We start from the raw sequence: 72,089 nt of genomic DNA on the forward strand, positions 1-72,089 counted from the left end.
TGTGCAAAGGGGCCTAATGAATAACACTTGCAGTTGATGACCCTCTGGCTTCTAGGAAAACCAGCAGTTTTGCAGAATTGTGTGGCCGTCTCACATTTCTGCTATTGACCAGTGATAAAAGTGATGAAGCTGTTGACTCTGTAATCTCTTTGATCCCTCCTTGGGCAGCAAACAGGCTTCCAATACAGAAGTCACCTGTGCTAGCCTGGGAAAGATCTATGCTTGAAAGGTTAGTGTCACACTGATTTTGATGTTCACTGGCACCCAGTATTGATGTTACAAGTAGTTACAAATCATCAGAAATCTTCACATGCAGCTCCGCTTAACCTAAATCTACTTAGACACATCCCGACTGTTATTACTAGCTAGCTATGCCTGGTACAGAAGATCTGCTGTGTTGCAGGACTTGACAGTGCATCAACAATGCCAACTGACATTACGGGCAGTCCCTTGCTAGATCTCCTCTTCCAAATCCAGAGCTTCTGGAGCATTTAATTCCATCACTGGAGTGGCAAAATGATTGGAAATTGAGAAAAATAAAAGTAAATCAACTTACCTTTAGAGGAAGACTCCAGCTTTTTCTTAACACTTGTTTCGCCCAGGCAAGATGATAGCAACACACGAGCAATGGGTTCCTACAGGAATTTGGGGCAAGAGCCCTTTAAATAGCCAATGTGGCCAGTTAGTTACTTGATTGCATGAATTGAGGACATCAACACCTCCACTTGGATTTTGTCCTCCAACAGGTTTGTTCAAATTTATGGAACACGAACCCTGTACTGCAGCCCTTTCTTGTCCAGGTGTTGCCAGTGCAATATTTTAAGGAACCATTCAGAGTTCTGTGCAAACCATGTGGTCTAGGATTCTGTAACCAAATCAGTATTCAATAGGTGGGCATCAAGTGCTAATTTTATACCCTGGAGGAAATGTTTTCCATTGTAAATGAGAAAGCATTCATTGTTCCTATTTTTTAGTGCAATAACTTCCATCCCTTCAGAGATCTTTGCTGTGTTACAAATCTCATTTGTTGGCACTAAAAATAGAAACTCCAGGCTGGATGAGACCTAACTACTCGTTCCTTTCGTTACTTTTCATAACTTTAAATCAGGTTTCTAGCTCTGTGGCTTAGTTACACTCTTAATATTACAATAATAACACTCTTAATATTTTATCAATGGTGGTGTAACCTCACACAAGCAACGTAAATCTGAATACTGGTGAAATATGTTAGAGAAATATTGATGTTTGATGATTCTAAGACCGGGGGAGGGGTGTTGATAATTTGTTTACATACTGATGCACTTTGACAGGCTCAACCAACACATCAAGAGAAGCGAAATCTCAGCTATCATTTGACATGGTGTTTTTGTTTTATCAATAGCTCTCTGTGAATTTTTCCACATACTTCATGACTTCACAAGCACCGCAGCTAAATGTTGAATATTGGCACATTTTCTATCTCTTGTGTAAATGCCTTATGTCACCCATCTGCAAGGAATTTGTCGTAAAACTTTAGTTTTGAAGTTACACTGTAAGGTGCTAGGGATAGAACATTGAGCGAGGGTTAAATTGGATAAGACCCGAAAATGGGCGTGGGGATTGTCTTCTTCTTCTTAGGTGGTCCCTTGAATCAAGGATGACTTGCTTCCCACGACAGAAAGGGATGAGTTCAATGAGTTCACAGGTGTTTCAATGAAGGACCTAATATTCCTGGTCCCGAACTGCATATTGAAGGGTGGAAGATGCCTGTGCGTGGATTTTTTTAAGTGTGGTGGCCGTTGCACACCAGCCACCACACGGGCTTGACAGAGCTGGTCTTGATCCAGTGGCAAGGATTAACCAAGATGATTGGAGACCAGCTCTGCTGCATGGACCTACTGCGCACACATATCGCAGTGTGGGCTGGCCCGTGCTGCCCCTGGGCCCATGTCTCTTCTGGGCCCGAACTCACACCTCTCCTGGGCATCACTATGCAATCTCTTGCCACTCCTTCACCCCAATCTTGCCGCTCCTGCTGTATCTGCCCACACACCAATCACCGAGCTCCAATCGGCGAGCGACGGCCTGGGAGCAGCGTGGTGGCCCCGACCTGTGTGGGAACATCAGCGGCACGTCGGGGCCATAAAAAGAGTGGCGAGCGACCCTGGGAGCAGCGTAGTGGCATACACTTCAGGGAGCAGCGTGGGCTGGTGCAGGAGGGCGATGGCTGAGAAGAGGGCGACTGGATTGGATGTCATCATTACCCAGGTCGGTGATTGGAGCATGGGGATTGTAGTGTGCGCCACTTCCAGCAACCATAATGCACCTCCCCTTTAAGAGGTTCACGCTGACTTTAAGTAGCATCAGCCTGTTCATTGCGCTGCAGGCAGGCCGTCAAAATTGTGTTGGCTGCTGATTTACATGATTGCAGCATGCAGCCAGTGCTAACTGCGCTGTTCATTGGCTGCATGCATCAGCAGTCGGCCCGATATCATGAAAGGCTGATGTTACTTAAAGTCAGCGTGAACCTTTTAAAGGGGAGGTGCATTATGGTTGCTGGAAGTGGTGTCAGTAAGTTAATTGTTTCTGAAGATTTTTTCAAGATGGCTCAACCTGTGAGTGAGCGTGAACCAACGTTTTCTGATAATACACTGGAGGTCTTGGTGCAATACATGGAAAGAAAGAGAGGCGTCCTACATTCACAGAGGGTGGAGGGGGGGAGGGGCGGTGGCCCTTGAGCCATGTGCTCAGGAGGCAGTGGGAAGAAATAACGGCAGAGATCAATGCCAGGCGTATAGCTCCAAGAACATCGATGCAGTGTAAGAAGAAGTTTAACGATCTGACATTAGTTGTCAAGGTGAGTGAGTTCAATCTTCAAATGGCATATCGTACCAACTGCACCAGTAGCCTCATCCACTGCTCAATTCGATACACCCCTGTCACCCACCTACCAGCAATTTCCATCAATCAGTAATCAACCCTTCAATTCCTATGGTTTACCTCACCCTCATACACTTAGCACTGTTGCAAGCCTCACACCCACAACTCACAGCTCACACATACTGACAGTTATTGAACCAGTACAGTCACATCATCCAAACATGTTGCAAGATACTCACTGGCACATTTCCCCCCTTCTTGCAGGAGAAGGTGGCACATAACAGGAGGCAACAGGAAAGAACTGGAGGAGGACAAGCGTGCCTGCACATTGTAACCCACACGGAGGAGACAGTGCTGGCCATCATGGGAAGGGACATTACTGAGTCTGTGGACACTGGCGACACAGGAGGGATCGATGATGAGGGTCTCTGCATAGCAAATCTTTCTTTTCTCTTTTCACATCTCCCTCATCCCACAATCTCTCCCAATTCACAAGCTGCAGATGGTGTAAGCTCGCACTTCTTACTTTCTCCTCGCCCCTCACCACAACCCAATCTTGTCCCTTTTTCATTTCAGATATCCAAGAACTGGAGTGCTCCCAGTCAGTGGAGGAAGAAGAAGAATACAATGAAGGTGAAGAGACACCATCACTCGATCTTACATTCACAGCCACCAGCTCAGAGACTGACACTGTGTGTGTTTTAGATGCTAGATTAGAGGAGGGCTATGCAGGTGGTGAGACACAAATGTGCCGGAGCCAGAGATGGGGGGTGGAAGATGGGGAGGATAGTCAGCTAGCTGGAGGGTGAGGTCGCACACTAGTTTTGCTGCTGAGGAGTTAGATGAGCATTTTGATGGCCAAGGCTGATGGGTGTGCACAACCAAACACTTGGTGCACTGGAAAGCCTGCTGGAAAACCTGTGCACAGTGTTAAGGAGCATGGAGGAGTCCAGCTAAAACCTGGCATAGGGAATTGCACAGAGCTTGGAGCCCTTGGGTGATTATCTCCATCAGCACACCTGTGGAAGAAATAATCCAGAAAAGAACCTGTAAGTACTGCATATTTCCTGAAGGGGGATCTATCATACCATTTAACATCGTGCTCAGCTGTGCGAGATTAAGACAGGGTGTCGGCTGGAACGTGGAGTTAGAAAATGGCAGCGGTGGCTTCAAATCTGCGTTGAACAATGATTCGAGTCATCAGCTCGCTGCTCTGCATGCTGCTGGCGGCCGTTAGGTACACGTGCGTGAAACCCCTTTATCAAGATGGCAACCTGCGCACTTCCCAGTGGAAGTGTGCGTGCCCAATGTAGACCCAATTTATGCGTCTTAGTTGGTCGCATTGTGCCCAAAAAATGGGTGCTACATGGCTCAATTTAGCCCCAAGCGTGTTTGAAATTACTCTCTTGATATTTTAGCAGAGGCCCCAACTGTTTTATTAAAAGCAGATAAAGTGTGAACCGTAGTCCCCGGCTACTCACTGCAACAGCAACCATTCTTGCTCTCCGGTTCAAGACTATAAATAAGACACCTATTGGCCTTAAAGAATCAGTAACTGAACTATTGCCCTGACACCAAGCTTCTGCATCTTGGCTGATCTGTGCATAAAACAACCTGCCTGCCTCTTGTAGATGACTTGGGGTAGATTTTGTCTTTGCCGCTTCGGCATTAAGCCACACCTAGGCAGAGTGCAGAAAGGAAAATTAACTTACACGAAAGGAAAATCAGGTGGGTTCTGTTACTGCTGTTTGAACATCCCTGTTATATATGTAAACTTGTATTTACTCTGTACAGCCACCAGAGGGCTCATCCCCTGGAGTCCCAATGGATCTCATAATCCCTTGGGAGCACAGGTATTTAAGTAGGCCTCACAGGTTGGAGAGGCACTCTGGAGACCTGCAATAAAAGACTAAAGTCACACTTTACTTTGAGCTCACAGTGTTCAGTCTGACTCTTTCTCCATACATAACAACTGGCGACGAGATACAGATCGCGAACCCAAAGATGCAGAGAACAATGGACATCCTGGAGAAATTCTCGGAGGGAGATGATTGGGAAACTTTTGTGGAGTGACTCGATCAATATTTCATGGCCAATGAGATAGATGGGGAAGAGAACGCTGCCAAACGAAGGGCGATCCTCCTCACCATCTGTGGGGCACCAACATATGGCCTCATGAAGAATCTGCTCACTCCAATGAAACCCACGGAGAAATCGTACGATGATTTGTGCATACTGGTCCGAGAGCATTTGAACCCGAACGAAAGCGTTTTGATGGCAAGGTACCTGTTCTACACCTACAAAAGGTCTGAAGGCCAGGAAGTGGCGAGTTATGTTGCTGAGCTAAGACGCCTTGCAGGACATTGCGAATTTGAAGGACATTTGGAGCACATGCTCAGTGACTTTTTCATACTTGGCATTGGCCACGAAACCATCTTCGCAAACTTTTGACTGTAGAGACCCCAACCTTGAGTAAGGCCATAGCGATAGCCCAGGCATTCATTGCCACCAGTGACAATACTAAGCAAATCTCTCAGCACACAAGTGCTGCTACAAGTACTGTGAACAAAGTGATGTTGTTTTCGAATCGTAACGTACAGGGCAGGTCACACATACCTGCAGCTGCAGGTCCACAGATGTCTCAGAGTCCACCATCAAGGATGATGAATGCAAGGCCATTAACACCTTGTTGGTGCTGCGGGGGTGATTATCATTTCCATTCATGCCGATTCAAAGGGTATGTTTGCAAGGTCTGTGCAACAATGGGACACCTCCAACATTTGTGCAGGCGAGCTCCTAATCCAGCTAAACCTGTAAACCACCATGTTGCCTGGAGGACAGATCCACGGAGGATCACAATGAACCAGATCCTCAGACCGAGGGAGCAGAGGTACATGGGGTGCACACTTTCACCACGAATTGTCCCCCAATAATGCTGAATGTTGAACTAAATGGACTCTTGCTGTCAATGGAGCTGGACATGGGCGCGAGCTAGTCCATCATGGGCAAAAAGACTTTTGAAAGATTGTGGTGCAACAAGGCCTCAAGGCCAGTTCGCACGAAACTAAAAACTTACACAAAAGAACTGATTCCCGTAATCGGCACTGCTACCATAAAGGTCTCCTATGATGGAGCGGTGCAAAACTACCACTCTGGATGGTACCGGGCCATGGCTCCACGCTGCTCGGCAGGAGCTGGCTGGGAAAGATACGCTGGAACTGGGACGATGTTGGAGCGCTATTGCCTGCTGACGCCCAGGTCTTAAACAAATTTCCTTCGCTGTTCGAACCAGACATCGGGAAATTATAAGGAGTAAAAGTGCAGATCCACCTAATTCCAGGGGCGTGACCCATCCATCACATGGCAAGAGCAGTATTGTACATGATGGGAGAAAGGGTAGAGATCGAGCTAGACCGGCTGCAAAGAGAGGGCATCATTTCACCGATCAAGTTCAACGAATGGGCCAGTCCTATTTCCCAGACATCAAAGGAGATGGCACCATCAGAATCTGTGGATATTACAAAGTAACTATAAATCGTTTCTCCCTGCAGGACCAATACCCAGTACCAAAGGCCGATGACCTCTTTGCATTGCTGGCGGGAGGAAAGACGTTCACGAAGCTGGATCTGACTTCAGCCTACATGACGCAGGAACTGGCGGAATCATCGAAGGCCCTCACCTGCATCAACACGTACAAAGGTCTTTTCATTTATAACAGATGCCCATTTGGAATTCGATCAACAGCGGCGATTTTCCAGAGAAACATGGAAAGGTAACTGAAGTCAGTCCCGCACACCATGGTCTTCCAGGATGACATCTTGGTCACAGGTCGGAACACCTACAGAACCTGGAGGAGGTTCTTAGTCGACTGAACCCTGTGGAGCTCAGGTTTAAACGCTCGAAATGCATTTTCCTGGTACCCGAAGTGGAGTTCGCTCGAAATGCATTTTCCTGGTGCCCGAAGTGGAGTTCTTGGAAAGGAGGATTGCGGCAGACGGCATCAGGCCCACAAATGCGAAGATGGAGGCAATCGAGAACGCACCGAGGACACTGTGGTCGTTTCTGGTGGAAATGGTGCAGCCCGCAGATTTAGCTATGGTTACGGAAGCATTTGAGAGTGAGCAATCAGCCGTCACTGCCTGGCAGATCAAAACCTGGACAAGCCAGAACCCCTTATTATCTCTAGTCAAAATCTGTGTGCTTCACTGGAGCTGGTCCAGTGTCCCAGTGGAAATGCAAGAAGAGATAAAGCCGTTCCAGCGGCGCAAAGATGAAATGTCTTACAGGCAGACTGCCTTCTGTGGGGCAATCGAGTAGTGGTCCCCAAGAATGGCAGAGATACCTTCAATGGCCTCCACAGTACCCAGCCAGACATCATAATGATGAAAACGATAGCCAGATCCCACGTGTGGTGGCCTGGTATCGATGCGGAGTTAGAGTCCTGTATACACAGATGTAATACATGCTCACAGTTAAGCAATGTACCCAGGGAGGTGCCGCTAAGTTTATGGTCTTGGCCCTCCAAACCGTGGTCTAGGGTACACGTCGACTATGCAGGCCCGATCTTGGGTAAAATATTCCTTGTGGTTGTAGACGCATACTCCAAGTGGATTGAATGTGGGATAATGTCAGCTAGCACGTCCGCTGCCACCACTGAAAGCCTGCGGGCCATGTTTGCCACTCACGACCTACCCAATGTCCTGGTAAGCGACAACAGGCCATGTTTTACCAGTGCTAAGTTCAAAGAATTCATGACTCGTAACGGGATCAAACATGTCACATCAGCCCCGTTTAAACCAGCGTCCAATGGTCAGGCAGAGAGAGCAGTGCAAACCATCAAGCAAGGTTTGAAGAGGGTAACTGAAGGCTCACTGCAGACTCGCCTATCCCGAGGCCTGCTTAGCTACCGCACGAGACCCCACTCGCTCACTGGGATCCCACCTGCTGAACTGCTCATGAAAAGAGCACTTAAGACAAGGCTCCCGTTAGTTCACTCTGATCTACATGAACAGGTAGAGAGCAGGCGGCTTCAACAAAGTGCATACCATGATAGTGCAAATGTGTCACGCGAGATTAAAATCAATGATCCTGTAGTTTATTGAATTATGGACAAGGTCCCACATGGCTTCTCAGCACTGTCGTGGCCAAAGAGGGGAGCAGGTTGTTTCGGGTCAAACTTTCAAATGGACTCATTCACCGGAAACACTTGGACCAAATCAAACTCAGATTCACGGACTATCCTGAGCAACCCATCTTGGACCCTACCTTTTTTGATCCCCCAACATGCACACCAGTGGCAACCGGTACCACGGTTGACCACGAAGCAGAACCCATCATCCACAGCAACCCAGCAGGACCTAACACACCAGGCAGCCCAGCAAGGCCAGCTGCACAGCAGCCCAGTGAGGGCCCAAGAAATTATTCAACAATACCAGCTTTCACACCGAGACGATCAACCAGGGCAAGAAGGGCCCCAGATCGACTCACATTGTAAATAGTTACACTATTGACTTTGGGGGGGGGGGGGGCGGTGTTGTTATCTATGTAAACTTGTATTTACTCTGTACATCCACCAGAGGGCTCATCCCCTGGAGTCCCAAGGGATCGCATAATTCCTTGGGAGCACAGGTATTTAAGGAGGCCTCAGAGATTGGAAAGGTACTCTGGAGATCTGCAATAAAAGACTAAAGTCACACTTTACTTTGAGCTCACAGTGTTCAGTCTGACTCTTTCTCCATACATAACAATCCCAACAAAACTTTTCCTTTTTAGCTCCCTGCCCAGGCAATGTTCAACACTGCGCTCTGCGCTCCTCCAATTCTGGTCTCTTGCACATTCCCAATTTTAATTGCTCCACCATTGGCGGACGTGCCTTCAGCTGCCTCAGCCCTAAGCTCTGGAATTCCCTCCTAAGCCTCTCTGCTGTAATCGCATACTGCCACGAGCAGACATGAAACTAACTGAAACCTGCAATTTCCCACTGGAAACCCGCTCGCAGTTAATATGTCTGTCCCTTTGCCGATCTACAGTTACATAAAAAGGTATAGTACAGAAATTTGCCAACTCCCATCATAACATTGTTAACTCCCCCAGTGATTTTTCCTCGCACTTTGTGGAAAATCTTGGTCTGTGTGGGAAAGCACAACTGTCTTCCCCATGCACACATGTGGGGGAGGGATGGCAGGGTTGAGACTAAACATGCACTGCATGAGTAATTGAACATGTGAACCTGCACTTCCACTACTCTTTGTGGTATAAAGGCTTAGAACTCATCACCAGCAAAAAAAGCCTGCTTTAAATAAAATTTGATGGAAGCATGCCCATTTTACAAGCCCAAAACAAGTGCCTAAGCATCCAATATAGCGAGTGGGGCACGCTCGCTCAGTACTTGCTCGTCATATTAATAAAGGCAGAAAAAGAGGCGTCCAGGACCCACGGCTAGAACATGCATTAGTCCCTTTACATATGCACATACACATTGCAAAATGGAGCTGAACTGAATGCAGCTGGTGCCGGGCTGGTTCATTCAGGAAAATGTGGTCTATATGCGGCCTAACCAGCGGTCCTTAAAGCGACCACTGGAGACTGCCACCGAAATGTAAATTTAAAAAAAATACTTACCTGAATATGGAACTGGGAGGAACTGGGAGTTCTCCTCCCAGGTCCACTGACTGTTGCCAACCCCTGCATGGCAACCTCTTGATCACCTTCTCTCTCTCATGATCGCACACCCTCCCTCCCAATCGCTTCCCCCTTCCCACCCAGTTCAAGCCGGCCAATTGCTAGGCCTATATATTGCTACTTGTTTAAATTCTAATTTTGGACATTTAACCAAAGAACACTTTTTTTACACTTTCAAAATGGCTGTAAACTACATCTAAATCTTATTTTAGGACCATTCATTTCTTGCGTACATTTATGTATTGTTCTATATTCTCAGTATTTTGGTTGTATCCTACGTTTGTAGAAAAGATTGACTATTCTGATTTTTTGAGCGGGGAGGGTCGAGCAAATAATCATTGAAATGTTTGACATTTATCTACACTTGATGTGATTTCATTAACTTTAACAATGATGGAAACAGCTAATATTCAAGTAGAACAAGCTCCATTGTGAGAGATAGCAGCAAATTACAGTGGCTATTTGTATTACTGTGTTGAGGTAATGAAAACATATTGCTTCCATCTGTGTGCAGTGCGAGATGTTGTCTTTTCTGTGCAGGCACTAACATTGATTGCTGCCATTCATTAAACTGTAGCTGATGATCTACAAGCTGAAACCGCACAGTAGTCACAAACACTAAACAAAAATCATCCAGTTAATTGTCTTTAAAAATGACAGTCAGCAGTAATAACTCCTAAAAGAAAAAAAATAACATTATTGGAGTTTACATATTGTACAACCTTCCTCCTCTTCTCAGGTTGTGTGCGTGTGTCTACGAGGCCACTGAGATGATTGCATCATTCTGATCATAATGTTCATAGAGTATGGAAGTAAATGGTGTGGAATTAATGAGGAGCTAAATTTAGTTCTGAAGCTTTTCTTTTCATTGCTTGAGCCATTTTCCATGTTACTGCTGGGAATGTATCTAAGCTGTGTCTTATGACATTAGACACATCACCCTGTTCACTGATCTACACCATCTGATTGACACAAAGGGGCAGAACTTCCACAGGAGTTCTCTCCATCTCCCACCAGTAACTTCAGCAGAAGACTGGCAGAAACCTCCTTGCAGAAATGGTGCAAAACAGTGGGAGATTGGGAAACTTGCACGGAAATTCTGTGGCAAAATCTTTTTTTGCAGCAAAATCTTTTTACTAACCTGCACCAAGAATTGTGTGGGTGAAATTCGATTTGGGTGGAAGTGAAAAACTGGCCTTAGCCAATCGGCCGTCGGTTATGCACCCAGCAAAATCAGGCAGAGTGTATAATGGGCAGGCTGATCCGCTACCTCTTATTTTGTGCCACCTAATGACATTTTTCCACTTACTTTACTCCACTTATATCCTTTCCCCTCAGTCAGTAAGTCACATTGGACTGTGTTGCCATGGATACCAGCAGCTCTTGAGGACATAAGTAGCCATTTCCCCTGGGAGTCTAAATAGTGAGTTTTGGCAGGCTGCTGACTGTGGGGAAAATGCCCATTACAGTTCAGCTTGATGATGTCCTTCCCTGATGCCCACACTTACTCACTACTAACAGGAGTCAGCAGATAGCAACTAGAAATGTGAACCCTGATGGGATTTCCCATCCTTAGCTAAGGAGCACTGATGATAATCGCAGTGTCTGTAATGGTGCCCTGTCTGATATTATCTGATTCTGCACAAACCAGGGATGGAATGTGGAATCTAATTACTTCGAGAGCAATTTGTTGAGTTAAATGTTGCCTAATTTTCCAGAGGTAATTTCTCATTGATCATATTGAAGCTGGCGCTTTCCTAAATGTACCTTGCCAACCTGTTAAATACTTTGATTTAACTTGAAGAATTGGAGTGTGAGGGAAGACATAAGGGACAATTTACCAACAAAACGATTCTCAGAAGTGTAAATGTAGAAAATATATCCCGGGTCTCTAATAGTGTCCTTGATAATAAATCCCCCACGACGGGCGGGGGAGGGTTAATACAGGGGATGTGACCGCAACACGCCACATGCACACCCACCTCCTTTATAACAGCGGCAGATATCAGGTCATATGAGTGTCCCACCGTATAGAGGCGGGTCACTTCAGTAACATATTCAATTGGGAGCCCGGTTTAAAAGTTACTGTTACTGCGTGGTTTTCTAAGATGTCGGGAAAACCAACAGTGAAAGGGAATGGGAGCATAATAACATAAGATATAGAAGCAGGAGTAGGCCATACGGCCCCTTGAGCCTGCTCCGCCATTAAATAAGCTGAACTTCGACATCAACGCCACTTATAAGAACATAAGAATTAGGAACAGGAGTAGGCCAACTAGCCCCTCGAGCCTGCTCCGCCATTCAAAAAGATCATGGCTGATCTGGCCATGGACTCAGCTCCACTTACCCGCTCGCTCCCCATAACCCTTAATTCCCTTATTGATTAAAAATCTATCTATCTGTGATTTGAATACATTCAATGAGCTAGCCTCAACTGCTTCCTTGGGCAGAGAATTCCACAGATTCACAACCCTCTGGGTGAAGAAATTCCCTCTCAACTCGGTCCTAAATTGGCTCCCCCGTATTCTGAGGCTGTGTCCCCTAGCTCTAGTCTCCCCGATCAGTGGAAACAACCTCTCTGCCTCTATCTTGTCTATCCCTTTCATTATTTCCCGCCCTATCCCCATATCCCTTGATTCCCTTAGTGCCCCAAAATCTATCGATCTCTGTCTTGGATATACTCAACGACTGAACATCCACAGCACTCCGGGTAGAGAATGCCAAAGATTCACAAGCCTCTGCTGGAGAAATTTCTCCTCATCTCAGTCCTAAATGCTCGACCCCTTATCCTGAGACTATGACCCCTAGTTCTAGACTCCAGTCAGAGGAAACAGACTCTCAGCATCTACCCTGTCAAGCCCTCTAAGAATTTTATACATTTCAAAGAGATAAGAACATAAGAACATAAGAAATAGGAACAGGAGTAGGCCATATGGCCCCTCGAGCCTGCTCTGCCATTTAATAAGATCACGGCTGATCTGATCATGGGCTCAGCTCCACTTCCTTGCTTTCTCCCCATAACCCTTCACTTCCTTATCGCTCAAAAATCTGTCCATCACCACCTTAAATATATTCAATGATCCAGCCTCCACAGTTCTCTGGGGAAGAGAATTCTACAGATTTATGGCCTTCTGAAAGAAGAAATTGCTTCTCATTTCAGTTCTAAATGGGCGACCCCTTAGTTTAAAACTATGCCCTCTAGTTCTAGATTCCCCACGAGGGGGAACACCCTCCCTGCATCTACCTTGGTCGAGCCCCCTCAGTATCTTATATGTTTCAATAAGATCACCTCTCATTCTTCTAAACTCCAATGTGTATAGGCTGAACCTGCTCAACCTTTCTTCATAAGACAACCCCTTCATCTCAGGAATCAACCTAGTGAACCTTCTCTGAACTACCTCCAACGCAAATATATCCCTCCTTAAATAAGGTGACCGAAACTGTACACAGTATTCTAGGTGTGGCCTCACCAATACCCTGTACAGTTATAGAAGGACTTCCCTGCTTTTATACTCCATCCCCTTTGCAATAAAGGCTAACATTCCATTTGCCTTCCTGATCACTTGCTGTACCTGCATACTTACTTTTTGTGTTTCATGCACAAGGACCCCCAGATCCATCTGTACTGCAGCATTTTGTAATTTCTCTCCACTTAAATAATAATTTGCTTTTTTTATTTTTCCTGCCAAAGTGGATAACCTCACACTTTCCCACACTATACTCAATCTGCCAAATGTTTGCCCACTTACTTAGCCTGTCTATATCCCTTTGCAGATTTCTTGTGTCCTCCTCACAACTTGCTTTCCCACCCATCTTTGTATCATCAGCAAACTTGGCTACATTACATTCAGTCCCTTCATCAAAGTCATTATTATAGATTGTAAATAGTTGAGGCCCCAGCACCAATCCTTGTGGCACACCAACCGGAAAATGACCCAGTTATCCCGACTCTCTGTTTTCTGTTAGTTAGCCAATCCTCTATCCATGCTAATATATTACCCCCAACCCCGTGAGCTTTTATCTTGTGCAGTAGCCTTTTATGTGGCACCTTATTGAATGCCTTCTGAAAATCCAAATACACCACATCCACTGGTTCCCCCTTATCCAGCCTATTTGTTACATCCTCAAAGAACTCCAATAAATTTGTCAAACATGATTTCCCTTTCATAAAACCATGCTGACTCTGCTTGACAGCATTATGTTTTTCCAAATGTCCTGCTACTGCTTCCTTAATGATGGACTCCAGCATTTTCCCAATGACAGATGTTAGGCTAACTGGTCTATAGTTTTCTCCTTTTTTAAATAAGGGCGTTACATTTGCGGTTTTCCAATCCGCTGGGATCTCTCCAGAATCCAGGGAATTTTGGTAGATTACAACCAATGCATACACTATCTCTGCAGCCACTTCTTTTAAGACCCTAGGATGCAAGCCATCAGGTCCAGGGGACATATCCGCCTTTAGTCCCATTATTTTACCGAGTACTTTTTCTTTAGTGATAGTGATTGTCTTAAGTTCCTCCCTCCCTATAACCCCTTGATTGTCCACTATTGGGATGTTTTTAGTGTCTTCTGCCATGAAGACTGATACAAAATATTTGTTCAAAGTCTCTGCCATTTCCCTGTTCCCCATGATTAATTTTCCAGTCTCATCCTCTAAGGCTCCAATGTTTACTTTAGCTATTCTCTTCCTTTTTATATACCTGTAGAAGCTCTTACTATCTGTTTTTATATTTCTTGCTAATTTACTCTCATAATCTATCTTCCCTCTCTTTCTAATTTTTTTAGTCGTCCATTGTTGGTTTTTAAAAATGTTCCAATCCTCTGGCCTCCCACTAATCTTGGTCACTTTGTATGCCATTGTTTTCAATTTGATACCATCCTTAGTTAGCCACGGATGGTTCTCCCTTCTCTTAAAGTCTTCCCTTCTCACTGGAATATATTTTTGTTGAGAGTTATGAAATATCTCCTTAAATGTCTGCCACTGCTTATCAACTGTCTATTTTCCCAGTCCACTTTAGCCAACTCTGCCTTCATACCTTTGTAATTACTTTTATTTAAGATGAGGACACTGGTTTGAGATCCGACTTTCTTACCCTCCAACTGAATTTTAAATTCAACCATGCAATAATCACTCTTTCCTAGAAGATCCTTTACTACGAGATCGTTTATTAATCCTGTCTCATTACACAGTATCAAATCTAAGATAGCATGATTATTGTCATTCTTTTCTTAGAAGCCTCCATTATTTCTTGATTTATACTCTGTCCAACAGTATAGCTACTGTTAGGGGCCCTATAGACGATGCTCACCAGTGACTTCTTCCCCTTATTATTTCTTATATTCACCCAAACTGATTCTACATATTGATCTTCTGAGCCAATATCATTTCTCATTACTGCACCGATCTCATCCTTTATTAACAGAGCTACCCCACTTCCTTTTCCTTTCTGTCTATTCTTCCGAATTGTCAAATACCTCTGAATATTCAGTTCCCAGCCTTGGTCACCTTGCAACCACGTCTCTGTAATGGCTATCAGATTATACCCATTTATATCTATTTGTGCCGTCAACTCATCTATTTAGTTTAAAGTCCTCTCTACAGCCTTAGTTATTCAATTTGCCAGGACACTAGCACCAGCCTGGTTCAAGTGGAGCCTGGCCCAATGGAACAGCTCCCTTTTACTCCAGTACTGGTGCCAGTGCCCCATGAATCGTGCCCCACTCTTTGAGCCACTTGTTGATCTCTCTGATCTTAGTTAACCTATGCAAATTTGCTCGTGGTTCAGGTCATAATCCAGAGATTATTACCTTTGTAGTTCAGCTTTTTAATTTAGCCCCTAGTTGGTCATAATCCCTCAACAGAACCTCTTTTTTTGTTCTGCATATGTCATTGGTGCCTGCGTGGACCATGACAACTGGATCTTCCCCCTCCTACTCCAAGTTCCTCTCCAGCCCAGAGGAGATGTTCTTAACTCTGGCACCAGACAGGCAACACAGCCTTCGGGACTCACGCTCTCGACTGCAGAGACCAGTATCTATCCCCCTAATGATACTGTCCCCTACCACTACAACATTTCTTTTTACTCCCCCCACTTGAATGGCTCCCTGTACCACAGTGCTGTGATCAGTTTGCTCATCCTCCCTGCAATTCATGCCCTCGTCCAAATAGGGAGCAAGAATCTCGTACCTGTTAGACAAGAGCAAGGGCTGAGGCTCCTCCATTACTATCTCCTGAGTTCCTATACCTGTCTCGCTCATAGTCACACCCACCTGTCCCTGACCATGGAACAAATTTGAATGAATTAATCTAAGGTGTGTGACTGCCTCCTGGAACACAGTGTCCAGGTAGCTCTCCCCCTCCCTGATGTGTCGCAGTGTCCGCAGCTCGGACTCCAGCTCATCAAGCTGCAGACACTTACTGCAGATGTGGTAACCGTGGACCTCAATGGGGTCAACCAACTCCTACATGCAACAGCAGTAGCACATAGCCTGTCCTGCCCTCTCTAATTTATTTAATTACTTAAGTTTTCAAGTTTTGAAAGTTTAGATTTTTAACCCCACCTCTTAATTTAAACCAGTGCCCAAGAAAAGAGAGAAAAACTGATCAACCATTCACTTCCCTTCTTTCCTGTGATGTCACACTTTGATTCTTTTTACTTTTTATCCTCCCAGCTCAGTTGGTGCTGGTTGGTCTGGCTGTTTGGTGTGCCGTTCCTGCCGATTTTGTGCTCTGTTATCCCCGGTCTGATCTCCTGTTGTCTAGTGTGATCACCTCTCATTCTTCTAAACTCAAGAGGCCCGTTCTACTCAACCATTCTACTAATAGGACAGCCCTCTCATCCCGGGAATCAATCTAGTGAACCTTCATTGCACCACCTACAAGGCAAGTATATCAATCCTTGGGTAAGGAGTCCAAAACTGTGCACAATGCTCCAGGTGAACTGCTGGATCCCCAAGGTAAGTGCCTTTTCCAGCACTCTTTGTGGGCCAGGAGGAGCAGGAGTGCTGCCCCCGGCCCTTCACGGAAGCATTCGGTCTCCCTACTGCTGATCGCGGCCTCACTCTCCCCTGCCACGATCACCAACAACTCTCCTCACCTCCCCGCCCCCTCCAGCCCTGATGCCCGGTTCCTTCCTCCCCAGGCCGTGGTGACCTCTCTCTCCCTGCGGCCCCAATGGTATCTCCCTCCGATCGTGCTGCAATGGCCGACCTTCCTCCACCTCCTGAATTCCTGGAACTGTCCCTAACGTTCCCAGCTGTGGCTTCCTGCCATTGGTATTCCCTCCCGGCCTCTGGTCAGGCTGTCAATTTAGCCATCTGCCATGCAGGTAAGGAATCAGAACATGATAACGAGGTCCTGCTGCTAAGTTTGGCCACGCCCCGGGCCTTTCCCGGGTCTTCGGACGTTACGGCCTGCCCCGCACCCTCCCCGCTTCCCCGTAAATATTGGGGCTATTATATTGAAATACAAATGGAAGTACACTTTTTTTAATAAAGCGTGGTTTTAAACAGTCACCAGAAACAAGAAAGAAATTTGTTATTCTCTCTCTCTCACTTTACTATGTACTGTAATCTCTTTATTATCCTTCCAGTGCCTTTGTACTTGTGCTGATACACCAATTTTGTTCTGTCCATTGCTCTCACTAACAATCCTTATTATTATTCAGATAGAACAGATCCCTTGACATCTGGCGTATTCTACAATATTGATATGAACAGACTAGTGAGCATAACACAGGACAGAGGAAGCTGCACTCTGTTATGTTTGATCGGTATCACACTGGCAGCCAGGGGAGTCCATAATTTATACAGTAAAAGCTCTGTGAAATAACTAAGCATTTTTGCCTCATCATATATTTATTTTTAAAATATAAAAGCTTGTTACCATGAAAATGTGTCTGTACCTGGCAACGCTCCAGTTATAGTCAGAGAAGAGAACAGCTCGTTCAAATCTGCGCCTTTATGAACAAGAATGCTAAGAAATATTAGCTCTGTTGTTATCTACTTTCTTTTTTGAAGACTCTTTCATCATATTTTACATTTTTTCATTTCAATTTGAGTGATGGTATTCAATTATAAGGAAGCAGAGTGTTTCCTTTCAACAGTCCTGATATGTGCAGTTGCTATGGTGCTGCTGACATTCTTTGTGCCCTTGGAAGGTATCATACCATCCACAAGACTGCATTTATTATATAAAAATTACCCAACTAGGTGTTTCTTTCAGGATCAGGAAATGCAACATTGTTGCTCCCATTATTATAAGCCGAGTACTAAACACATGTAAAGATGGTGATAGCACTGTCAATCGGACAATACACTCTGAGCTTGTGCCCATGGATGGCATCCATGGCAAGAAGGATTAGGCATCGGCCTTCAGCCCTTGTCCCTCTGCCTAGCTACCATTGTGCTGTATAAGGCCTTTCCAAACAGTGCGAATCAGCAGTAAAAAGAGAAAATGCTGGAAATACTCAGCAGGTCAGGCAGCATCTGTGGATGACGGAAGGTCATTGACCTGAAACGTTAATTCTGATTTTCTCACCACAGATGCTGCCTGATCTGCTGAGTATTTCGGCATTTTGTCTTTTTATTTCAGATTTCCAGCATCCGCAGTATTTTGCTTTTGTTTTAGTGCGTATCAGCAAGCAAACATCAGTGTTACAGTTCCCTTTATTGTGTGCTACCTGCCTTGAATACAGTGCTAATATCATTTTGTTACGACTAATTGAACTTTTTAAGTTATTTGACATGATTGTGTTGCGAAGGAAATCTCGTGTGGTGAGCCCTGGCTTTTTGCTTGAGGTCAGCAGGCACTTTTAGGTCATATGACAGGAAGAGTTTTTGCAGCTCCAAGAAGACATTCAATCAGTAAGGTCAACTGAAAGGAAGAGAAATAATACACTTGCTATAATGTTACTACAGTTATGTCAGTGTATACTTTTATTTCGATTTTATATTCGTGTTATGAGTCCTCCAGATCTTATCAAATTTCATGATTTCCTACCCATCATCTCTATCAATGTCACTATACTGCTTGTGTACACTGTACATGCTCATCAAAGCTATGTTAGGCTCTCAGCTATAGTTCTTGCATGTGTTTATGTTGCTATTCAGTCCAATATGCTTCCTTAATTCATTGGTGTTTGATGATCCCCTTATACTTTGTGAGGTTGTCCTGCTGCCAGCACAATATCATGAGGATAATTTACATTCATTGATTCTCTTTACTCACAGTTGTTATCTAGCTACTGACTGGTTTGATATCCAGTCAATCACAACTCCAAACCAGATTGGTGAACAAATAAAATCTGCTTTCTCCCAACTGCCATCCCAAACCAAATCCATTTCCCCCAGAATCATAAACATATTTCTCATGAAGGTTTTAACATGATTCTGATTTTTTTTTGTATTTTCAGTTGATTTATTATATATACCTTCCTGGATACACGCATGACAGAGAATACAGCACAAATATATGGAATCAATTGCTTTACAAATCAATGCAGGAAAAATTGCAAACTACAAAGTAGTTTGAACACTTATAATACATCTTTTCCCCTCTTTACTTTGCTTTTCTCATATGCTATAATCAAGTCTATTTGTTCCATAAATTGGTTTTGGCTTTGTTTGGCAATAAATGGTGCAATGTGAGTGTTTCCCATTACTGCACTCACATGATCATTCATTCCTAATATTCTGAATTAACATATTTTGTCTGTTCAGTGTGTGTTTCCACCTGCATAAAAGACTGCCTAATAGAGTGCTTGCATAACCTTAATTGCTCAGATCATTTAAAGGGTACTAACAACTGTTGGATGAGCATCTAGTGCACCAGTCTTCCTGGCTGCCTTAATATCGGCTCTGGCCTTGGTTATGAATTGGCCTTCCACCTGCCCAATTTTTAGCTCCTTCTCCATCTTCACAGTTAGGGCTTTGAGTATAAAGAAAGCAAATAATGAAGAACTTACATTTATATAATATCTTTTACATTCTCAGGACATCTCAAAGACCAAGTAATTACTTTTTAAGTGACAGTCACGGTTGTTGTAAGGTAAACACAGCAATCAATTTACATACAGCAAGATTCCACAAACAATAATAAGATAAATGATCAGTTAATTTGGTTTGATGGTATCAATGTTGACCAGGACACTGGGAGAACTCCCGATGTTTCTTACAAAGCTCTATGGGATTTTTCAAATTCCCAGTTGAACAGATGGGGCCTCAATTTAACATCTTATCTGAAAGATAACACGTCCAACAATGCAACCATCTAATTTAGAGGCAAAAGTGCTACCGCTATATAGCAAGGTTGTGGGGCTTGTAGCAGATGTTGTTGCCAATGACACTGAGACCGTGAGATGTGTACTACCATAATATCTCCCCTGATTCTCCGAGGCATCTGAAGAGCTGCTTCAAGATGACAATGGTATTCTCTATAATGAACGTGGTAGCTGTTTTTTTAATATTCATTGTTGGGATGTGGGCATTGCTGGCAAGGCTCATCCCTAGATGGCCTTTATTGGCCATTGCTATACGGATGAACCTTGTTGTACTTGCACTCTGCTTCTGCCCATGTCTAGCGCAAGGATGTCATGAGCCAAAGATGAAGCAGTAGCCTTGTTCTTCAAGGAGCCATCTTAGCAATCTCTTCAAATGAATCTAGCACAGATGATTACCTTAAAAAGAAAACACTGTGGCTGTTGCTTGTGGAGTGGTATTGACCATCATGACACAGTATAGGTAGCTACTGATAAAGCTGCACATCATTGGAGTAGAAGCTCTTTATGTTCACCAATGCTATTTTATTGGGTGCGTTAAAGATCTCCGATACTCTGGGAAATCCAGCAGTTCAGATGTCCCCTGTGGAAGCCTGGAAGGAGCTGGAGACAAACAAGTTGAGGGCATTGGTGTCCATGACCCAGCACAAGGTTGTACTGGACCCCCTTCATTCTGATGGGCACACGGTGGCACCCAACTGTCAACCACAAAACCTCTTCCTGTCCCCGGGCAGTATTAAGATGGGGCACTAGAAAACATGGACTTTCACAAGGGGGAGAACTGTTGTCAAACAGACAAGCACGTTACAGTTGAAAGAATAAAATGAATGGATTTATTTTAGCTTTGTCATGAGAGTTAATTTGGGATGTAGCAGAATAAAATAACTACAGAGGAATGCAATGGCATCCATAGTGGTTGAATACAAGGTAGAGTGCAATGGTAGAGTGCAATACACTGTATTGGTTCACCTGTAAGGTAAGCTCTATACTATCAGCAGGTCGGGAGGGAGCAGCGTGCGGCGGCCCGGCCCGGAAATCGGCGCGGTCCTGGCCTGTATGACCATCAGCGGGCCGGGGCCATTGGAGTGAGCAGCATGCGGCGGCATACCACTGCAGGGAGCAGTGCGTGCTGCTGCAGGAGGGCGATGGCTGCAAAGTCAGGTTGCTGATTGCAGTGCGGGCAGGCACAGCAGGAGGGGCGAAAGAACGGCAAGAGTTTGTAGATGGAAGTGACCGGGGCCCAGGAGAGGAGTGAGTTTGGGACCCAGAAGAGGCGAGGACCCAGGGGCAGCAAGGGCCAGCCCACATTACGATATGTGTGCCCGCTCGGTCCGTGCAGCAGAGCTGGTCTCCAGTTCGTCTTGGGTAATCCTTGCCACTGGACCAAGACCTAGCTCTGTCAAGCCCGTGTGGTGGCTGGTGTGCAACGGCCACCACACGTTAAAAAAATTTCAAGCACAGGCATTCATTCACCCCCCAAGATGTAGTTCTGGATCTGGAATATTAGATCCTTCATTGAAGCATCTGTGAACTCATCCCTTTTTGGCGTGGAATCAAGTCATCCTCACTTCGAGGGATTGCCTATCATGATGATTGGTTCAACCTATTATGCACTATTAGGTTCTGCACTGGCAGAACAGATATGCAAGTAAAGTCCTCATTACTTAGTTCCTGTCTCAAGATTTTGTGGCCAAGAGCTTTTTGCCTGTCCCCACTCAACTTTCTGGAGGAAATGCAGAGCATATAGCAACTCATGGACATGATCCATTTCATCTCCACCTCACCACTGCATTCTGCTTGCCACAGGCCATTGGAGGGAAACTTCATCCACCCAAATGAGGGCATGGTAAATATATGCAAATGAGGGAAACATGACCTCCACTATAGAATCATAGAATCATAGGCCCCGACATTGGTGGCCTTACCGCCCACTGCCGCCTGCTGCTGAGTTTTGCTGCTGTTTTCCTCTATTTGCAATTTTCCACTTGGGCTGGAGCAGGCGGGACAGGAGGACCGCCGAGAACTGCCCGCTGACGTCCTCTGGCGGCCAAGTAGCGTAAGTGGCCTCACGCCCACCAAGCTGTCAGATTGGTGTGAGCGGGAGTCGACGGGAGTTGGTGCCAGCAGGGGGAAGAACCACTGCATGGAGGCTGTTCTAACCCCGATGGTAGGTATGAAGAGCGGAAAAAAAGGTTAGTGACCATATTTTAAAAACATTTTTTACAGTGACTTACCTGGATGGGGTACCCTGAAGGTGTTTTGGTGTGTTTTTTTTGTTTGCCATGATTTTTATTTGCAAATTTTCCATCCTCCCAAGGCCCGACTCCATCCTCAGTGGCACTTGGGCAGCAAGAGCCTTTGCCACTAAGATTGAGAGCTCCCGCTCGTTGCCACCCAGATTGGTCGCCGGACGGTACTGCCATCTCTTTTAGAGGAATCTTCCAGGCAAAGTACGGCCCGGTCTCTCGGTAACCATTGGCGGCCCTTGGGCAGGCCTTGACTTTCACCAATTTCGGCCCATAGAGTGATGCAGCACAAAAAGAGGCCATTTGGCCCATTGTGCTTGTGCCACTCTTTGAAAGAGCTATCCAATTAGTCCCACCATCCAGCTTTTTCCCCATCGCCCTACAAATGTTTCCTCTTTAAGTATTTATCCAATTCCTTTTTGAAAGTTATTTTTGAATGTTCTTCCACCCCCTTTCAGACAGTGCATTCCAGATTGTAACACCTTGCTGTGTACATTTTTTTTCCTCATGTTGGCTCGAGTTCTTTTGCTAATTACCTTAAATTTGTGCCCTTTAGTTACTGACCTTTCTGCCAATGGAAACAGTTTATCCTTATTTACTCTATCAAAACTTTACAAGATTTTAACCATCTCTACCAAATCTCCCGTTAATCTTCTCTGCTCTAAGGAGAACAACCCCAGTTTCTCTAGTCTCTCCACATAACTGAAGTCTTTCATTCTTGGTATCAACTAGTCAATCTCCTTTGCACTCTATCTAAGGCCTAGTCATCCTTCCTAAAGTATGTTGCCCACAATACTCCAGCTGGGGCCGAACCAGTGTTTTATAAAGGTTGAGCATAATGTCCTTACTTTTGTATTCTATGGGGCCGAATTTGGTCGCCGTCCATTTCTCGGCAGCCCCTGGGCGGCACCTACCTTTTTGCCACCCACTGCGGCTGGGTCCCATCGGGACCCGCTTTCGGCTCCGTTGTGTGGGTGGCAGCGTCAGCGTCAGGCAGCGGCAGTCAGCAGCGGGTGGGAGTGGGAGTGAGCGGCCGGCATATCAGGGTGCAGCAGTTGGAGGCCTCTCCACTCAGGGATCTTCGGAGGGCCTCCAGACTTCGCAATTTTTTTTGTAGTTTTCATCTTCCGAGGTGTCGTCATTTCGGCGCCGTTTGAGGCTAATTGCTGTATTGCGCAAGCGCATAAAGGCACACCATTTTATTCCACCTGTGAATGTGAGAGGGGAGAGGAGAGAGTTGGCATTTGGGAGGAGAGAAGTGGAGGTTGTAGAGGAGAGACAGTTGGAGAAATTAAGACACATACACTGTTGAGCCCCCATTTGTTTCATCACTGACGATGAGTGGCCAGAAATCAGCAATGAAGACTGGCAAAACCAGGCCCAGAGCTCCATGGTTTAATGAGGAGGAATTGGAGGAGCTAATAATGGAAGTGGAGCACAGGTATAAATACCTCACCTGGGCTGGTCGTGGCAAGCCTCCACCATCCCAATGCCAAAGCATTTGTAGAGAAATCGCTGAGATCGTGTCCGCAATGGGCAACGTTGAGCTGGATGAGGACCAATGATGGAAACGTTGGAATAATTTGGTGCCGGCAGCAAGAGTGAGTAAAAATGTATTCGTCCTCTCTTCTCTAATGCCAAAAGGGTTGTGCGCCAGATATGTATGTGTGTGGGAATGTGTGTGGGGGGCATCAGCAAAGGGGCTAAAGGCTGCAATGTTTTTTTGTGCAGAAGAAAAACACATCCAAGGCAGCAAGCCTGTGTGCGATGGGAGGGGGCCCAGCAGAGGTGGTCGAATTGAGCAGGCTGGAGGAGTGTGCGTTGGCTTTGGTGGGTGACCACTGCCATGCAACCACAATGGTGCTACAGCATGGTAAGGTTATGCAATGTTAATGCACTTGCTGTTTACTGCACACTTTGTTGCCGAGTATTGGTGTGCCCCTGTAGAGATGCAACTCTTTGCTGGCAGAATGTGAGGTGGCACGGCTCACATCTCAGCTTGACCAGCACGACCAGCACCCACCCCCACACTCCCCCACCATCGACTGAGATGTCGTCCTCTACTTGCAGATGATGACACAGACAGCACGGAACAAGGCACACCATCGACCTCTGGCCTTCAGAGAAGCCGTCAGACCCCAGCGTCTCCCATGCCGAGGTCGCCCCCAGCCCAAGACAGCGGATCCCTCCTCCACCCCCTCCCCCACCCCCAGATCACCCATTTCCACGGCTCCTTCCTCCAACACACAGAGCTACGAAGAAGAGGAGGGAGAAGGGCCTGACTTTGTGGCCCCTGAGCCCAGGTGCAGGAACAGGATGACAGCAGCCTCCTGCCATGTGAGCCCGGTGTCAGCAGAACCTCGGCATTGGCCTCCGAGTTCCTGGGGTTTGGAACAGACTCCACATTTGCAAGCTCAACCAAGCACAGAGGCCGTGACGCGAAGGCAAGCAAGGCGCCAGAACCCACCAGGAGCGAGCATGCACCTGAGGATCCACCACAGCTCTCTGCAATTCAGGAGATGGTCCAGCTATCACGGACAAGCATGAAGATAGGCCGCGATATACTCCAGACCATGACTGGGATAGCTGCCAGCATGGCCACCTTCACCCAGCAGCATGATGACCAGATGGACCAGCTCATCGCTGTGTTGGACCGCACAACCGAGAGCGTTGAGGCGATGAGGCAAGAGATGCCTTCTGGGCATGCAGTTCAAGCCCCCGAGCCCACACCCTCAAGGCAGGATCTGGAGGAGCAGGAGATCCCGGCGCCTTTGGTCATGCCCCCTACCTTCTCACCAGGATGCACACGTCTGCAGACATTCCACTGCCCTCTTGCACAAGCTCGTCAACCAGAGGCAGTGAGGGGCAGGGGAGCGGGGCGTCGTGGTGTAGGCGGGGCGAGGAAGAGGAGCACAGGCCTCACTTCAAGGCGGGGAAAGAGAAGTGGTGGTGCCGGGGACAGGGGTGGGTGTTGGTAGTGTAAATGTTTGTAAATGTAATAATGTTATTGACCTTTGTTATTGTGCACTTGTAAATACACTCACATTGTTGACCCTCTCTTGGTGAGTGTCTGATTTTAACGTCATGTGTGGTGCCTTGTGAGAAACACACATCTGTCCCTCATGTCATCTGCTTTATCAGGAATATCTTCCCATCCACATATGACTGCACTGTATAATGGGTATGGTCATCAGGCCATTGGAACATGCTTTATGTGCTGTGAGGGTTATTCGATGTGTCAGATTAATTACATCTCTCAGAATAGACATATGTCCATCACCACAATAAGGCACGCTGGGTACAGGTCTTTTGTGATGAATCAGAACAGATTTTATGAAGTAGTTTCCTTGCAGTACAAAGAAAGACACATTAACAAGGCAATAGTGACAGTCTAGTTGTTGAAACCTCAACGGTAGACCAGACCACTGAGTCATCACGGCGCTTGTCTCTTGCTGTGTTCTATTGACCGTAGTCCTTCCTCAGTTTGGTCTGTAATCGCGCTGTCCCGAAAGTCGAATAGCTTAACTTTATACCCTTTTCCTCCCATACAAATGTTGCTAGAGTCTGCAGCTATCTCAGGCTTACAATAGATCATTCTAACCGTAACCCTCTCACCCTCTGTGATATGTAGTGCTTCCCTGAGAACTTCTTGAAGGACTGTGTCACAGAATTAATTAATCAGCTTGGATGGACAAAATGTGACTTTTCACTTATTCATAATTATTTTGCCTTCGCCATTAGACTTCTCAATGAAGGTCGTTCAGCAAGGTCAAAGAAGAAAGTTTCTGTCAGCCTAGACACATTTCAGTCGCTTTTATCACATCCAAATTAAACCTGACCATCAGCAATAAAGTAAAGCAACATCCACCTCACTTTTTTCCAGCATTCCCACTCAGGATGGTCCAGTATCTGCACCATAGCCGCGATGTGCAGCGCTGCAGCACTCGGAACCCTTCTCCCTGCCGCCCGCGCATGGCCAGCTCAGACCTGCTTTTTGCGAGCGGTCCTTCTGGCGGGCGGCAGGTCGATTTGGTCAGCTTCCCTGACCAAAATGGCCAATTTGGACATCCGGCATAAGCGGCTGGCATGATTCATGCCGGCGGATCTGTTCACGACCAATCTCGCGCTGGGTAGAGCCTGGACGGCAGATGGGCGGTTCCGGAAGAATCGGCCGATAAACATACATTACCAGTGGATCCTCGGTGGCTGCGATCACAACCTGCACCAAATTCAGCCCCTATGCCTCTATTTATAAAGCTAACGATCTCGTATGCCTTTTTAATCACCTTCTCAACTTGCCCTTCAGAGACGCGTGTAAACATAGAAACAAGTGGACAAGTTTCGGCCTGAGTTGCTCCTATTTTTTTGGAGCAACTGGTTTAGGATGGAGTATCTTAGAAATTGCAATTTTTGGCATTTTAGTTTGCTCCAGTTCTAGTCAGTTAGAACAATTTCATTTTGGAAGAAATTTTTTTTTCAAAAGGGGACGTGTCCGGCCACTTACGTCTGTTTTGAAAGTTTAGGCAGTGAAAACTTACTCCAAACTAGCTTAGAATGGAGTAAGTGTAGATTTTTGTACGTGCAGAAAAACCTTGCCTACACTTAGAAAATCAGGCGTAGGTTACAAATCAGGCCGAGGGAATGAGGGGGGGGCGGAGGGGGTGGGGGGGAAGGGAAGTAATTAAATTCTACAAGCATTCAACAGTCTTACTTATAAAAATAAAGAGCCATCCTGAATAAAAAATTATAAACAAAGCAAATACAAAATGTTGAATATTCCTAACTGTATGAAGCAGCAGCAGCCTTCGAACTGCGGTGCTTCGGGCAGGCCTTCCATGTATTTAACAGGGGCGTCGTCAGTGGCTCGATGGCAGCCCAACAACAAAGGCAGCAAGCAGCCTTCAAGCTGCGATGCTTCAGGCAGGCCTTCCTTCCATGTAGGAGACAGGGGCGGCATCAGTGGCTCGATGGCAGCCGAAGACACAGCAAGCAGCCTTCGAGCTGCGAGGGAAGCTGAGGCCATTCGGCTACGGGATAGGGGCTGCAGCAGTGGCTGACGGCGGCCGAAGACACAGCAAGCAGCCTTCGTGCTGTGAGGGAGGCTGAGGCCATTCTGCTACGGGATAGGGGCTGCAGCAGTGGCTGACGGCAGCCGAAGAAACAGGAAGCAGCCCTCGAGCTGCGAGGGAGGCTGAGGCCATTCGGCCAGGGGACAGGGAGAGGCAGCCAGACAGCCAGTTTGAAACTTAAATTTGTAATTACAGAATGGGTGCTGCATTGTCAACACCACGGATTATGCAATGATTCGCCAGCAATTCACTGCATAGGAGAGAATTGATTAGAGCTCACCGCATCAGGAATGTCATAGCCCATAGGCTGATGGGCAGGAGACCTAACCCTGTAAAGTCCTGTCCCTGCAGTACAGATTCACACGAGGCACATACTCAAGTCAAGGTCACTCAGGACCTGCACCTTTATTACACAGCTCTCGAATGTCACACTTGCCTGAGACCTGTCTTTATATACCTGTGTGGAACAGGTATCCAGTGTCTCCTGCAAGTGCACCCCTGGTGGTAAGGTAAGCTTGTGGTTACAGGTCATCTTCAGTTACAGTCATGTACAGCATGGTAAGTTACAGTTATGTACAGTAGTGTGAGATACATGACATCACCCTCCCTAAGGTCTTATTGTCTTTATAGGTTCAGTCTCTCAGGTGGTCTACGCTCTCGGATAGTAGAGACGTGGGGGGCTTGTGGTCGGTTTCTAACGCGAACTTGGCCCCGAAAAGTTATTGGTGCATCTTTTTGACACCGTACACGCACGCGAGCGCCTCCTTCTCCACCATTCTATACCCGCGCTACGCCCGCGAAAGTGACCTGGAGGCATAAACTATGGGTTGTAATTTACCCGCACCATTGACATGTTGTAAAACGCACCCGACCCCGTACGCTGACACATCACATGTAAGAACTAGCTTTTTACCTGGATCAAAGAAAGCCAAAACACTGTTGGAACACAGAGGGTTTCGTGCCTTATTGAAGGCGCGTTCCTGGGCATCCCCCCAAAACCAATCGCACCCTTTTCTGAGTAGCACATGGAGAGGCTCCAGCAGCGTGCTTAAATTCTGCATAAGGTTCCCAAAGTAATTGAGTAGCATGAGAAAGGCGCGCAGTTCTGAGACATTCCGGGGCCTGGGTGCCAGGCAAATTGCTTTGGTTTTGGACTCTGTTGGGCAGATTCCATCAGTGGCAATCCTTCTGCCCAAAACTTCAACCTCGGGCGTGAGAAACAGGCACTTGGATTTCTTAACTCTTAGGCCTACCCGATCCAACCGCTTTAGTACTTCCTCCAAATTGCGGAGATGGGAGTCGGTGTCCTTGCCTGTGATAAGTATGTCGCCTTGAAATACAACCGTCCCCGGGATGGACTTGAGCAGATTCTCCATGTTGCTCTGGAATATAGCAGCTGCTGACCTGATGCCGAATGGGCATCGATTGCACATGAAAAGCCCTCGATGTGTGTTGATGGTGGTGAGTAGCTTAGACTCTTCGGTTAGTTCTTGCGTCATGTACGCAGATGTGAGATCTAGTTTTGAGAAAAGTTTTCCTCCAGCCAATGTGGCAAATAGGTCCTCCGCTCTGGGCAGTGGGTATTGGTCCTGTAGGGAAACTCTGTTTATGGTAGATTTGTAATCCCCACAGATTCGTACGGAACCATCAGACTTCATGACTGGGACGATAGGACTTGCCTAGTCGCTAAATTCCACGGGTGCGATAATGCCTTCCTGCAGAAGCCTGTCCAGTTCATGTTCAATCTTTTCCCTCATCACATAGGGCACAGCTCTAGTCTTGTGATGTGTGCTGTGTGATGTAGATTTTGACTTTAGTCCCTTTGAAGGTGCCCACACTTGGCTGAAAGAGATGTTCAAATCGACTTAGAACTGTTGAGCAGGAGGTCCGTTCCTCTGACGACATGGCGTGAACATCATCCCATTTCCAATTTAGTTTTGCCAGCCAGCTTCTCCCCAGCAGTGCTGGGAGATCTCCGGGGACAATCCACAGGGGAAGTCGGTTCACTGTCCCTTTGTGTGTGACTGAGGGCATGGCGCTGCCAAGGACTGGGACGATTTCTTTGGTATCGGTCCTTAGTTTGGTATCGACCCTTGTGAGTTTTGGTCTGTCTCTTTTGTGCGGCCACAGCTGTTCAAATTTTTGAGGGCTCATGAGAGATTGACACGCTCCCGTATCCAGCTCCATATTGACGGGTATCCCGTTGAGTAGAACCCTCATCATTATTGGAGGCATCTTGTTCTCAGAGCAGTGGCCATTGATCGCGTTGACCCACTGTACATTGCTGTACATTGGTGACTGTCCCCACCGTCTTCTGGTCTGCTTTCCGACCCTTCCGATTCGTATACCAGCCGAGCTGCCGTTTTTCTGCACATGCGGGCCAGATGTCCTGTATAGTTTCAGTTTCTGCAAACGGCATGCTGAAATCCACACCCCCTTGAAGAATGCCTTCCCCCACATCTCCAGCACAGACCGCTTCCATTGTTTCCAAGGAATGAGCTACGTCTGGCTGATCTCTCTTGAGCTTCTCTCAGATTGTAGTTGATTGCTCGCATTGTGGGTTGATGAGGTGTGAACGGCCATTCCTGTGGCCCTTGATGGCTTCTGGCGCCACTGCCTGCTGTTGAAGGCCTGCTCTCCTGCCTTTGTCTGTGTGTGGGGATAGCGGCTTGTTTCCTGCTGTGAACCCCTTGTTCCAATGTTTCTTTAGTTGTTGTACCCGCAGTGTAGATCAACCTCGTTTCTTCTTCTCCTGCTAAGAATGTCTGTGCAACCAGTGCTGCTGCCTCTAGGGTCAAGTTCTTGGTCTCTCTGAGCTTTCGGAATATGCCTGCGTGGCCTATTCCTTCAATAAAAAAGTCTCTCAGTACTTCTCTCCTTAGTTCATTGGAGAACTCACATAAGCTAGCCAACCTCCGAAGTTCCACCACGGTCGGGTATGCTCTGGTCCACAAAGCATCTGTAGTTGTAGAACCTGTGTCTGGCCATGTGTAGGCTGCTCGCTGGCTTCAGATGGTCTCTTACCAGTGTGCTCAACTCTTCAAACGACTTGCTTGCTGGTTTCTCGGGTGCCAGCAGGTCCTTCATTAAGGCGTATGTTTTCGAGCCACAGCTGGTCAAGAGATGGGCTCTTCTCTTGTCTGCCTTATCGTCGCCTAACTAGTCTTTGGTTACAAAGCTTTGCTGGAGCCTTTCTATAAAGTCCTCCCAATTATCTCCAGCATTGTATTTTTCATCTTAGCCGTTGGTCATCATTCTGTGGATTCTGTAATCCCGTAACTGGTCGCCACTGTAAAGTCCTGTCCCCTCAGTACAGATTCACACGAGGCACATACTCAAGTCAAGGTCACTCAGGACCTGCACCTTTATTACACAGCTCTCGAATGCTACACTTGCCTGAGACCTGTCTTTATATACCTGTGTGGAACAGGTATCCAGTGTTTCCTGCACGTGCACCCCTGGTGGTAAGGTAAGCTTGTGGTTACAGGTCATCTCTAGTTACAGTCATGTATAGCATGGTAAGATACAGTTATGTACAGTAGTGTGAGATACATGACATTACCCATGTTGGCAATATCGAGCCAGGCGCTCGTACCTGGACATGAGTGAGGCTGATTGTGTTAAAAGGCTGCGTTTCCGCAGGGAAGTTGTCGTTGAGATCTGTGAAATGCTGAGAGCAGATTTGCGGCTCAGAAGCAGAACGCCAACTGCCTTGTCTGTTGAAGTGAAGGTAACAGCTGCACTTGCCTTCTATGCCTCGGGATTGTTTCAGGCTCCAACTGGAGATGTGTGCGCCATCTCTCAACGTGCAATACATGCCTGCATTTACCAGGTCACGGCTGCACTGCATGCGCAGAAGAATTACTGCATCAAGTTCCCAATGACCACACAAGCGATCCATGAGAGGGCTATGGGCTTCTTCAGGATTGCTGGCTTCTCAAAGGTACAGGGCTGCACTGATTGTACCCACATAGCCTTGCGAGCACCTGTGGAGGATCCCGAGCAGTACAAGAATAGAAAAGGTTTCCACTCCATCAATGTGCAACTCGTGTGTGACATGTCAGTTGATGCGAGATACCCTGGCAGCACCCAAAATGCATTCATCGTACGCGACAGCGTTATATCTGACATGTTTGAGCAGCTGCCAGAAAGGCAGAGCTGGCTACTGGGAGACAAAGGGTACGGCCTGGCCACCTGGCTCATGATGCGTGACACGGACAGAAAGACATTGCGATGTGCAGCTTCATTGAGAGGACGATTGGCATATTGAAACAGCGTTTCCGATGCCTGGACCATTCCGGAGGCCACTTGCAATACTCTCCTCAGATTGTCGGTCACTTTATTGTTATGTGCTGCATGCTCCATAACTTAGCTATCATGAGGCAGCAGGAGCTGGTAGTGGAACCAGAAGACCCACATGAGGGGCCAGTGCCTGATGATAGTATTTTGGAAGAGCAGGATGAGGATGATGACGACGATCAGGAAAGCATGCAAGTGCCTGATGCCGGAGTACGAGGTCAGAGGAAGGCCGTCCATTGTGCTCCTTTAACGATTGCTCGAGCCCTGCACCAGCAGCTCATCCGTGAATGCTTCAATTACTGATGCCTGAGGGTTCTGCGACCACTGTTGGGCATGGACATGTTTATTCTTTGGAGTTGTTCCGACGTTGTGTTGTGTTAATGGAACATGATTCAGTTTTAATGAAAAAATATTTTATTGAAAAGTTAACATCACTGTAATAAAATATTTGTTGTATCAAACTTTACTTTTTAATGTGACTCTTGAAGATCACTTAAAAACTTTAAGATCACTTATAAACTTGTAAAGTTACAAAACAATTTCAATGTGAAAAATCTTACACTCTTAAGATCACTTAAATTTCAGGATCACTTTTTAGGTGCAAAATTAAATAAGTTACAAAAAGTAAGAGCATTTACACTATAAAATTACTTAAAAACCCTAAGATTACTTATAAGTTGTAAAGTTACAACACTTACAAAACAATTTCAATGTGAAAAATGCTACTACAGCTGCATCAAGAACAAGAACAAAAGCAGCAAAGAAAGGCTGCAACCATGTCTCATCCACATCTCAGTGAATGTTTACTTCTTCATGGGGGTGTCATTTGATTGGCCGGGCTGTGTGCCCTTATTGCAGCAGCTATCTCCATGATGGCCTGTGCCATCACTTGCATGCCCTCCCTGACAGCCTGTGCTGTCGATTGCACTCCCTCGGACATTCCCCCCCTAAGTTCCCGTGTCATTACTGCTATTTCTCCCGTCAGGACCGTCACCTCTTCACCCACTGCACTGACGCTACCGATGACTGATCGGGTAAGCTCATTGGTCTCCATACCCAATGCCACAACCTGAGCCGCACCTGTTGCACGCTGCATCTCAGGAGAGCGTGTCGCCAATCTCCTTCGCCTCTGCCTGGGTCTGCTTTGCGGCACCACTACACAGGGAGACGCGGGCTAGGGCGGTGGGACGCTCGGCGTTACAGACGGCAGTACTAGAGAGAGAGGCACGGGCTGTAACGGTGGGATGCTCTGTGTTCCAGATGGCAGTACTAGAGAGAGAGGCACGGGCTGGGATGGTGGGACGCTCTGTGTTCCAGATGGCAGCACTTGAGTGCGAGTTATGGGCTGGGATGGTGGGTGAATGGGTGTAAACTGCTCCATTATATCACCAGCACCACTGGGACCCGCAACATCGGAATCAAAACCATGGAAGGTGGAACCAGAACCTATGCAAGGGTTTGAATCTGGTGCCCCTTAATGGGGGCTCATAAACATTAATTTGGAAGCTCTCCCCTGTAGACGTTTCAGTCATCGCCGCCATCATCCACTCTGGATCATCCACATCTGGTTGTACTGGTTCTTGTTCTGTATCTTCAGGATCCTCAGGGTTGGCAGCATCATCATGTTCTGCAAAATACATCAGAACAGTCAAATGTTTAACAGCAAGGGAGGGGGCAGAATGGGCGGCATGAGTACTCTCACACATAGCAGGCCAGGCAGCAGGTTGATTTGAAGGGCCACGATGCATTTTCAGGACTTACCCTCTTCCTCGCGTGCGGGCCCAGCTTGTGCTGTATTGATTGCTTTTCTCCATGTAAGACTCATCATGGCAGCTACCTTCTGTTCCACGGGTGTTAGTGGATGCAGATTGGGCATGTCTCCTCCTGTTCGAGTTGCTTCCCTTTTGTTGTGGGCCAATTTTTTTTGCAAAGAGTAAAATATAACTTTTTACTGAGTGCGTCTTTCTGCAGGGTGGGACATACAGATAGTCACATTACAATTACGATTACATTAAAAAATGAAAATATTACTTACACTAACTACTTGACCAAGGTCGTGCCATTTCTTTTTACGCTGGCTTCCAGAGCTCATGGCATGCACCACTGCGCAGTAATCTTCTGCAACTTGGTTCCAGCGCTTCTTCATTTCTTTAGGTGGCACTTTTATGCGATCTCTGTTGCTGGTATCGAGCTCCTGCCATCTCTGCTCAATGACGTTGACTAATATCTCCACTTCCTCATGCAAGAAATTCTTTGTTCTTCGTGGACATTGTTCCATTGCTGTATTGAATTGACACTCTGATTTTTCAAAACACACAGTCCTTATTTTGCATGCACCTATGTAGCACCGGTTCTGGAAGTTTAGCAGCGAAAAGCAGCACTCACTGATTTCAAAAGGAGATTTCTTCAACAGTGCTGGGAAAAGCACTCCTTCAGACACCAAAGAATCACCAAAATTCAATCCCAAGCCTTTCCAGAGGTCCACGAGACAAAACAGCACTTTATGTCAAGTTCCTTTAAAAATGGCCAAGTGCCAATGTTTATGCGCTACTGCACGTGCGCGTGCTCCAACGCGCACGTGCAGGGTTGCCGGCATGACGTTCTCTCATTTGACTTAGCCCTGCCCCCTGCACTTGCAGAATCGGTGCGACTCTGTGGCTCCGCCCCCCCGTTGATGTCTGCACGCCGTGCCGAGCTCCGAGGGACCTCCAGGGAGCCCGAGAATAGCAAGGTACATTTTTTGTCACACTATTAGGCGCGAAACACGGGTGTCCATGTCGGGGCTGCGCCGTTCTAGGTGCGGTCCGAAACTTGACCCCATTGAAACATAGAAAATAGGTGCAGGAGTAGGCCATTTGGCCCTTCGAACCTGCACCACCATTCAACAAGATCATGGTTGATCATTCACCTCAGTACCCCTTTCCTGCTTTCTCTCCATACCCCTTGATCCCTTTAGCTGTAAGGGCCATATCTAACTCCCCCTTGAATATATCCAATGAAATAGCATCAACAACTCTCTGCGGCAGGGAATTCCAAAGGTTAACAACTCTCTGAGTGAAGAAGTTTCGCCTCATCTCAGTCCTAAATGGCTTACCCCTTATCCTTCGACTATGTCCCCTGGTCCTGGACTTCCCCAACATCTGGAACATTCTTCCTGCATCTAACCTGTCCAGTCCCGTCAGAATTTTATATGTTTCTATGAGATCCCCCCTCATCCTTCTAAACTCCAGTGAATACAGACCCAGTCGATCCAGTCTCTCCTCATATGTCAGTCCTGCCATCCCGGGACTCAGTCTGGTGAACCTTCGCTGCACTCCTTCAATAGCAAGAACGTCCTTCCTCAGATTAGGAGACCAAAACTGAACACAATATTCCAGGTGAGGCCTCACCAAGGCCCTGTACAACTGCAGTAAGACCTCCCTGCTCCTATACTCAAATCCCCTAGCTATGAAGGCCAACATACCATTTGCCTTCTTCGCGGCCTGCTGTATCTGCATGCCAACTTTCAATGGCTGATGTACCATGACACCCAGGTCTTGTTGCACCTCCCCTTTTCCTAATCTGCCGCCATTCAGATAATATTCTGTCTTTGTGTTTTTGCCACCAAAGTGGATAACCTCACATTTATCCACATTATACTGCATCTGCCACGCATTTGCCCACTCACCTAACCTGTCCAAGTCACCCTGCAGCCTTTTAGCGTCCTCCTCACAGCTCACACTGCCACCCAGCTTAGTATCATCTGCAAACTTAGAGATATTACATTCAATTCCCTCATCCAAATCATGAATGTATATTGTAAATAGCTGGGGTCCCAGCACTGAGCCCTGCGGTACCCCACTAGTCACTGTCTGCCATTCTGAAAAGGACTCGTTTATCCCGACTCTCTGCTTCCTGTCTGCCAACCAGTTCCCAGTTCTCTACCCACATCAGTACATTACCCCCAATACCATGTGCTTTAATTTTGCACACCAATCTCTTGTGTGGGACCTTGTCAAAAGCCTTTTGAAAGTCCAACTATACCACATCCACTGGTTCTCCCTTCTCCACTCTACCAGTTACATCCTCAAAAGATTCTAGAAGATTTGTCAAGCAGGATTTCCCTTTCATAAATCCATGCTGACTTGGGCCGATCCCATCACCGCTTTCCAAATATGCTGCTATTTCATCCTTAATAATTGATTCCAACATTTTCCCCACTACTGATGTCAGGCTAACCGGTCTATAATTACCCGTTTTCTCTCTCCCTCCTTTCTTATAAAGTGGTGTTACATTAGCTACCCTCCAGTCCATAGGAACCGATCAAGAGTCGATAGACTGTTGGAAAATGATCACCAATGCATCCACTATTTCCAGGGCTACTTCCTTAAGTACTCTGGGATGCAGATTATCAGGCCCCGGGGATTTATCGGCCTTCAATCCCATCAATTTCCCTAACGCCATTTCCCGCCTAATAAGGATTTCCGTCAGTTCCTCCTTCTCACTAGACCGTCGGTCCCTTAGTATTTCTGGAAGGTTATTTGTGTCTTCCTTCGTGAAGACAGAACCAAAGTACTTGTTTAACTGGTCTGCCATTTATTTGTTCCCCATTATAAATTCACCTGATTCTGACTGCAAGGGACCTATGTTTGTCTTTACTAATCTTTTTCTCTTCACATATCTATAGAAGCTTTTGCAGTCAGTTTTTATGTTCCCAGCACGCTTCCTCTCATACTCTATTTTCCCCCTCCTAATTAAACCCTTTGTCCTCCTCTGGTGTGTTACAAAATTCTTCCAGTCCTCAGGTTTGCTGCTTTTTTTGGCCAATTTATATGCCTCTTCCTTGGATTTAACACTATCCTTAATTTCCCTCGTTAGCCATGGTTGAGCCACCTTCCCTGCTTTATTTTTACTCCAGAAAGGGATGTACAATTGTTGAGTTCATTCTTGTGATCTTTAAATGTTCGCCATTGCCTATCCACCATCAACCCTTTAACTATCACTCGCCAGTCTATTCGAGCCAATTCATGTCTCATACCATCGAAGTTACCTTTCCTTAAGTTCAGGACCCTAGTCTCTGAATTAACTGTGTCACTCTCCATCTTAATAAAGAATTCTCCCATATTGTGGTCACTCTTCCTCAAGGGGCCTCGCACAACAAGATTGTTAATTAGTCCTTTCTCATTACACATCACCCAGTCTAGGATGGCCAGCCCTCTAGTTGGTTCCTCGACATATTGGTCTAGAAAACCATCCCTAATACACTCCAGAAAATCCTCCTCCACTGCATTGTTACCAGTTTGGTGAGCCCAATCAATATGTAGATTAAAGTCCCCCATGATAACTGCTGTACCTTTATTGCACGCATCCCTAATTTCTTGTTTGATGCTATCCCCAACCTCATTACTACCGTTTGGTGGTCTGTACACAAATTCCACTGGCGTTTTCTGCCCTTTGGTATTCCGTAGCTCCACCCAGACTGATTCCACATCATCCAAGCTAATGTTCTTCCTTTCTATTGCATTAATTTCCTCTTTAACCAGCAATGCTACCCACCTCCTTTTCCGTTCTGTCTATCCTTCCTAAATGTTGAATATCCCTGGATGTTGAGTTCCCAGCCTTGGTCACCCTGGAGCCATGTCTCCGTGATGCCAGTTACATCGTATCCGTTAACTGCTATCTGTGCAGTTAATTCGTCCACCTTATTCTGAATACTCCTCGCATTGAGGCACAGAGCCTTCAGGCTTGTCTTTTTAACATACTTTGCCCCTTTAGAATTTTGCTGTAATTTGGCCCTTTTTGCTTTTTGCCTTAGGTTTCTCTGCCCTCTACATTTACCTTTCTTCTTTCCATCTCTTGCTTCTGTCCCCATTCTGCTTCTCTCTGTCTCCCTGCATAGGTTCCCATCCTCCTGCCATATTAATTTAACTCCTCCCCAACAGCACTAGCAAACACTCCCCCTAGGACATTGGTTCCGGTCCTGCCCAGGTGCAGACCGTCCGGTTTGTACTCATCCCATCTCCCTCAGAACTAGTTCCAATGTCCCAGGAATTTGAATCCCTCCCTTCTGCACCACTCCTCAAGCCACGTATTCATCTGAGCTCTCCTGCGATTCCGACTCTGACTAGCATGTGGCACCGGTAGCAATCCTGAGATTACTACTTTTGAGGTTCTACTTTTTAATTTAGCTCCTAGCTCCCTAAATTCGTCTTGGAGGACCTCATCCCGTTTTTTACCTACATCGTTGATACCTATATGCACCACGACAACTGGCTGTTCACCCTCCCTCTTCAAAATGTCCTGCACCAGCTCTGAGACATCCTTGACCCTTGCACCAGGAAGGCAACATACCATCCTGGAGTCTCGGTTGAGGCCGCACAAACGTCTATCTATTCCCCTTACAATAGAATCCCCTATCACTATAGCTCTCCCACTCTTTTTCCTGCCCTCCTGTGCAGCAGAGCCAGCCACGGTGCCATGAACTTGGCTGCTGCTGCCCTCCCCTGATGAGTCATCCCCCTCAACAGTACTCAAAGCGGTGTATCTGTTTTGCAGGAGGGTGTCTGGCTATCTGGCTGTGTACTCTTTACCTGCGGTGTGGCCAACTCACTAAACGTGCTATTCACATCATTCTCAGCATCGTGGATGCCCCAGAGTAAATCCACCCGCAGCTCCAGTGCCGCAATGCAGTTTGTCAGGAGCTGCAGGCGGATGCACTTACCGCACATGTAGTCGTCAGGGACACTGGAAGCGTTCCTGACTTCCCACATAGTACAGGAGGAGCATAACAGGTGTCCGAGCTCTCCTGCCATGACTTAACCCTTAGATTAACTTAATTTGGCAACAATAATGCTAAAGGTTACTTACTGATAAAGAAAGGAAAAAGAAAAAGTACTCACCAATCACCTGCCAATCACTTACCCCCTTGGCTGTGACGTCAGCTTTCGATTTCTTTCTACTTCTTTTACGCCTCCCTGCTGCAGCTGCACCGGCTGGCCTCCTCGACGTCCCGCTGGCTCCCGACGCTGCTTCCCGACTGTATGGCCTCTTGTAGGCCTCACCACGCTGACGTTCCACCTCCTCGACGTCCCGCTGGCTCTCGACGCTGCTTCCCGACTGTATGGCCTCTTGTAGGCCTCACCACGCTGACGTTCCACCTCCTCGACGTCCCGCTGGCTCCCGATGCTGCTCCACGATGTACGCACCCAGGTTTTTCTGTTCCTACATCCCCTTTAAAATTGTACCATTTAATTTAAATTGCCTCTTCTCATCCTTCCTACCAAAATGAATCACTTCATACTTCTCTGTGTTAAATTAAATTTGACATGTGTCTGCCCACTTTACCAGTCTATCTTTGTCCTCTTGAAGTCTGCTACTAGTCTCCTCACTTTTTACTACGTTTCTGAGTTTTATGTCATCTCAAAATTTTGAAATTATGTCCTGTATATTCAAGTCCAGGTCATTAATATATATCAAAAAGAGCATTGATCCCAAGACCAAACCCTGGGGGCCACCACTGCACATTTCCCTTCAGTCTGAAGAACAACTGTTCACCACGACAATATTGTATCCATGCAGCCATTGACCCTTTATTCCCATATGCTTCAATTTTACTAACAAGTCTATTATGTTGTACTTTATCAAACGCTTTTTGAAAGTCCACATACACAACATCAATCGCATTACCTGCATCCACTCTCGCCATTAATTCATAAGATATCTTCATCAAGTTCATCAAATACAATTTGTCCTTAATAAATCTGTGTCGGCTTTCATTTATTAACCCATATTTTTCCAAGTAATAATGAATTCTGTCTGGGATTAATGTCTCTGAAAGTTTCCCCACCACCGATGACTGGCCTGTAATTGTTGGGCTTATGGGCCACTGCTGCTGACTGCCGCCCACTGCCTTTGACATCCCTCTGCAACATCCGCCCAGTGCCACTTTCTATGTGGCCTGGAGTGGGTGGGAGGGGAGAACCACCGGGAAACACCTGCCGACGTCAGCGGATGGCCGAATAGCGTAAGTGGACTCCCACCTGCCGAGATGCCATATTCATGCGGGTGGGAGTCGGCGGGAGTCGGTGGCAGAGCGGGGCTGGACCGCTGGCTGGAGGCTGGTCTGTCCCCAATGGTAAGTAGGAAGATCAGGGAAAAAGGTTAGTGAACATTTTTTATTTGTTTTTTCCACAGCGACTTACCTGGATGGGGTCCCCTGAAGGTCTTTCAATAGCTTTTTTATTTTTTGTTCATGACTTTTATTTTTAGGTCTTCGACCCTCCGTGGGCCCAACTCCATCCTCGGCCGCACTTGGGCAGCAAGAGCCTCTGCCAATGAGAATGAGAGCTCCCTCTGGCTGCCGCCCAGATTGGCAGCATAGGTCCCTCATTTGCCACCCTCCGACCTTCGAGGGACCTTGGTCATGAAAATCCCGCCCAAAGGACCGTCACGTACCTCGGCGGCCATCGACGAGCCTTTGGGTGGCACTTGGGCGGGCGGAGGTCTTCATCAACTTCAGGCCCTATATCTTTCCCCACTTTTGAACAGGGGTATAATATTTGCAATCTTCCAGTCCTCTGGCATCACTCCCATTGTGGCCAGCAACTTAGGGGCGAAATTGCGTACCGCACCGATTGGGGGCGGTAACATCTGCGAGGCGGTGCTCCCTGCGCAGAAGTCCCGCCCCCGCAGCTAAATCAGGGGCTTACCGGCCCCGAGGGGAAGTGGTGTGCAAATTCTCATGCTCCACTTCCTCTCGGGGGCGGAATTGGGATGCTAACCGCAGGAATTTTCCAGCATTACGCCGAGGGGCATGTGGCACTGGTGGGAACACAGGGCCCTCCACTTCTATTAAAGAGTAGGGAACGCTGCAGCCTCTGCATTAGGGAGAAGGGGCCACCACTACACCACTAGGGAGCGGGGTGCTGTGGCAGTAGCCCGGCACAGAAGTGGAGTGCCGGCCGGCAACATCGCGGCATGGACCGCGCGATATTAAGTCGGCCATTTTTAACATATTGCGCGACGCACCCCCCACCCTTTCCGCCTTTATTTTTCACCCCGTGACCACCCTACAGTCATGCCGTGATGTTGCAGCCTGCCGCTCCGCTATTGTGCCGGTCTGCATCACTCGTGGCAGCCTCATGGGGCGTTATTGAATTTTCGCTCCGGGGCGAAAATGGGTCGCTGCGCATGGTGATGACATCGTCATCGTCGGCACAGCAGCCCAAGGCACTGCCGGTTAGCGCTGCCGCTAAACCCCCGCAGAATTTCGCAGGAGCTGGTAGTGGTGCCGCGCCTGGGCAAAAAGTCATTTGCATCCTGTTAGCGCCCCCGACAAATTGCCTGAATTTTCCCCCCAAGGATGCATCCCAACCAGAACGGCTATGTTTCCTGAAATAGTCACACAGCTTTACTTTGGTTTATCCTTGGTGTTTTTCATGCATTTAAAATATATAAAAATGTAGATTTCCTGAAAATTTATAGTTGCATTAAGTCTGTTAAAGTGTTTGATGTGTTTAAGACAACATTGTGATATCACGAAGGTAATGCAAATTTTTCATGCTAAGACTTTCTTAATATAGTAGCATGGACAGTGATGGCATGTTTCAAAGGATTACTCTTTGAGCTTCGGAAACCAGCTGAGCCCAATTTTAACTCCCCCTTGTCCCCCGCAACCCCCCTGGCCTGGCAGAAACTGGGTCGGTGGGGGAGGGGGGTGCAGTTAAAATTTGGTCAATCACATACCCTCTCTGCTCCCGCTGCCTTCCCAGCATGTCCAGATCTTAACCTGCTCTTTTGAGCAGGTCCTTCTTTAAATATGCAGATTGGGTCCGATGATGATTCGATCATAGAATCATAGAATCATAGAATGGTTACAGCACGGAAGAAGGCCATCTGGCCCGTTGAGCTCGTGCCGGCTCTCTGCAAGAGCACCTCAGCTAGTCCCACTCCCTCGCCCTTCCTCTGTAGTACTGAAATTTTTTTTCTTTTATCTAACTTATCTAACTCCCTTTTGAAAGCAATGATGGAGTCTGCCTCCACCGCCCTTTCAGGCAGTGCATTCCAGATCCTAACCACTCGGCGTGTAAAAAGGTTTTTTCATATGTCGCCTTTGGTTCTTTTGCCAATCACCTTAAATCTGTGTCCTCTGGTTTTCGACCCTTCTGCCAATGAGAACAGTTTGTCTCTATCTACCCTGTCCAGACCCCTCATGATTTTGAACACCTCCATCAAATCTCCTCTCGATCTTCTCTGCCGTAAGAAGGACAACCCCAGATTCTCCAGCCTATCCACGTAACTGAAGTCCCTCATCCCTGGAATCAATCTTGTAAATCTTTTCTGCACCTTCTCTAAGGCCTTCACATCCTTCCTAAAGCATGGTGCCCAGAATTGGACACAATACTCCAGTTGAGGTCGAACCAGTTTGTCATAATTTCCATGTTTTTGTACTCTATACCGCTATTCATGAAGCTCAGGATCCCGTAAGCTTTTTTAACCACTTTCTCAACCTGTCCTGCCACTTTCAACAATCTGCAATTTTAGTTGAAGGCCTGAGTGGAGGAGGAGTGATGACTTCCCCGACATTTTAAACCCGACAGAAGCCGGATCTTGGGGCATAAGAGCCAGCAGGTAAGCCTTAAAACTTTTATTTCAGGTCTCTTTGTGGGCCAGTAGGGGCTCCTCCAGGCCTCACAAGGAAGCATTGGGCCTCCTTTGGTCCAGGCTTCACTCCCCCTTCCCCCGATTGCAGCTGGAGCTCCCCCGCCCCCCCCCTCAACTCTTCCCCAGATCACGACCATAGCCTTAGGAACTTACAAGGCCTTCGGAACGTTGGGAGACCCATGTGGTTTACTCTATACACATTACAAAATTTTAAATCATCAAAAAGAAACTAACAGTCTGAAATGAGAGGCAAATGTTTAAATTTAGTTCTGGCTTTCTGCTTGAGCTGCTAATCTGTGTAATACGACTCCTGACACTGTTGTGAGCATTGACGTAGTTCTTTGAGATTTATTTAGGCCAGCTTTGCCTTATTACCGTTCTTTTTGACATATTTTGGAGCTGAAATTAGCAATATTATCTATTAGTGTTTATTAGCAAGGCAGATCCTGCTGAATGCCAAACTAAATATAGCCAAGTGCCTGCTCCTTCTAATCCTGTGTGTATTTGAAACAGTGGTGCTCCATTTGTTGCATTGTTAGTGTTGCCCCACAGATACATATTGTCAGCTTTAGCTCGATGCTCCATGTTTTTTTTTCTCAACACTTTCTGCACTGGTTCACTCCTTTTACCTTCGGTAGTGTTTTCTCACTGCTTTGCTTTCTTACTGCACATTTTATTACCATATAACATTCAGATTTTTTTCCCCTGACAATTTCTTATGTAGTAAAGCTTTAGAAAAGTGTAAGAAATGATAAAGTATTTACAGCACAGAAGTAGGTCATTCAGTCCAACTGGTCCATGCCGGTGTTTATGCTCCATACGAACCTCCTCCCACTCATCTTCATCTAACCCCATCCACATATCCTTCAATTCTATCTCCCTTATGTGCTTATCTATAAAATTCTTAAGGGCTTGACATGGTTATTGCTGAGACAATATTTCCCCTGGCTGGGGAATCGAGAACACGGGGTCACGGTCTCAGAATAAGGGGTCGGCCATTTAGGACTGAGATGAGGAGAAATGTCTTCACTCAAAGGGTTGTGAATCTTTGGAATTCTCTCCCCCAGAGAGCTGTGGATGCTCAGTCATTGAGTATATTCAAGATAAATTTTTAGGAACTAAGGAAATTAAGGGATATGGGGATAGTGCAGGAAGGTGGAGTCGAGGTAGATCAGCCATAATCTTGTTGAATGGTGGAGCAGGCTCGAAGGCCCAAATGGCCTAATCCTGCTCCTGTTACTTATGTTCTTATGTTCTTCCCCTTGAATGCATCTATGCTCTTCGCCATGCTATACTATCATTGCAACAGCTTCCCAGAATTCCCCCACACCTCTCATGGAGCTAGACAGACCCATAGTATGAAGGATGTCAACCACAAGGAATCCTCGGTAATCACCGCTCTGAAGGCTTCAGCCTGTAACATGCTTCTCACATCATGATAAAATAGGCCCCTAAACTCTTCTCAGGCAATAACAACAGCTGTGTGTGCGCAGCCTGGGTGTTTCTACTAATGCAAAATTGTGTAATGTCATCGATGTACATCCAATGCTTTCTTTTCATTCTCGAGCTGTGGGCTTCAATGGCAAGGCCAGAATTTATTGACCATCCCTAGTTGCCCTTGAGAAGGTCATGGTGGGCCTCCTGCTTGAACCAATGCAGTCCGTGTGGTGAAGGTGCTCCCACAGTGCTGTTAGGAAGTGAATTCCAGGATTTTGATCCAGCACCAATGAGGGAAGCAGGGATGGGAATCTGGTGGGCAGGAGGTGAGATGGGTGCCATGCCCCCCCCACTGATTGTGACAGTGTGTGAGGCTTGGGCAATTTTAACTCCCGGGCCTCAACTGCATTCAGCTGCCTGCTCGAAACAGGTGAGACTTGGCAGCTGGCTGGCAGCCGGGAGTGGAATTTCAGGCGGCAGGAGGCTGTAGACTGGCACAAAAAGGAACAGTCGCCGGCAACAAGGTATGTAATGAGGAGAGGGTTTGAGAGGGTGTAACTGGAGCAAAGGGTCAAGAGCTTATACTTTCCTTGTGGGGTCTCCTCCAAGCTCCATAAGAAAAGTAAGCAATGCCTTGAATTCAAAATTCTCATCCTTATTTTCAAATCCCTCCATGGCCTTGCCCCTCCCTATCTCTGTAATCTTCTCCAGCCCCACAACCCCCCGAGATGTCTGCGCTCCTCTAATTCTGCCCTCCTGAGCATCACTAATTATAATCACTCAACCATTGGTGGCTGTGCCTTCTGTTGCCTAGGCCCCAAGCTCTGGAACTCCATGCCTAAACCTCTCCTCCTCTCTACCTCTCTTTCGTCCTTCAAGACGCTCCTTAAAACATACCTCTATTACCAAGTTTGTTTTACCTGCGTTAATTTCTACTTTTGCGACTCGGTGTCAACATTATATTACATAATACTCCTGTGAAGCGCCTTGGGATGTTTCACTATGTTAAAGGTGCTATATAAATGCAAGTTGTTGTTGTTATCTGTTTGGGACTTTTCTGGTCCCTGATCCTCTTCACGTTATCTTCATCTGTTGGAAAAGCCACAGCACTCAGTGCACAGTTAAAATTTTAGTTGGGGCCTGATGGCATCATCGGACTTTCCTCTGTACATTTAAAGAAAGACTTTGCAGGCTGCAGGGAGGTGTCCCTGCTATCTGCTTAAAACTGTAGGTTAACATTGAAGGCAGCAGGATCAGTGCGGGACATTGGTGGGTAAATGTCCCGCACTGATTTTTTTATCACCCACCTGCCAATGTTCCGTTATTTTTTTTTCGGGCCGCGCGGGTCACTTTAAGGGACTGCACAACCCATTCAAAATACTGCGCATGCAGTTTCTTCTATTGAAAAGCAGGCAAGTCGGCTGCACAGGATATCTGGAGTACTGTGTTGCATGATCGCGCAGCTTACAGGAAACATTGCCGCTTACCCATTTGGTTCAGAATCGCCTCTTCTGTCTCCCCCTCTCTAACCCTATCTTTTTCCTTGTCTATCCCCTATGGCACAATTAGAAGAAGAGCAGGGGAGGTGTCCCAGCCAACAACACATCCCTCAAACAACACACTAAAATAGTTTAATTGGTCATTTTTTCTCATTACTGTTTTTAGAACCCTGCTGTGTGCAAATTGGCTGCTGCATTTGCCAACATAACAACAGTGATTATATTTCAAAAGTAATTCACTGGCTGAGGATGTAAAGAGTGCTCTATCCAGTGGAGCCCTTCCCCTTTCCCCCTTCAGGAAAGGTATTTTTTCTCATTAATTCTCTTTTAATATGTTTTTTTACTCTAGTTGGAGCCATGTTTGTTCGTCTGAGCTTGTTGGTTTTAGTAATATATTTACCCTGCATATTCAACATTATTCCTTTTAAGGCGTTCCACTTGGCCTCTATTAAAGTGTTGTTGAGCCACCTACCCAATTCATTTGCTTTAGTTGTTGCCTCATTTCTTTGAATTGAGCTCTTTTAAAGTTATACTTGACTCCTGACCATAGGTATTTCAGATCATGTTGAACTTGATTGTTCTGTGGTTGTTATCCCTCAGGGATGCTACAACTTTAATTTCCTGTACATTGCCAGCGTCATTAATGAATACCAGGTCAAGATGAGCACTGTCTCTTGTGGCTTCCTGATGCAATGGGTTGTGAAACAATCATGCATTATATTTAGCAAATCTGCCTCACAATCGCTTGAAGTTTCCCAGTTTATATTTGTTTGATTGAAATCTCCCTTAATACAACTTTCACTTTCTCACACATTCATCTTATTTGTTTGTGTAGCAAATTGCTCTCCTTATGCTGACCTAGAGGTCTGTAGCAAGTGGAAGTGGATTTTTTTAAACTCTTATAATTCTCCAGTTATGTCTTCAGTGGGGATAACTTTGATTCTTTCTTTTAGTTTTATGGTTCATTAGAAAAATGATCCGAAGTGTCATCAAGATCAAGATAGCCACCAGATAAAGGTGAGAGCAGGATCAATACAAGACCTGATGCCAGTGAAAAGAAGTCAATATAAGGAGCCCCAGACAATGCAAAAGGTTAATTAACTAGATCTTCCATAAATAAGACTTTGAAAAGCTCCATCCTTGCTTTTAAATAGCAAGATTGATCTCTGCTGTAACATTTCAGAAATTCACAAATACAATTCACTTAGATGTATAGTATCACAAGAGAACTGAAGGTTATGGAGAGCTGCACTACCCGAATGTTGCTTCAAGGGACAGAAGAGTGACTGAATGTATAATTCTGAAGACTGAGAAATTTCAGCTGAGGGCAACTACTTTATCATTACTGTTGGATAGCTTATTTAGAGATCATTTATACATGGCTCATACCCTAGGTTACTGTGCTTTGAATAATATGAAGGAACTCTGCCATATTTAGTATCTATCAAATCATGCTGCACTCTGTTTTGTCACTTGCCTCATGTTAGGAGAAATATTACAGTTGAGTCTGTCTAATGGGATCCCTCTTGACATTCCTTGAAAGGACAAGATGTATAGTTTTTGTTCATAAGTGTAATAATAGGCTTAAGAGTGGCTGCTGGCAAGAAAGGGTTTTAGACAGGAATATGTTTGTCGCTTGTAAAGTTCCAGGCAAATCAAGTGCCAAGGCTAGAGGACCATAAAGGACCGCACAGCATTCTGTGATTCACAGGACCCTCTATATAGAACCATCTGTATCAGTATAGGAAAGCCTGACCTGAATCTGCCTGTATTTGTGGGTTCAGATTATTTAGATTGACCTGACCCTGTCCTTGTGCCTGGAAGTGGGACAGGAACCTGATTGTTGCAGCAGACCTCTCGGGGTCGGCGGTAGTCGGGAGCAGCGTCGAGGGGGTCCGTTGGTGAGGCCTATAAAAGGCACAGCAGGGAGTCCGGGGCCCAGTGTCGGCAGCAGTTGGGAGCAGCGTCGAGGAGGTCCGTTGGTGAGGCCTATAAAAGGCACAGCAGGGAATCCGGGGCCCAGCATCGGCGGCAGTCGGGAGCAGCGTCGAGGAGGTCTGTTGGTGAGGCCTATAAAAGGCACAGCAGGGAGTCCGGGGCCCAGTGTCGGCGGTAGTTGGGAGCAGCGTCGAGGAGGTCCGTTGGTGAGGCCTGTAAAAGGCACAGCAGGGAGTCCGGGGCCCAGCGTCGGCGGCAGTCGGGAGCAGCGTCGAGGAAGCCCGTTGGTGAGGCCTATAAAAGGCACAGCAGGGAGTCCGGGGCCCAGTGTCGGCGGCAGTCGGGAGCAGCGTCGAGAAGGTCCGTTGGTGAGGCCTATAAAAGGCATAGCAGGGAGTCCGGGGCACAATGTCGGCGGTAGTTGGGAGCAGCGTCGAGGAAGCCCGTTGGTGAGGCCTATAAAAGGCACAGCAGGGAGTCCGGGGCCCAGTGTCGGCGGCAGTCGGGAGCAGCGTCGAGGAGGTGCGTGGAGAGGCCTATAAAAGGCGTACTTGTGCAGCTACAGGGAGAAGACAAAAAAGAAGTAGAAAGAAACAGAAAGGTGACGTCACAGCCAAGGGGGTAAGTGATTGGCTAGTGATTGGTGAGTAGTTTTTCTTTTTTCTCTTCTATAACAGTGAGTAAACTTTAGCATTGTTGTTGCTTATCTAAGGGTTAAGTCATGGCAGGACAGCTCGGTCACGTGTTATGCTCCTCCTGTACCAAGTGGGAAGTCAGGGACGACTCCAGTGTCCCTGACGACTACGTGTGCGGGAAGTGTATCCGCCTCCAGCTCCTGACGGACCGCGTTGCGGAGTTGGAGCTGAGGGTGGATTCACTCTGGAGCATCCACGATGCTGAGAATGACATGAGTAGCACGTGTAGTGAGTTGGTCGTACGGCAGGGAAAGGGTCCACAGCCAGATAGGGAATGGAAGACCAGCAGGAAGAGTAGAGCAAGGAAGGTAGTGCAGGGGTCCCCTGTGGTCATCCCCCTGCAAAACAGATACACTGCTTTGGGTACTGTTGGGGGGGATGACTCATCAGGGGAGGGCAGCAGCAGCCAAGTTGATGGCACCGTGGCTGGCTCTGTTGCACAGGAGGGCAGGAAAAAGAGTGGGAAGCGATAGTGATAGGGGATACAATTGTAAGGGGAATAGATAGGCGTTTCTGCGGCCGCAACAGAGACTCCAGGATGGTATGTTGCCTCCCTGGTGCAAGGGTCAAGGATGTCTCTTAGCGGGTGCAGGACATTCTAAAAAGGGAGGGAGAACAGCCAGTTGTCGTGGTGCACATTGGTACCAACGACATAGGTAAAAAAAGGGATGAGGTCCTACGAAACGAATTAAAGGAGCTAGGAGCTAAATTAAAAAGTAGGACCTCAAAAGTAGTAATCTCGGGATTGCTACCAGTGCCACGTGCTAGTCAGAGTAGGAATCGCAGGATAGCACAGATGAATACGTGGCTTGAGCAGTGGTGCAGCAGGGAGGGATTCAAATTCCTGGGGCATTGGAACCGGTTCTGGGGGAGGTGGGACCAGTACAAACCAGACGGTCTGCACCTGGGCAGGACCGGAACCAATGTCCTAGGGGGAGTGTTTGCTAGTGCTGTTGGGGAGGAGTTAAACTAATATGGCAGGGGGATGGGAACCAATGCAGGGAGACAGAGGGAAACAAAAAGGAGACAAAAGCAAAAGACAGAAAGGAGATGAGGAAAAGTGGAGGGCAGAGAAACCTAAGGCAAAGAACAAAAAGGGCCACTGTACAGCAAAATTCTAAAAGGACAAAGGGTGTTAAAAAAACAAGCCTGAAGGCTTTGTGTCTTAATGCAAGGAGTATCCGTAATAAGCTGGATGAATTAACTGTGCAAATAGATGTTAACAAATATGATGTGATTGGGATTACAGAGACATGGCTCCAGGATGATCAGGGCTGGGAACTCAACATTCAGAGGTATTCAACATTCAGGAAGGATAGAATAAAAGGAAAAGGAGGTGGGGTAGCATTGCTGGTTAAGGAGGAGATTAATGCAATAGATAGGAAGGACATTAGCTTGGATGATGTGGAATCTATATGGGTAGAGCTGCAGAACACCAAAGGGCAAAAAACGGTAGTGGGAGTTGTGTACAGACCTCCAAACAGTAGTAGTGATGTTGGGGCGGGCATCAAACAGGAAATTAGGGGTGCATGCAATAAAGGTGCAGCAGTTATAATGGGTGACTTTAATATGCACATAGATTGGGCTAACCAAACTGGAAGCAATACGGTGGAGGAGGATTTCTTGGAGTGCATAAGGGATGGTTTTCTAGACCAATATGTCGAGGAACCAACTCGAGGGGAGGCCATCTTAGATTGGGTGTTGTGTAATGAGAGAGGATTAATTAGCAATCTCGTTGTGCGAGGTCCCTTGGGGAAGAGTGACCATAATATGGTGGAATTCTGCATTAGGATGGAGAATGAAACAGTTAATTCAGAGACCATGGTCCAGAACTTAAAGAAGGCTAACTTTGAAGGTATGAGGCGTGAATTGGCTAGGATAGATTGGCGAATGATACTTAAGGGGTTGACTGTGGATGGGCAATGGCAGACATTTAGAGACCGCATGGATGAACTACAACAATTGTACATTCCTGTCTGGCGTAAAAATAAAAAAGGGAAGGTGGCTCAACCGTGGCTATCAAGGGAAATCAGGGATAGTATTAAAGCCAAGGAAGTGACATACAAATTGGCCAGAAATAGCAGCGAACCCGGGGACTGGGAGAAATTTAGAACTCAGCAGAGGAGGACAAAGGGTTTGATTAGGGCAGGGAAAATGGAGTACGAGAAGAAGCTTGCAAGGAACATTAAGACGGATTGCAAAAGTTTGTATAGATATGTAAAGAGAAAAAGGTTAGTAAAGACAAACGTAGGTCCCCTACAGTCAGAATCAGGGGAAGTCATAACGGGAAACAAAGAAATGGCGGACCAATTGAACAAGTACTTTGGTTCGGTATTCACTAAGGAGGACACAAACAACCTTCCGGATATAAAAGGGGTCAGAGGGTCTAGTAATGAGGAGGAACTGAGGGAGATCCTTATTAGTCGGGAAATTGTGTTGGGGAAATTGATGGGACTGAAGGCCGATAAATCCCCAGGGCCTAATGGACTGCATCCCAGAGTACTTAAAGAAACATAGAAACATAGAAACATAGAAAATAGGTGCAGGAGTAGGCCATTCGGCCCTTCTAGCCTGCACCGCCATTCAATGAGTTCATGGCTGAACATTCAACTTCAGTACCCCATTCCTGCTTTCTCGCCATACCCCTTGATCCCCCTAGCAGTAAGGACCTCATCTAACTCCTTTTTGAATATATTTAGTGAATTGGCCTCAACCACTTTCTGTGGTAGAGAATTCCACAGGTTCACCACTCTCTGGGTGAAGAAGTTCCTCCGCATCTCGGTCCTAAATGGCTTACCCCTTATCCTTAGACTGTGACCCCTGGTTCTGGACTTCCCCAACATTGGGAACATTCTTCCTGCATCTAACCTGTCTAACCCCGTCAGAATTTTATATGTTTCTATGAGGTCCCCTCTCATTCTTCTGAACTCCAGTGAATACAAGCCCAGTTGATCCAGTCTTTCTTGATAGGTCAGTCCCGCCATCCCGGGAATCAGTCTGGTGAACCTTCGCTGCACTCCCTCAATAGCAAGAATGTCCTTCCTCAGGTTAGGAGACCAAAACTGTACACAATACTCCAGGTGTGGCCTCACCAATGCCCTGTACAACTGTAGCAACACCTCCCTGCCCCTGTACTCAAATCCCCTCGCTATGAAGGCCAACATGCCATTTGCTTTCTTAACCGCCTGCTGCACCTGCATGCCAACCTTCAATGACTGATGTACCATGACACCCAGGTCTCTTTGCACCTCCCCTTTTCCTAATCTGTCACCATTCAGATAATAGTCTGTCTCTCTGTTTTTACCACCAAAATGGATAACCTCACATTTATCCACATTATACTTCATCTGCCATGCATTTGCCCACTCACCTAACCTATCCAAGTCGCTCTGCAGCCTCACAGCATCCTCCTCGCAGCTCACACTGCCACCCAACTTAGTGTCATCCGCAAATTTGGAGATACTACATTTAATCCCCTCATCTAAATCATTAATGTACAGTGTAAACAGCTGGGGCCCCAGCACAGAACCTTGCGGTACCCCACTAGTCACTGCCTGCCATTCTGAAAAGTATCCATTTACTCCTACTCTTTGCTTCCTGTCTGACAACCAGTTCTCAATCCATGTCAGTACACTACCCCCAATCCCATGTGCTCTAACTTTGCACATCAATCTCTTGTGTGGGACCTTGTCGAACGCCTTCTGAAAGTCCAAATATACCACATCAACTGGTTCTCCCTTATCCACTCTACTGGAAACATCCTCAAAAAATTCCAGAAGATTTGTCAAGCATGATTTCCCTTTCACAAATCCATGCTGACTTGGACCTATCATGTCACCTCTTTCCAAATGCACTGCTATGACATCCTTAATAATTGATTCCATCATTTTACCCACTACCGATGTCAGGCTGACCGGTCTATAATTCCCTGTTTTCTCTCTCCCTCCTTTTTTAAAAAGTGGGGTTACATTGGCTACCCTCCACTCCATAGGAACTGATCCAGAGTCAATGGAATGTTGGAAAATGACTGTCAACGCATCCACTATTTCCAAGGCCACCTCCTTAAGTACTCTGGGATGCAGTCCATCAGGCCCTGGGGATTTATCGGCCTTCAATCCCATCAATTTCCCCAACACAATTTCCCGGCTAATAAGGATTTCCCTCAGTTCCTCCTCCTTACTAGACCCCCCGACCCCTTTTATAACCGGAAGGTTGTTCGTGTCCTCCTTCGTGAATACCGAACCAAAGTACTTGTTCAATTGGTCCGCCATTTCTTTGTTCCCCGTTATGCCTTCCCCTGATTCTGACTGCAGGGGACCTACATTTGTCTTTACTAACCTTTTTCTCTTTACATATCTATAGAAACTTTTGCAATCCGTCTTAATGTTCCCTGCAAGCTTCTTCTCATACTCCATTTTCCCTGCCCTAATCAAACCCTTTGTCCTCCTCTGCTGAGTTCTAAATTTCTCCCAGTCCCCAGGTTCGCTGCTATTTCTGGCCAATTTGTATGCCACTTCCTTGGCTTTAATACTATCCCTGATTTCCCTTGATAGCCACGGTTGAGCCACCTTCCCTTTTTTATTTCTATGCCAGACAGGAATGTACAATTGTTGTAGTTCATCCATGCGGTCTCTAAATGTCTGCCATTGCCCATCCACAGTCAACCCCTTAAGTATCATTCGCCAATCCATCTCAGCCAATTCACGCCTCATACCTTCAAAGTTAGCCTTCTTTAAGTTCTGGCCTTGGAAATAGCGGATGCATTGACAGTCATTTTCCAACATTCCATTGACTCTGGATCAGTTCCTATGGAGTGGAGGGTAGCCAATGTAACCCCACTTTTTAAAAAAGGAGGGAGAGAGAAAGCAGGGGATTATAGACTGGTCAGCCTGACATCGGTAGTGGGTAAAATGATGGAATCAATTATTAAGGATGTCATAGCAGTGCATTTGGAAAAAGGTGACATGATAGGTCCAAGTCAGCATGGATTTGTGAAAGGGAAATCATGCTTAACAAATCTTCTGGAATTTTTTGAGGATGTTTCCAGTAGAGTGGACAAGGGAGAACCAGTTGATGTGGTATATTTGGACTTTCAGAAGGCTTTCGACAATGTCCCACACAAGAGATTAATGTGCAAAGTTAAAGCACATGGGATTGGGGGTAGTGTGCTGACATGGATTGAGAACTGGTTGTCAGACAGGAAGCAAAGAGTAGGAGTAAATGGGTACTTTTCAGAATGGCAGGCGGTGACTAGTGGGGTACCGCAAGGTTCTGTGCTGGGGCCCCAGCTGTTTACACTGTACATTAATGATTTAGACGAGGGGATTAAATGTAGTATCTCCAAATTTGCGGATGAACAAAGTTGGGTGGCAGTGTGAGCTGCGAGGAGGATGCTATGAGGCTGCAGAGCGACTTGGATTGGTTAGGTGAGTGGGCAAATGCATGGCAGATGAAGTATAATGTGGATAAATGTGAGGTTATCCACTTTGGTGGTAAAAACAGAGAGACAGACTATTATCTGACTGGTGACAGATTAGGAAAAGGGGAGGTGCAACGAGACCTGGGTGTCATGGTACATCAGTCATTGAAGGTTGGCATGCAGGTACAGCAGGCAGTTAAGAAAGCAAATGGCATGTTGGCCTTCATAGCGAGGGGATTTGAGTACAGGGGCAGGGAGGTGTTGCTACAGTTGTACAGGGCCTTGGTGAGGCCACACCTGGAGTATTGTGTACAGTTTTGGTCTCCTAATCTGAGGAAGGACATTCTTGCTATTGAGGGAGTGCAGCGAAGGTTCACCAGACTGATTCCCGGGATGGCGGGACTGACCTATCAAGAAAGACTGGATCAACTGGGCTTGTATTCACTGGAGTTCAGAAGAATGAGAGGGGACCTCATAGAAACGTTTAAAATTCTGACGGGGTTAGACAGATTAGATGCAGGAAGAATGTTCCCAATGTTGGGGAAGTCCCGAACCAGGGGACACAGTCTAAGGATAAGGGGTAAGCCATTTATGACCGAGATGAGGAGAAACTTCTTCACCCAGAAAGTGGTGAACCTGTGGAATTCTCTACCACAGAAAGTTGTTGAGGCCAATTCACTAAATATATTCAAAAAGGAATTAGATGTAGTCCTTACTATTAGGGGGATCAAGGGGTATGGCGAGAAAGCAGGAATGGGGTACTGAAGTTGCATGTTCAGCATGAACTCATTGAATGGCGGTGCAGGCTTGAAAGGCCGAATGGCCTACTCCTGCACCTATTTTCTATGTTTCTATGTTTTCTAAGCCTGTAACCGCGGTAATGGACATTGGCTGCACGGACTTATGCCAGCTGTCTAAAAACCGAAGTCAAAGGGCTGGATTTTCTGGTCCTTTCGCTCCGAGTTTCGCACTGGAGCGGCGTGAAAGGCGGCATTGAGGTCTCCTGCGCCCCATCGCGATCCTCCGGTCCGGTTTTGTGGCGGCGCTGAGCTGCATTGGGTTGCGACACCGGCAGTAGTTTTGACTTTTCCCCGATCCATCCAGTCGGAGATGCGCCCGAAATGACCGCTTGGGAAATCAGTGGGGTCCAGCATAGCCGGCAGCACAGAGGAAGGTAAAGTGCTCCAAAGGTAAATGCGAGTGTTTGTTCAAAATTTGTTTTTCGAGAGATTTGTGTTGTGGTGGCATGGGCAATGTTTTGGGAATGTTTTTGTGGGTTCTTTTTAAGGATTCACCCCCTAACGCCCCCCCCTCCCCCCAGTCCCTCTCTCGGAGCGCACACGGCCCTGCCGCTTAATTTGAGTTTCCCATCCTTGCGCCACGAAAAGTGTACAATGCCTCCCTTAGCACTGCGCCCCCTGACGCTGGGCCCAGATGCTGAAACTTCCTTAAGGAAATGCAAACTATTCCCAGCCGGTAGCTTTCCCGCCCTGTCTTCGTTTTCGCCCTGAAAACAGAAAAGCTGAAAATCCAGCCCAAAGGGCCTCCCGATCTGAAAATGATGTTTAGTACGGACAAAAGAACAGCTACGCATCATTTTTGCAGGCTCCATTTTCTTATTGCTTGGCCCTTCATAGATCCTTTAATCTGAGTGCAGGGTCAGTTATGCTGGGTACTTCACCTTTTCAGCATCTGCCACATACTTCAATCACAATGAGATTGGAAGTTGACATCATACTCCCCAACTTATTTGCATAAAAGCTTTATTATCCCCTACTTTGGGGGCAAGTGCTGTTCTGCTCTTTGGGGGAAATTTCAGAAATCAGAGGAAAACAATCTCCTTTGCATCAAGTGAACATTGAGTCTTCAGAAGAGTAGCCAGGGCATTTTCTAGATTTAAGCATTTGTTGGGAATGGAGTTGAAGAATGTTCAGGTCAGTATCTGGGATCTTAAAAATTGGATATTCACAAACTAAAATCAAAAATTGATCCTACAGGATTTTCTCTAGATTACAAGGAACCGGCACAGGCACAATGGGCCAAATGGCCTCCTTCTGTGTTGTATGATTCTATTATTCTCATACCTCTATTGCATCCCTTGGTAGAATTGATAGATTCAGATCTGCACAGAAACAGTACTTTCCCAAATTATACTGATATGACAAAAAAAACAAATTTGGGCTAGATTTTCGGTTGGAGGTTTCTTAGGGCGCAAATGGTGGCGGGTCGGTAATTTTGTGCCAGGAAATGGTTTGCAACGGCAGCCAACAAATTTGATTGCTGCACCCTAACAGTGGAGTGGAGCACTAAGAGAGGCGTTCCACACCTTTCTTAGGGTGCTAAGCCGGGCGAGCAACTAAACTTTAGTTGCTAAAGAGCCGGCTTCGGAGAGCCCTAAGAGAGGCCTCCCTACAAAAAATAAATGGGACAAAAAAATCTGTGATAAAGTACTCCCCCCAAATAAAGATGAATCACAAAAAAAAACAAAGAAATATAATTTTGCCTTACCTTTTTCAATCATTCCTTCCCTTAGTGCCCCAGGACAGCTCTGATGCCAGTTTTCTCTGGCGGTGTCACTACAGAGTGCTATGGGTGCCACTCCAAGCAAATATTGCATCGCTGTTGAAACTGGGAGTGTTGCACACCGGCGCGATGCTCCCGGGCGGTGCTGCTCAGCACAGCTGCAAAACCAGCACCAACTTTCCCAGCGGGGCGCTGGAAGCTGGCATTTGGAAACACATTACCGCCCCTCTGGGGCACTAACAGAGGCACAATCTGAATGAAAATCCAGCCCAAAGAAGGGGACTGGGTGCCAGAGTCAATGGTTGGGAATTTAATCAGAACTGCTCTCACTTCGCCACCGTAAATATGGCGGAAGAACGGTGGCAAATTCCATTTACACGCATAAACAGAGCTTCCGCTGAAGTTTAGAGGCCAGAGTAGGAACAAAGAAATTCCAGGTTGTTTGCAAAATGGCGAAAGTGTTTTTTTGTCTCTGGAATTTAGATTTCAATCCAACCTAGACAGGTGAGTGAAAGTTTTCTGTCTGGGTTAGTTGCAAGGGTGTTATGTGAAATGGGTTTGTATGCTTTTGTGCACTTTATTTGAACGATGGAGATTCCTGTCCATTGTTCAGGAAAAGTGTCTCTGTCTCATAAATTGGCTTCTTAAAAACTAAATGGAATTCCAAAAGGTTTTTACAATCTAAGAATCATAAATCTTTTGTGCACTAATTAGTTATGGTTTTGACCTCACTGCCACACACTTGGAGGCAAGGCACAGTTCTGTCGGAGGACACTTAGGGATTTCTGAAAAAAAGATAGTCACGACGAGTAGGAATTAGGTGGCTAATCTCTTCTGAGATGCATTTGTCCTTCTGCACACCAACCTGTCTTCTCAGGGTCTGGGTCACCAAAGTGGCAGATGTAGACATGTGCCATCTGCTTCAAGAATAGCTAGCACATGCAGGGATAGGAATGCTTGCCTTGGCTTGCAATGGTGACCAATGATGATGATATGTTGGAGGGGCACAAAGGACAATCCTACTGATGAACACTTCATGTCTCACCTCCACTTCATAGCCATCAAACAAGAGCTGGTCTGCTTCAACATCTGTCTGCAGATCCATGTTGGCAACTAGGGTACCCTTTCCCTTTATTTTCATGCACACTTTAGTTTGCCTCACTTGTAAAATTTGAATTGTATGCAATTTTGCTTCCCCCAACACTAGCATGCCTACTGGGCCCATTATTGTTGCTGTGAGTAATTATGCAAATGAATGTACACTGGAGACTTGAGTGCTATTAAGCATTTGTCTTTTCAGATTTGTATTGTATGTGCAAAGATTGATGTAGATTCCGATGTTGAAGGAAAATAAAATAAAAAGTATTATCCATAAAATTTTTTTTATTGAATTTTATAGACCATGCAATTTTATAGTATGCAGACAACATACTATGGGTATGACTCAACGTGCAAACTTATATTAATGCTTCACGCAATTGGATGAGTCTGGGTTGTTACTGAGAAGCAATACAAAAGGGAAGGAAGCTTACTTCAGAATTCAGGAAGACTTTCTATAAATACCCAAGCCTGCTGCCAAGAAAATGAAATTAATATGTTGTTATAACCTTCCATTTTAAAAACCTGTGTGGTCGTTCTGATTTTTATTATATAAAATCCTGTAGCCTACTGCCCAGTAACCTATTTTATTTAACTTTCACTCTCCCCAGTTACTGACTAACTGCTACTTTATCAATAACTACTGAGTAAGCAGTTATTCTTTATCAGTAATTATCAAGTAATTATTTACTTTTAATTGCTTATAACCAAATCTTTAGATTTTCCTTTTTCACAAAACAGTACTGGTAAGCAGGAAAGTTATCACTGGTGTCCTGGCCAATATTTATCCCTCAATTAACATCACTAAAACAGAATATCTGGTCATTATCACTTTGCTGTTTGTGGGAGCTTGCTGTGCAAACAGTGGCTGCCGCGTTTCCTACATGACAACAGTGACTACACTCCAAAAGTACTTAATTGGCTGTAAAGCACTTGGAGACATCAGATGGTTGTGAAAAGCACCATATAAAGGCAAGGCTTTCTTTCTTTCGTTGAGGATAACTTTTCGACATTCAAATATAAAAGGCCTGTTTTCGCACAAGCATAGCTGGACTCCTTCGGCACAAAATTGCCGGCCCTGGTAGAATGCCAGAGGGATGTATACCAGACAGACAGTGGAACAACCTGGTTCTGCTGGGTCTCTGCCCCTTCCTTTGCCCAATAAGAAAAGGAAGCGGGTCATAAGAACATAAGAATTAGGAACAGGAGTAGGCCATCTAGCCCCTCGAGCCTGCTCCGCCATTCAACAAGATCATAGCTGATCTGGTCGTGGACTCAGCTCCACTTACCCGCCCGCTCCCCGTAACTCTTAATTCCCTTATTGGTTAAAAATCTATCGATCTGTGATTTGAATACATTCAATGAGCTAGCCTCAACTGCTTCCTTGGGCAGAGAATTCCACAGATTCACAACCCTCTGGGAGAAGAAATTCCTTCTCAACTCGGTTTTAAATTGGCTCCCCCGTATTTCGAGGCTGTGCCCCCTAGTTCTAGTCTCCCCGACCAGTGGAAAAAACCTCTCTGCCTCTATCTTGTCTATCCCTTTCATTATTTTAAATGTTTCTATAAGATCACCCCTCATCCTTCTGAACTCCAACGAGTAAAGACCCAGTCTACTCAATCTATCATCATAAGGTAACCCCCTCATCTCTGGAATCAGCACAGTGAATCGTCTCTGTACCCCCTCCAAAGCTAGTATATCCTTCCTTAAGTCAGGTGACCAAAACTGCACGCAGTACTCCAGGTGCGGCCTCACCAATACCCTGTATAGTTGCAGCAGGACCTCCCTGCTTTTGTACTCCATCCCTCTCGCAATGAAGGCCAACATTCCATTCGCCTTCCTGATTACCTGCTGCACCTGCAGACTAACTTTTTGGGATTCATGCACAAGGACCCCCAGGTCCCTCTGCACCGCAGCATGTTGTAATTTCTCCCCATTCAAATAATATTATTCCCTTTTACTGTTTTTTTTTCCAAGGTGGATGACCTCACATTTTCCGACATTGTATTCCATCTGCCAAACCTTAGTCCATTCGCTTAACCTATCTAAATCTCTTTGCAGCCTCTCTGTGTCCTCTACACAACCCGCTTTCCCACTAATCTTTGTGTCATCTGCAAATTTTGTTGCATTACACTCTGTCCCCTCTTCCAGGGCATCTATGTATATTGTAAACAGTTGTGGTCCCAGCACCGATCCCTGTGGCACACTACTAACCACCGATTTCCAACCCGAAAAGGACCCATTTATCCCGACTCTCTGCTTTCTGTTAGCCGGCCAATTCTCTATCCATGCTAATACATTTCCTCTGACTCCGTGTACCTTTATCTTCTGCAGTAACCTTTTGTGTGGCACCTTATCGAATGCCTTTTGTAAATCTAAATACACCACATCCATCGGTACACCTCTATCCACCATGCTCGTTATATCCTCAAAGAATTCCAGTAAATTAGTTAAACATGATTTCCACTTCATGAATCCATGTTGCGTCTGCTTGATTGCACTATTCCTATCTAGATGTGCCGCTATTTCTTCCTGAATGATAGCTTGAAGCATTTTCCCCACTACAGATGTTAAACTAACCGGCCTATAGTTACCTGCCTTTTATCTGCCCCCTTTTTTAAACAGAGGCGTTACATTAGCTGCTTTCCAATCCGCTGGTATCTCCCCAGAGTCCAGAGAATTTTGGTAGATTATAACGAATGCATCTGCCATAACTTCTGCCATCTCTTTTAATACCCTGGGATGCATTTCATCAGGACCAGGGGACTTGTCTACCTTGAGTCCCATTAGCCTGTCCAGCACTACCCCGCTAGTGATAGTGATTATCTCAAGGTCCTCCCTTCCCACATTACTGTGACCAGCAATTTTTGGCATGGTTTTTGTGTCTTCCACTGTGAAGACCGAAGCAAAATAATTGTTTAAGGTCTCAGCCATTTCTACATTTCCCATGATTAACTCCCCCTTCTCATCTTCTAAGGGCCAACATTTACTTTAGTCACTCTTTTCCGTTTTATATATCGGTAAAAGCTTTTACTATCAGTTTTTATGTTTTGTGCAAGTTTACTTTCTATCTTTCCTTTCTTTATTGCTTTCTTGGTCATTCTTTGCTGTCGTTTAAAATTTTCCCAATCTTCTAGTTTCCCACGAACCTTGGCCACCTTATACGCATTGGTTGTTAATTTGATACTCTCATTTATTTCCTTGGTTATCCATGGCTGGTTATCCCTTCTCTTACCACCCTTCTTTTTCACTGGAATATATTTTTGTTGAGCACTATGAAAGAGCTCCTTAAAAGTCCTCCACTGTTCCTCAATTGTGCCACCATTTAGTCTGTGTTTCCAGTCTATTTTAGCCAACTCTGCCCTCACCCCACTGTAGTCCCCTTTGTTTAAGCATAGTATGCTCGTTTGAGACACTACTTCCTCACCCTCAATCTGTATTACAAATTCAACCATACTGTGATCACTCATTCCGATAGGATCTTTTACTAGGAGATCGGTTATTATTCCTGTCTCATTACACAGGACCAGATCTAAGATAGCTTGTTCCCTTGTAGGTTCTGTAACATACTGTTCTACATAAGAACATAAGAATTAGGAACAGGAGTAGGCCATCTAGCCCCTCGAGCCTGCTCCGCCATTCAACAAGATCATGGCTGATCTGGCCGTGGACTCAGCTCCACTTACCTGCCCGCTCCCCATAATCTTCAATTCCCTTATTAGTTAAAAATCTATCTATCTGTGACTTGAATACATTCAATGAGCTAGCCCCAACTGCTTCCTTGGGCAGATAATTCCACAGATTCACAACCCTCTGGGAGAAGAAATTCCTTCTCAACTCAGTTTTAAAATGGCTCCCCAGTATTTTGAGGCTGTGCCCCCTAGTTCTAGTCTCCCCGACCAGTGGAAACAACCTATCTGCCTCTATCTTGTCTATCCCTTTCATTATTTTAAATGTTTCTATAAGATCACCCCTCATCCTTCTGAACTCCAACGAGTAAAGACCCAGTCTACTCAATCTATCATCATAAGGTAACCCCCTCATTTCCGGAATCAGCCTAGTGAATCGTCTCTGTACCCCCTCTAAAGCCAGTATATCCTTCCTTAAGTAAGGCGAACAAAACTGCATGCAGTACTCCAGGTGCGGCCTCACCAATACCCTATACAGTTGCAGAAGGACCTCCCTGCTTTTGTACTCCATCCCTCTCGCAATGAAGGCCAACATTCCATTCGCCTTCCTGATTACCTGCTGCACCTGCAAACTAACTTTCTGTGATTCATGCACAAGGACCAATTGTGGAGTAGTGGAGGCATGTCCTGCACAGTTGGAGCTGTGAGCAGTGAGAGGAGCAGCTATCAACTTTTGCTCCTGCCTGGAGAGCCCTGAGAACAGCCCAGGAAGAGAAGGAAGGAAGGGGCTTCACCACCAACTTTCACCCAGAGGGAGAGGAGGAAAAAGCAGAAAACTTTTACTAACTTTACCATTTCTGCAAAGAGTTGGAGAGAGGGGGAAAGACCAACAACAACATCCAGTGTGGAAGGAGGGAGACTCTACATCTTCTACAGGTGGGTGTGGGTGCATTTCCCAAAAAGACTTTGTTATATCGGTGGGGGGAGGAAAGAAGACCACTGAGGGCCGGAACATCGCGGGGGGTGTGTGTGTGTGGAAGTGTGTGTGGGGGCCTTGCTTACAACTGGGCCCCACACACAATTGAACCCCCCCCCCCCACCCAATTGCCTAGCCTGGGATAGCTGGAGCTACCAGGCTGAAGATTTTTCTTAATCACCCTATTAACATCGTTAGGAGTGTGTGCCTGGTGGCTCGAGCTGCCCCAGGTGAAGACGTCTTCTCCCCTCACCCGAAGACCACCCCAAAGACTATTTGATTTTTGCCATCTGGGGATTGCACCCACCCACAGCTGCGAGGGGAGACCTGCCCTCGCAATTCCCCCCCTTCCCACCCCCCTCTCTCTATCTCTCTCTCTCTGTCTCTCCCCTCTCTCTCTGAGACCCCTTCCTCCTAATTTAAAAAAAAACAGAACAATTGAGACAACTGAGCAGAGGGAGCAAGGCCCCTCCCCAATTGCCAACTAGGGGAGAGGTGTGCCTCGTTAAGAGCTCCTCTGCTCAGTCAATATACGAGGCCAATAAAGACCATTAAGGCCTGTGACTTTGGGGTGGGTGTAGCCCTTAAAGGGACCCCGTGATGGCGACCCCATCCACGCCGGTGGCAGGGCCAGCAAGGACATATGCGCAGGTGGCAACCGCTTCCACGGCACCTCCTGCGCCACCCGCTGCCCTGCCACCATTCAGACTTATAACCAGGAAACACGGGGTCAAGAGCTACACTCACCCCACAATGAGCATCGAGGAGTGCGTGCGGGCGATGGCTGGGGTAGTCGGCCCCTCGGCCATTGTCGCAGCCTCCAAGATGTCTGGGAAGGCTGTGTTCTTCCTGGGGTCGGAGCGAGCGGTGTCCCTGGCCCTCGAAAAAGGGCTCACGGTGGGCGGGACGTTCCTGCCGATGGATCCTCTCGAGGCCACCGCGTAGAGGGTCATCGTGTCGAACGTCCCGCCCTTTTTTCCCGCTGAGCTCCTCCTCCCTCACCTACAACAACTGGGGGAGGTAAGGTCAGGGATCAACCCCATACCGCTCGGCCTCAGGGAGAACAGCCACGCGGGAGGACACGACGGAGGGTAGTTTTAATGTGGTGCACGAGGGGACTGCCTACCGCGTCTTCTGGACGTCGGACGGCGTGCGGTGCCATGCCTGTAGGGAGGTGGGGCATGTTCGTAAGAACTGCCCCGCCTCCAAGGCCGCCAAACCACCGAAGGCGGCCAAGGCTGGCGCCGCCGCCACCCCTCCCCCTAGTTGCGTCCGCGTGCCGGGAGCCGTAGCTGCGCGGGCATCGTCGGAGGCCTTTGTTTTCAGGGCTTCCGGCGGGGGGGAGGAAGAGCGTCCGAACGGAAAGAAGGCGCGGAACAAGGAGAAACATCTAGAGGCGGGTCCCCTCAGTGCGCCAGAAAGATTGACCACCGCGCTCGGCCCAACCCAGCCACCGGCGAGCGCGGGGTGCCCTGAGCCCGTGCCCGAGCCCTTGACCAATACCGCAGAGGGGCCCGGGCGCGGGCAAGAAAAGGAAAAGGGGGGGGGCGGAGCGGGAGGCCTCGGCAGACATGGAGGTCTCCCTGCCTCAGCGCACGTCCAGCAACAAAAGGAGGCGCCGCTTCGTTGAGGCGGAGGGGGAACAACATCCCTCCGCGGAGGAGTCGGTGCCCGCCGCGTGTCCCGCGTCACCCACCAGCGCCCCCAAGCAGCGCCGTAGGCGGGAGGAGTCTGTCCCCGGGGAGGGTGAGACAGTCGAGGCTGCCCAGCCTCTGCCTCCCGGGGATGGCGTGGAAGATCTGCCTGTCGTGGGGGGCGTGGGGACCGCGGAGGAATGCATTGCCGCCGGGCCGGGCGTCCCGGGGACTGAGGCGGGCGGGGCCGAAAAGGCCGAACCTGAGCCCGCCCAGCCAATACCCAACTTCCCCCGGGAGTCGCTCGACCCGGCAGAAAATGAAACGAATGATTTTTATGACACTGTAGATGCTGGGCCGGGGGGTGGCAGCGGGGAGGGGGAGGAACACCCACCCTCGCCCCTTGCTTTGGAGCTGGAGCACTTGGGGAGCCTGGGGATTTCCTATGGCCAGGTCTCTCCTTGTTCCCCGGTTCCTGGGGCGGAGGGGGAACCCCTTCCGCTGTCATTTCCCGACCCAGCACCATTTTTAAAAGAGCCCAGTGGGGACTCCTCTGCCGACGATCCTGGGGGTGGGATCGGGGCAGAGCCAGGGCCGGTTGGAGCGGCCGGGTCATTTGCCGTACCTTGTGCGGTCGATGGGCCGGCTGCTGGCGGCCACCTCCCGGAGGAGGACGGGGACTCGGTGGGGGACGCGGGTGAAAATCTAGAGACCACCGCCAGTGAGGCGGTGGATCTGCTCGCGGCCGCCGCCGAGACCATCCTCATTCCTGCAAAGGAACTCCGGGACTTTTTGGCCCAGAGCCGGGGTCGCTGCAACCAAGCCCGACTGGCCCTGGAAAAATGGTCCGAGCCAGAGCTGATCAAGGGGTCCGTCCGCGCCGCCGTTAAAACTTTGGCCGCGGGCGGGCCCTTGACAAAGGCGCAACACCTTGAGCTGCGCGAGCTCGAGGGACTCCTCGCTGGGCTGCGGAGGGAGTGGAGTTCAACAAAAGACTCCGCTCTCCCCCCCCACAATAGGTTAAGGTAGAGGTTGCACTATTCTTTTGCCATGAAGATAACCATAGCCAGCCTCAACATCAACGGCGGCAGAGGGGCACGCCGTAGATTTGACAATTTTTCGCTCCTGCGGGAGGGGAAATATGCGGTGTGCTTCCTGCAAGAAACCCACACCGTTCCGGGAGACGAAGCCACGTGGCTCCTGGAATGGCAAGGAGAGGTCCGCATGAGCCACCTCACTGCCATTTCTAGTGGGGTGGCCATCTTGCTGGGCCCGCATTTTCAGCCGGAGATCTTGAGGGTCGAGGAGCCCATGCCAGGCCGCTTGCTGCACGTAACGGTTCACCTGGGGGACGTGCCGCTCCATCTCGTGAACGTGTACGCCCCTCAGCCCGGCCCGCAGCAAACGCGCTTCTTTGAAGAGGTGTCCGCTCTTCTTGGCTCCGTCGACGTCGGCGACTGCATTGTCCTCGGGGGGGATTTTAACTGCACCCTCGAGGCGAGGGACCGCTCCGGTGCCCCGCAGTGCATGACGGCGATGGAGAAGTTGAGGGACCTGGTCGGGTCCTTCGACTTGGTGGACGTCTGGCGAAATCTCCACCCCGACTCCAGCGCCTTTACTTGGGTGAGGCCTGGAGTAGGATGGTCCAGAGTCGACCGCCTTTACGTGTCTCGGGCGTACGTTTCCTGCGTCCCGGCGGCCTCCATGCAGCCGGTGCCGTGTTCGGACCACCACCTGGTGTGGGCGGAGCTCGCTTCGCTCCGCGCGAGGACGGTGTCCGCGTACTGGCACTTTAACAACCGGCTGCTGGAGGACGTGCGGTTCCAGGACTCGTTCCGTCGATTCTGGTCCGACTGGAGAAGGAAGCAGGGGGGCTTCCCCTCCTTGAGGCTATGGTGGGACGTGGGCAAGGCTCACGTCCGCGTCTTCTGTCAAGAGTACGCGAGGTGGTCGACCAAGAGGCGGGCGGCCAGAGTCGGGCGCCTAGAAAAAGAGGTGCTCGACCTGGAAGCCCGTCTCGGTCAATTCGTCCAGGACCCGGCCCTGCGGACGGTGTACGAAGCGAAGAAGGCCGCGCTGCAGCTCGTCGGGTCCCGAGGCGCGTTCGTGAGGTCGCGGGATCTGGACCGCGGCTCCCCCTTCTTCTACTCGCTGGAAAAAAGGCAGAGTGTCCGTAAGCAGCTCTTGACGCTGCTGGCCGACGACGGCTCTCTTGTCTCGGATCCGGAGGGCGTCAACAACAGGGCCGGTGAATATTACGGGGCTCTGTTCTCTCCGGATCCGTCCAGCGAGGAAGCGCGTAGAGTTTTGTGGGAGGACCTGCCGAAGGTCAGCCCGGAGGGCGCCGAAAATCTGGAAGCTCTGCTAAGCCTGGCGGAGCTGACCGGTGCCCTCGACCGGCTCTCGAGGGGAAAATCCCCGGGGCTGGACGGGCTGACCGTGGAGTTCCACAGGGCGTTCTGGGACGTCCTGGGGAGCGACTACGCGCGGGTCCTGGGGGAAAGTCTGGCGACCGGGGAGATGCCCCTCTCTTGGCGCAGGCCAGTCATCGTCCTGCTGCCTAAGAAGGGCGATCTCTGCCTCCTTAAGAACTGGCGCCTGGTCTCCCTCCGCAACACGGACTACAAAATCTTCGCCAGGGCGATGTCTGCTCGCCTTGGTGCCGTGCTGGACCACATGATCCACCCCGACCAGTCCTACACGGTCCCGGGCCGGACAATCCACGATAACATCCATCTGGTCCGGGACCTCATCCATTGTTCCCAGGAGGCTGGTCTGTCGGTCGTCTTCCTATCCCTCGACCAAGAGAAGGCGTTCGACAGGGTGGATCACGACTATCTGCTCGGAACTCTGCACGCTTTCGTGTTCGGGACGCATTTCGTCGCCCGGATCCGACTTTTGTACGCCGCCGCGGAGTGTCTGATTAAGGTTAATGGGTCCTTGACGGCGCCCCTTCGCTTTAGGAGAGGGGTGCGCCAGGGATGCCCCATGTCCGGCCAGTTATACGCCGTTTGCGTGGAGCCTTTCCTGCGCCTCTTGCGGACGAGGTTGACGGGACTGGCTCTGCAAGGGCCGGGCGTGGAGGTCGTCCTCTCGGCTTACGCCGATGACGTGCTCCTCGCGGTAGAGGATCCCGCTGACCTGCGGAGGATGCGTGAGTGCCAGGAGATTTACTCGGCCGCGTCCTCCGCCAGGATCAACTGGGAGAAATGTTCCGGACTCCTGGTGGGTCAGTGGCGGGTGGACTCCCTGCCGGAGGAGCTCAGGCCTTTTGCCTGGAGCACGACCCATCTCCTCTATCTGGGAGTCTACCTTAGCCCCGACGAGGGAGCCTGGCCGGCGAACTGGCAGGAGCTGGAGGCCAAGGTCGCCGCTCGCCTAGGGCGCTGGACAGGACTGCTCCGAGTGCTGTCCTACAGGGGTCGAGCGCTAGTCATAAACCAGCTGGTGGCCGCAATGTTGTGGTACCGGCTGGTCACTTTGACCCCTCCCCCTGCGTTTGTCGCCAAGATACAGAAGAAGCTGGTGGACTTCTTCTGGAACAACAGGAAGCACTGGGTCTCTGCTGCGGTCTTGAGTCTCCCGCTTGAGGAGGGCGGTCAGTCGTTGGTGTGCGTCAGCGCCCAGCTCGCGACTTTCCATCTTCAGACCCTGCAGAGATACCTTTACGTCGAGCCCCCTCCTAGGTGGTGTGCTCTGGCGACGTATTTCTTCCGCCAGCAGCGCGACCTCAATTACGACACGCAGCTCCTGTTTGTGAACTTGGGGGGTGTCAGGACCGCCCTCCGGGAGCTGCCTGTCTTTTACAAAGAACTCATCAGGGTCTGGAACAAAGTCTCCACCAAGCGCAGCTCTCCGCCGGCTGGAGTGGCGGCCGTCCTGCAGGAGCCGCTGCTCGGGAATCCGTACCTCCACGACCGAGGTTTTATGTGGCGGTCGGAAGAGAGGGCTGTGGCTGGTGAGGTGACCAGGGTCAGGGACCTGCTCGATGGCGGAGGAGCGGGCTGGATGGCGCCAGACACGCTGGCGCGGCGCCTAAATTCTGCCAACGTCTGCCACGCGGCCGATGCCATCGAGTCGCTAAAAACAGCTCTGGGCCCTGACTCCGTTAGGTGCATCGAGGAGGCTCAAGCACGTGGGGAGATCCCGTCCGAACTGACCCCCGTCCGGACGGAATTCCTCATCGGCGCCAAACCCCGGAACCTCCCTCGGGGGCCGGCGCCTCACAACTTGAGCCGCCTCGGGGAAATCCCCTCCGTGCCTTTCAGTTCCGCGCGGAGGGATTTCCTGTACGGGCTGCTCCTGCACACTCTCAACTTTGCCATCCTCGCCGGCCGTCCGGACACCCCATGGCGTACCATCTTGCCGTCCGGAGGAGGCGGGGGTCCCCAATGGAGGGCACTCTACGCAGGGGTCCTCCCACTATTCATCCGGGACTTGGCCTGGAGGGTGGTGCACGGAGCAGTGCCGTGCAACAAATTTTTAAGCCGGTTCACGGACTCCCAGGCCGCCTGCAATTTCTGCGGTCTGGAAGAGTCCGTGTTCCATGTTTTTATGGAATGCACAAGGTTGCAGCCCCTGTTTTATTATTTGAAGGGGCTGCTCCTGAAATTCTGGCTGCACTTCAGTCCCACTCTCCTGATCTTTGGGCACCCTGTGCGGAGGGGAGCGGGTAGGTCCGAGGGCCTCCTCGTAGGACTGCTCCTGGGCACGGCCAAGGGTGCCATCAGCCGGTCCAGGCAGCAGGCGGTCGAGGGGGTCGTTCAACCTGACTGCCTGCCTCTCTTCCGCTCGTACATCCGGTCCAGGGTGTCCTTGGAGATGGAGCACGCGGTGTCCACCGGTACGCTCGCGGCCTTCCGCGAGAGGTGGGCACCGGAGGGACTGGAGTGCATCATCACGCCCGGCAACCAAATTTTAATTTGATTTTACGTTTTAAAGTTTAATTTGTTTTAATTGCCGGTGCTTTTAGTGTCCCACTTCCCTTTATAGGGGGCACTGGGGAAAAATTGTGATTTTAGTGCCCCAAAAAAAAACAAAAAAAAGAAAAACACAAAAAAAAGAGAAAAAAAGGAAAAAAAGGGCCTTGTAAATGTCTGGTGTGTCACCCAGTTCGGGTGGCACGGTTTAATGTTTTGTTTTACAGATAAACTCTAAAAGAGTTTCATGCACAAGGACCAATTGTGGAGCAGTGGAGGCGTGTTCTGCACAGTTGGAGCTGTGAGCAGTGAGAGGAGCAGCTATCAACTTTTGCTCTTGCCTGGAGAGCCCTGAGAACAGCCCAGGAAGAGAAGGAAGGAAGGGGCTTCACCACCAACTTTCACCCAGAGAGAGAGGAGGAAAAAGCAGAAAACTTTTACTAACTTTACCATTTCTGCAAAGAGTTGGAGAGAGGGGGAAAGACCAACAACAACATCCAGTGTGGAAGGAGGGAGACTCTACATCTTCTACAGGTGGGTGTGGGTGCATTTCCCAAAAAGACTTTGTTATATCGGTGGGGGGAGGAAAGAAGACCACTGAGGGCCGGAACATCGCGGGGGGTGTGTGTGTGTGGAAGTGTGTGTGGGGGCCTTGCTTACAACTGGGCCACACACACAATTGAACTCCCCCCCCCACCCAATTGCCTAGCCTGGGATAGCTGGAGCTACCAGGCTGAAGATTTTTCTTAATCACCCTATTAACATCGTTAGGAGTGTGTGCCTGGTGGCTCGAGCTGCCCCAGGTGAAGACGTCTTCTCCCCTCACCCGAAGACCACCCCAAAGACTATTTGATTTTTGCCATCTGGGGATTGCACCCACCCACAGCTGCGAGGGGAGACCTGCCCTCGCAGTTCCCCCCCTTCCCACCCCCCTCTCTCTATCTCTCTCTCTCTGTCTCTCCCCTCTCTCTCTGAGACCCCTTCCTCCTAATTTAAAAAAAAACAGAACAATTGAGACAACTGAGCAGAGGGAGCAAGGCCCCTCCCCAATTGCCAACTAGGGGAGAGGTGTGCCTCGTTAAGAGCTCCTCTGCTCAGTCAATATACGAGGCCAATAAAGACCATTAAGGCCTGTGACTTTGGGGTGGGTGTAGCCCTTAAAGGGACCCCGTGATGGCGACCCCATCCACGCCGGTGGCAGGGCCAGCAAGGACATATGCGCAGGTGGCAACCGCTTCCACGGCACCTCCTGCGCCACCCGCTGCCCTGCCACCATTCAGACTTATAACCAGGAAACACGGGGTCAAGAGCTACACTCACCCCACAATGAGCATCGAGGAGTGCGTGCGGGCGATGGCTGGGGTAGTCGGCCCCTCGGCCATTGTCGCAGCCTCCAAGATGTCTGGGAAGGCTGTGTTCTTCCTGGGGTCGGAGCGAGCGGTGTCCCTGGCCCTCGAAAAAGGGCTCACGGTGGGCGGGACGTTCCTGCCGATGGATCCTCTCGAGGCCACCGCGTAGAGGGTCATCGTGTCGAACGTCCCGCCCTTTTTTCCCGCTGAGCTCCTCCTCCCTCACCTACAACAACTGGGGGAGGTAAGGTCAGGGATCAACCCCATACCGCTCGGCCTCAGGGAGAACAGCCACGCGGGAGGACACGACGGAGGGTAGTTTTAATGTGGTGCACGAGGGGACTGCCTACCGCGTCTTCTGGACGTCGGACGGCGTGCGGTGCCATGCCTGTAGGGAGGTGGGGCATGTTCGTAAGAACTGCCCCGCCTCCAAGGCCGCCAAACCACCGAAGGCGGCCAAGGCTGGCGCCGCCGCCACCCCTCCCCCTAGTTGCGTCCGCGTGCCGGGAGCCGTAGCTGCGCGGGCATCGTCGGAGGCCTTTGTTTTCAGGGCTTCCGGCGGGGGGGAGGAAGAGCGTTCGAACGGAAAGAAGGCGCGGAACAAGGAGAAACATCTAGAGGCGGGTCCCCTCAGTGCGCCAGAAAGATTGACCACCGCGCTCGGCCCAACCCAGCCACCGGCGAGCGCGGGGTGCCCTGAGCCCGTGCCCGAGCCCTTGACCAATACCGCAGAGGGGCCCGGGCGCGGGCAAGAAAAGGAAAAGGGGGGGGGCGGAGCGGGAGGCCTCGGCAGACATGGAGGTCTCCCTGCCTCAGCGCACGTCCAGCAACAAAAGGAGGCGCCGCTCCGTTGAGGCGGAAGGGGAACAACATCCCTCCGCGGAGGAGTCGGTGCCCGCCGCGTGTCCCACGTCCCCCACCAGCGCCCCCAAGCAGCGCCGTAGGCGGGAGGAGTCTGTCCCCGGGGAGGGTGAGACAGTCGAGGCTGCCCAGCCTCTGCCTCCCGGGGATGACGTGGAAGATCTGCCTGTCGTGGGGGGCGTGGGGACCGCGGAGGAATGCATTGCCGCCGGGCCGGGCGACCCGGGGACTGAGGCGGGCGGGGCCGAAAAGGCCGAACCTGAGCCCGCCCAGCCAATACCCAACTTCCCCCGGGAGTCGCTCGACCCGGCAGAAAATGAAACGAATGATTTTTATGACACTGTAGATGCTGGGCCGGGGGGTGGCAGCGGGGAGGGGGAGGAACACCCACCCTCGCCCCTTGCTTTGGAGCTGGAGCACTTGGGGAGCCTGGGGATTTCCTATGGCCAGGTCTCTCCTTGTTCCCCGGTTCTTGGGGCGGAGGGGGAACCCCTTCCGCTGTCATTTCCCGACCCAGCACCATTTTTAAAAGAGCCCAGTGGGGACTCCTCTGCCGACGATCCTGGGGGTGGGATCGGGGCAGAGCCAGGGCCGGTTGGAGCGGCCGGGTCATTTGCCGTACCTTGTGCGGTCGATGGGCCGGCTGCTGGCGGCCACCTCCCGGAGGAGGACGGGGACTCGGTGGGGGACGCGGGTGAAAATCTAGAGACCACCGCCAGTGAGGCGGTGGATCTGCTCGCGGCCGCCGCCGAGACCATCCTCATTCCTGCAAAGGAACTCCGGGACTTTTTGGCCCAGAGCCGGGGTCGCTGCAACCAAGCCCGACTGGCCCTGGAAAAATGGTCCGAGCCAGAGCTGATCAAGGGGTCCGTCCGCGCCGCCGTTAAAACTTTGGCCGCGGGCGGGCCCTTGACAAAGGCGCAACACCTTGAGCTGCGCGAGCTCGAGGGACTCCTCGCTGGGCTGCGGAGGGAGTGGAGTTCAACAAAAGACTCCGCTCTCCCCCCCCACAATAGGTTAAGGTAGAGGTTGCACTATTCTTTTGCCATGAAGATAACCATAGCCAGCCTCAACATCAACGGCGGCAGAGGGGCACGCCGTAGATTTGACAATTTTTCGCTCCTGCGGGAGGGGAAATATGCGGTGTGCTTCCTGCAAGAAACCCACACCGTTCCGGGAGACGAAGCCACGTGGCTCCTGGAATGGCAAGGAGAGGTCCGCATGAGCCACCTCACTGCCATTTCTAGTGGGGTGGCCATCTTGCTGGGCCCGCATTTTCAGCCGGAGATCTTGAGGGTCGAGGAGCCCATGCCAGGCCGCTTGCTGCACGTAACGGTTCACCTGGGGGACGTGCCGCTCCATCTCGTGAACGTGTACGCCCCTCAGCCCGGCCCGCAGCAAACGCGCTTCTTTGAAGAGGTGTCCGCTCTTCTTGGCTCCGTCGACGTCGGCGACTGCATTGTCCTCGGGGGGGATTTTAACTGCACCCTCGAGGCGAGGGACCGCTCCGGTGCCCCGCAGTGCATGACGGCGATGGAGAAGTTGAGGGACCTGGTCGGGTCCTTCGACTTGGTGGACGTCTGGCGAAATCTCCACCCCGACTCCAGCGCCTTTACTTGGGTGAGGCCTGGAGTAGGATGGTCCAGAGTCGACCGCCTTTACGTGTCTCGGGCGTACGTTTCCTGCGTCCCGGCGGCCTCCATGCAGCCGGTGCCGTGTTCGGACCACCACCTGGTGTGGGCGGAGCTCGCTTCGCTCCGCGCGAGGACGGTGTCCGCGTACTGGCACTTTAACAACCGGCTGCTGGAGGACGTGCGGTTCCAGGACTCGTTCCGTCGATTCTGGTCCGACTGGAGAAGGAAGCAGGGGGGCTTCCCCTCCTTGAGGCTATGGTGGGACGTGGGCAAGGCTCACGTCCGCGTCTTCTGTCAAGAGTACGCGAGGTGGTCGACCAAGAGGCGGGCGGCCAGAGTCGGGCGCCTAGAAAAAGAGGTGCTCGACCTGGAAGCCCGTCTCGGTCAATTCGTCCAGGACCCGGCC

This window comes from Pristiophorus japonicus, chromosome 4, assembly GCF_044704955.1.
Source record: "Pristiophorus japonicus isolate sPriJap1 chromosome 4, sPriJap1.hap1, whole genome shotgun sequence".
NCBI classification, from domain to species: domain Eukaryota; kingdom Metazoa; phylum Chordata; class Chondrichthyes; family Pristiophoridae; genus Pristiophorus; species Pristiophorus japonicus.